The sequence below is a fragment of the Pseudorasbora parva genome, chromosome 8 (genome assembly GCF_024679245.1).
Source record: "Pseudorasbora parva isolate DD20220531a chromosome 8, ASM2467924v1, whole genome shotgun sequence".
NCBI classification, from domain to species: Eukaryota; Metazoa; Chordata; class Actinopteri; order Cypriniformes; family Gobionidae; genus Pseudorasbora; species Pseudorasbora parva.
The window spans coordinates 2,463,564-2,535,652 of NC_090179.1; the positions used below are offsets into that span (position 1 = coordinate 2,463,564).

The 72,089-nt window shown below is 40.2% G+C and overlaps 3 protein-coding genes across 4 annotated transcripts; 1 reads left to right on the top strand and 2 right to left on the bottom strand.

Moving 5' to 3' along the window:
• Nucleotides 1-8,075: 8,075 nt before the first annotated feature.
• On the top strand, nucleotides 8,076-9,743 carry LOC137084962 (uncharacterized). 2 transcript variants are annotated; one of them, XR_010906857.1, is made up of 3 exons: nucleotides 8,076-8,796; nucleotides 8,975-9,085; nucleotides 9,556-9,694. XR_010906857.1 is itself a non-coding variant. In XM_067451528.1 (3 exons), exons 1-3 carry the CDS (start codon nucleotides 8,335-8,337, stop codon nucleotides 9,741-9,743), a joined length of 699 nt encoding a protein of 232 aa, XP_067307629.1. In that variant the 5' UTR covers nucleotides 8,076-8,334. The 2 variants fall into 2 exon arrangements, 1 of the variants encoding a protein (XP_067307629.1); XM_067451528.1 differs by having other exon boundaries at nucleotides 8,076-8,734; nucleotides 9,556-9,743.
• A 269-nt stretch (nucleotides 9,744-10,012) lies between these two features.
• Nucleotides 10,013-11,930, bottom strand: LOC137084961 (uncharacterized). The gene is made up of 2 exons (XM_067451527.1): nucleotides 11,697-11,930; nucleotides 10,013-11,107 (listed from the first exon to the last, which is right to left on the bottom strand). The coding sequence occupies exons 1-2, from the start codon at nucleotides 11,928-11,930 to the stop codon at nucleotides 10,013-10,015; spliced, it is 1,329 nt and encodes a 442-aa protein (XP_067307628.1).
• Nucleotides 11,931-14,823: 2,893 nt separating this feature from the next.
• p2ry12 (purinergic receptor P2Y12) lies at nucleotides 14,824-33,396 on the bottom strand. The gene is made up of 2 exons (XM_067451529.1): nucleotides 33,280-33,396; nucleotides 14,824-17,585 (listed from the first exon to the last, which is right to left on the bottom strand). The coding sequence occupies exons 1-2, from the start codon at nucleotides 33,309-33,311 to the stop codon at nucleotides 16,499-16,501; spliced, it is 1,119 nt and encodes a 372-aa protein (XP_067307630.1). The 5' UTR covers nucleotides 33,312-33,396; the 3' UTR covers nucleotides 14,824-16,498.
• Nucleotides 33,397-72,089: the final 38,693 nt, after the last annotated feature.

A 72,089-nucleotide genomic window follows, 5' to 3' on the forward strand; every position in this document is an offset into this window, starting at 1 on the left:
CGGTTCAGCCAGCTCCTCAACCTCACCCTCATCCTCATGCCCATTCTCAGGGAGCGAGGAGGAAGAAGAAGGCAGTTTGATGGGATCTTTCCCAGGGACGGGAGCCCACAGCCCCCCTGTTCGGTAGCTCCCGACCCTCAAAAGTTCAGTGTTCGACAAGGAACGAGTTTAGAAGTTCCCACTTCCGGTTGTTCTGTGTGGAAAACAGAGCCCGGCCGGGCCAGGGGAAACAAAGCGGTGAAAAGAACGAGAAACGGTGTAGTGGTGCACACCCACCCACTAGTCACAAGCACTTTCTATGTTCAAAACCCAATAAAGTTCTCACTGTACCCCCAAAACATGTTGAAAAACATAATGCCACAAAAAATGTTGCAAAACACATTAACAGAACACAATATAACATCTCCTCGGGGGGTTATCGCCCCCTTAGAGGTGATGAGACACTTAAACTCTGTCCAAACGCTAAGTGCCGCGCATGCGTAGTACAGACCACAATCTCGTTTACGACTCAGCCACACGATGGCATCAGAACACTGCAAATAAACAAGTGGCGAGAATGCACACAGTCCCGCTGGGTATTGAGAACAGTACAGTTCGGGTACAGAATGCAGTTTGTCACTTCTCCCCCGCAGTTCAAAGGAATAATTCATTATCAGGTGAGGGGAGAATTAAAGCATGGTCTTCAGGAAGAAATTTCCTCTCTGTTGAACAAAAAGGCGATAAAAATAGTCCCACCTGAGCAAAGCCACAGTGGGTTTTATTCGAGAAATTTTCTCGTTCCGAAGAAAGGAATTCAGGCTCTTCGTCCCATATTAGATCTGCGTGCACTGAACAAATACTTAAGAAAGTACAAGTTCAGGATGCTCACCCATTCTACACTATTAAAAATAGTGCGCCAGGGCGATTGGTTTACGTTGATCGACCTGAAGGACGCATACTTTCACATAAAGATATACCCGCCACACAGGAAATTCCTGAGGTTTGCCTTCCGTGGCGTGGCATACGAGTATCTGGTTCTCCCGTTTGGCTTGTCTCTCAGCCCAAGAATATTTGTGAAATGTACAGAAGCGGCTCTGACTCCTCTCAGGGAGAAGGGTGTTCGTCTCGCTACTTACATAGACGACTGGCTGGTGACAGCTCAGTCAGAGCAGGAAGCGAGAGAACACAGCCATGCTTCTGGAACACATACAGAGACTGGGCTTAAAATTGAACACAGAAAAGAGTGTTTTAATCCCCACGCAGTCTATAACTTATCTGGGATTGTCACTGGACTCGGTGACATTCAGAGCACGACTGTCGAAGGACAGGGTGGTAAAATTTACTCGATGCCTGGCCGAATTTCAGACGCGAAAAAATGTCTCTTTCCGCACATGCCTCAGGCTACTGGGACTGATGGCCTCAGCCCTGATAGTCATTCCCTTGGGCAGATTGTTCATGAGAGAATTTCAACGCTGGGTAGCGTCTCTGAGGCTGGATCCACTACGGCACTCCTGGAGGAGAGTGCGAGTGACATCAGAGGCGGTCTTGGCACTGCGTCAATGGAGACTCCCGACCTTTCTGGTTCAAGGGGTACCCATGGGCGTGGTTCGAGCCAGGAAAGTCATAACAACAGACGCGTCGTTGTCAGGTTGGGGGGGCATTCACGAGGGCAGGATAGTGAATGGGTGATGGGGTCATCATCTGGCCGATCTTCACATAAACTCTCTGGAAATGCTAGCCGTTTTTCTGACGCTGAAGCATTTTCTTCCTCTTCTGAGGGGACATCATGTCCTCGTGAGAACAGACAACACTACAGTTGTGGCTTACATAAATCGGCAGGGGGGTCTCAGATCGCTTCCCTTGCACATGTTAGCACATAAACTGATTTTATGGGGCAATGCCAATCTTCTATCCCTGAGAGCGACGCACGTACAGGGTGTTATGAATCAGGGCGCGGATCTGCTGTCCAGGGGCAATCCTCTATATGGGGAGTGGAAATTGAACAAGGAAGTGGTCGAACAGATTTGGAGCATTGGGATACAGGGGTAATTCTGAAACCTTATCCTGCATTTATGCCCAAAATAATGAAAGCTATCATCCCTCTTGAGTTGAGAGCTTTCTCCCCACCGCCTTTTGCTTCATTGGAACAGCCAAAGTTAAATGCGCTGTGCCCAGTGCGCGCTTTACGCATTTACGTAGAAAGAACCAAAGGGTTCAGGGAAAATGATCAGCTGTCCGTGTCTTGGGCAAAACCACATACGGGGAAGCCGATTACTAAACAGCGTTTATCGCACTGGATAGTGGAGGCGATTTCGTTGGCATATTCCAGTAAGGGTCTCATCTGGTTTACGTGCACACTCAACGAGGGGAATGTCAACGTCGTGGGCTCTATTTAAGGGAGTCACGATACAGGATATTTGTGAAGCGGCGAGTTGGTCTTCACCGCATACATTTGCAAGATTCTATAAACTGGATGTTACCGCTCAGACTTTAGCACATGCGGTATTGAGCGTAGGAACGTGATCCGTGAGTCATCACTCATGACTCGTTCAGCCCTGGGAACAGTGATTGGTTGGCAGGAGACTTCGAATGCAGGCTATCTGGCAATACGGGAGTTAGGATATCCCATAGTGAGACACCGAAATGTATGCTTGAAAGAGAACAATAGGTTACTTGCGTAACCCCGGTTCTTTGATAGCATTAAGTGAGGTGTCTCACCAGATCACCCTCCTTGCTGTGTGAAGCGAGGAAGAGGTGTGCTTGTTTTGAATGTCGTTGTCACGGTTCATCAATCCGTCGTCTCACTCACTGTGTGTTGTGTGGTTGTGTTGGGGGTGTGGTTTCTGATTATTGCCTGAGCACTATCACCTGCTGCACTCATCACCGTTCCCTTCATATACGTGGCACTAACTGCAAACACTGTCAGATCGTTGCAGGCTCTGTGGTCCCTGGTGTGTGTTGTCTCTCCCGGGAGATCGTCTCTGTTCCGGATTCCAGGATTCCCGCGGCTCTTCTGCCCACTGCTTCCCCTGCGTCACGAGCCCTGACCAACTCACCGCCTTCACCATTCTCTGGACCTGCCTGACCGTCCTGTATCCTGCCCGTTCTGAGTTTCAGTGGTCTTCGGACTTTATGTGCTTCGTGCAGTTCTGTCAATAAATGAGTTATCGCACTTGGATCTTTCAGTCTCTTTTTAGACCCTGACAGAACGATCTGACCGCAAATGGATCCAGCGAGAGTGGCAGGACTGCAGGAGTATCTCGCTAACAGTAATCAGAGGATGGATCGCCAGGATGAACAGGTGACAGCTACCACCCAGGCGGTACAGGCTCTCGTGGCGCAGGTGTCCGAGCTCTCCAACCAGCTACAACAACTTAGACAACCCGCTGCGCCAGCCCCACCGCCGGTTCCCCAAGACCCAGTCAACATCGGCGGCCAGAACGAGCCCCGCATCCCTACGCCAGAACGCTATGCAGGCGAGCCTAATCTGTGTAGATCCTTTTTAACCAGATGCTCACTGTTCTTCTCATTACAGCCCATGACATTCGCCACGGAGAATTCCAGAGTGGCATTAGTTCTCAATCTGCTGGCGGGCCGTGCTGCGCTGTGGGGAACGGCGGTTTGGGAGAACCGACACACATGCTGCTCCTCGTTCCAAGCACTCTCGGAGGAGATGAGACGGGTCTTTGATCGCGCCATAGTGGGCCGTGAGGCAGCCCAGAAACTGACGGAGCTTCGCCAGGGCAATCGACCCGTCTCCGATTACATCATCGAGTTCCGGACTCTAACGGCAGAGTGCAAATGGAACGAGGAGGCGCAGTGGGATCATTTCCTGCATGGGCTGGCTGACCGTGTCCAACGGGAGATCTTCACACTGGAGCTACCTACTGATCTTAACGGACTCATGGAGTTGGCTGTGCGAGTGGATTCACGCCTAGAGTACCGTGACCAACGTTTTCAGACAGGGAGATTACCAGAGTATCGGGAGTATCCGGCTAACGACACGGTCAGCCCACCCATCGATCACGAGCCCATGCAGGTGGGGAGAGCTCGGCTTTCCCGGGAGGAGAGAGAACGCCGGAAGAGGGGAGATTTGTGTCTTTATTGTGGTGCGGCGGGGCATTTCCTCAACCAGTGTCCGTTAAAAGAGCGAGCCCGACAGTAGAACGGGGGTTACTGTCGGGTGGAGCTGTGTTGGGGAAATCCTCGTCCGCGACTCTCCTTCCGGGTAGGTTGCAGTGGGCTAATGGATCTCATCACTGCCAGGCGCTGGTGGACTCCGGGGCAGAGGGTAACTTTCTGGACCGCCACCTCGCTTCACAGCTCCAGATTCCTCTCACCCCCCTTCCCAACCCCATTGCTGTGCACGCCCTCAACGGACAGACACTTCCCACCATCACATACACCACTGACACCCTCACTCTGGTCATATCGGGCAATCACACTGAGACTATCAAGTTCTTCATCACGGACTCCCCCCTCATCCCCATTGTCCTCGGTCATCCCTGGTTGCTGAAACACAATCCCAGGGTTGACTGGGGACACAACTCAGTTATTGGTTGGAGTAATCAGTGCCATGCCTCTTGTCTTGTTTCTGCTCGTTCGTCTGTGTCTCGTTCTATGTTTCAGGAGGAGACGGCGGATTTATCTAACGTGCCCGCGGAGTACCTCGACCTGAAGGAGGTGTTCAGTAAGTCCCGGGCTGCTTCTCTCCCTCCCCACCGTCCCTATGACTGTGCTATAGACTTACTGCCAGGCAAGTCTCCGCCCAAAGGCAAGTTATACTCTCTTTCTTTACCTGAGAGGGAGGCCATGGAGAAATATATTTCTGATTCTCTAGCTTCCGAGTTCATCCGCCCCTCTTCTTCTCCAGCGGGGGCGGGGTTCTTTTTCGTGAGTAAGAAGGATGGGTCTCTGCGACCTTGTATTGATTACCGGGGGTTGAACAACATCACGGTAAAGAACACCTATCCTTTACCGTTGATGTCTTCAGCCTTCGAGAGGTTACAGGGAGCATCCGTATTCACGAAATTGGACTTACGTAATGCTTATCATTTGGTGCGCATAAGAGAGGGGGATGAGTGGAAGACGGCGTTTAATACCCCTAGGGGCCATTTTGAATATTTGGTAATGCCCTTCGGGCTTTCCAACTCCCCCGCGGTCTTCCAGGCACTAGTCAATGACGTGTTGGGAGACATGGTCGATCAGTTTCTGTATGTCTACCTGGATGACATATTGATTTTTTCTTCGTCTCTCCAGGAACATGTCCGACACGTCAGACTAGTGCTTCAGAGGTTGCTAGAGAATGGGCTTTTTGTCAAGGCGGAGAAATGGGCGTTCCATGCACAGTCTGTTCCTTTCCTGGGTTATATCGTCTCATCCGAGGGAATGCGCATGGATCCTGACAAAGTTAAGGCTGTGATAGATTGGCCAAGTCCAGATTCTCGTAAGGCCCTGCAGAGGTTTCTGGGATTCGCCAATTTCTATCGGCGTTTTATTCGCAACTTCAGCCAACTAGCCGCGCCTCTGACGGCGTTGACCTCCTCCAGAACTGTCTTCAGGTGGTCTGGTGCAGCCGAGGCTGCATTTTCCAAACTCAAGAGCCGCTTTGTTTCGGCTCCCATTCTGGTGACCCCTGATCCATCTAGACAGTTCGTGGTGGAGGTTGACGCGTCAGAGACGGGGGTAGGTGCAGTTCTTTCCCAGCGCTCTTCCTCGGATGACAAGATGCACCCGTGCGCGTTTTTTTCTCATCGTTTATCCCCAGCCGAACGCAATTACGACATTGGCAACAGAGAGTTGTTGGCAGTCAAACTTGCATTGGAGGAATGGCGTCATTGGTTAGAGGGGTCAGGGGTACCTTTTATCGTATGGACCGATCATAAGAATCTTGAGTACATCAGATCTGCTAAAAGACTCAACTCTAGGCAGGCTCGGTGGGCCCTTTTTTTCGGACGCTTCAAGTTTTCTCTATCGTACCGCCCGGGTTCCAAAAACATCAAACCCGATGCTTTGTCGCGCGTTTTTGACCGCTCCGAACGCCCGTCTACTCCCGAGTGCATTTTACCTGAGAGACTGGTTGTCTCCACACTCATATGGGAGGTCGAGTTGAGGGTCAAGTCGGCCCTAGAAGGGGTAACGCCTCCGCCCGGCGGGCCACCGAGTCGGTTATTTGTGCCAGAGGGAGTTCGGTCCGACGTTATACGATGGGGTCATTGTTCCAATGTAGCTTGCCATCCAGGGGTAAATAGAACTAAATTTTTGGTCAAGCAACGATTCTGGTGGCCTCGCATGGCTCGCGACATCCGGGAGTTTGTTTTGGCCTGTTCAGTCTGCGCCATTGGTAAGACTTCTAATCGCCCTCCCGATGGGTTACTCCAACCGCTGTCAGTCCCTTCGAGACCCTGGTCCCACATCGCACTAGATTTTATCACCGCCCTCCCGCCCTCTCAGGGCAAGACGGTTGTTTTAACCGTCGTGGACCGGTTCTCGAAAATGGTTCATTTTATTCCTTTAGCCAAGTTACCTTCGGCCAAGGAGACAGCGGTAGCTGTCGTTGACCACGTCTTTCGTTTACATGGCCTTCCGATGGACGTGGTTTCCGACAGGGGGCCCCAATTTATTTCGAAATTTTGGCGCGAATTCTGTAAATTACTGGGGGCGACGGTTAGTCTGTCTTCAGGGTTTCACCCCCAGAGTAATGGTCAGACTGAGCGGGCCAACCAAGATCTTGAGAGAGGGTTGCGATGTTTAGCTTCCAAGAATCCTTCGTCCTGGAGCCAGCAAATCTCTTGGATTGAGTACGCCCATAATTCGTTGCCAGTGTCGGGTACGGGCCTCTCGCCATTTGAGTGTAGCCTAGGTTACCAGCCACCACTCTTTCCCAGTCTGGAATCCGAAGTCGCGGTCCCCTCCGCCCACGCATTCGTCCAGAGGTGTCGCCGCACATGGAATAGAGCCCGCGAGACTCTGCTCCAGGTGCGTGCGCGCACCAAGGCCCAAGCCGATCGCCACCGGTCTAAGCCTCCCGTCTACGTCGTGGGTCAAAAGGTGTGGCTTTCATCCAGAAACATTCCTCTCCGCTCCGTGAGTAATAAACTGGCCCCCAAATTTATTGGCCCGTTTCCTGTCACCAAAATTCTTAGTCCGGTGACAGTACGCCTCAAACTACCTCCTGCGTACGGGAGGATACACCCCGTGTTTCATGTTTCCAAATTAAAGCCCGTGTTTTACTCCCACATTAATCCGCCAGCCCCGGTTCCTCCCCCGCCGCGTCTCGTAGATGGGGAACCAACCTATACGGTAAATCGTATCCTGGACTCGAGACGGAGGGGACGCGGATTCCAGTACTTGGTGGACTGGGAAGGTTACGGTCCGGAGGAGAGGAGTTGGGTTCCTGCTAGGGACATACTGGATCACTCCCTTATCGATGATTACAATCGACAGGTAGGTCCTCCTGGGAGCTCCAGGAGGCGCTCCTAGGGGGAGGGGTACTGTCACGGTTCATCAATCCGTCGTCTCACTCACTGTGTGTTGTGTGGTTGTGTTGGGGGTGTGGTTTCTGATTATTGCCTGAGCACTATCACCTGCTGCACTCATCACCGTTCCCTTCATATACGTGGCACTAACTGCAAACACTGTCAGATCGTTGCAGGCTCTGTGGTCCCTGGTGTGTGTTGTCTCTCCCGGGAGATCGTCTCTGTTCCGGATTCCAGGATTCCCGCGGCTCTTCTGCCCACTGCTTCCCCTGCGTCACGAGCCCTGACCAACTCACCGCCTTCACCATTCTCTGGACCTGCCTGACCGTCCTGTATCCTGCCCGTTCTGAGTTTCAGTGGTCTTCGGACTTTATGTGCTTCGTGCAGTTCTGTCAATAAATGAGTTATCGCACTTGGATCTTTCAGTCTCTTTTTAGACCCTGACAGTCGTAGTGACGTTGTGTCGCCCCTTTTATACTGAGGGAGGGGAGGTCTCTCCCAGACACAACGTCACGTCTGCCAGCCAATTGGGGCTGGCGTAATGTAATAGGGCTTCTGAGGAATACGCGGAAGGGGCGTATCCCATAGTGAGACACCTCACTTAATGCTATCATACCCCTTTTCCACCAAGGCAGTGCTGGTGCTAAATCGGAGCCAGAGCCTAGTTTCAAATCGGTTCTTTCTGTTTCCACAGCCAAAGCACCACCTCCGAGCCAGGAAAAGTGGTTCTTAAGTAGCACCAAAACATTGCTGGGCTAGAAGTAAGAACTGCTTACGTCAGCGGCTGGGGGCGGCGTTACCGCGACCAACAAGACGAACACAAACTTTTGCCCGCCATTTTTGAATTAGCAGCTAACGTTAAACACGGTTATACACGATGGACGCGCTTAAGCAGAAACAACAGTGGTCCGAGGAGGAAACGAGCTGCTTTCTTGCACTCTGGTCCTCTGCAGAAGTCCAGAGTAAATTAGACGGGGCTTCACGGACAAAGCCTGTGTTACAGCAGATTCAGCGTGAGATGGCTACAGTGGGGTTCGACCGGAACGTCGAACAGATAAGCAACAAACTTAAAAAATTAAAGAAGGACTACAGGGACCAAAAAAAGGATCTCGGTCGAAGCGGCAATGGTCGCCCACGTCGAAACCCACATTTCGACGTTCTCGACTCTGTCCTCGGCGATAGACCGGCATGCCAGGTGACTGGGGCACTGAACTCGGCAACGATAATGCTCGAGTCAACGGTGGATAATTCGCTGCTGCAAAGTTGCACTGATCCTGGTAAGTTCTGTTTTTATATTCTTTTACTTGTTCCCAGTCAGTTGTGTGTTGTTTTTTGCGAGGTAACGTTACTAATAATTTCTTACATCAGTGTTGGCAATGTTGGTAGCTAGGATTGTAGCATAGGATTGCTAGCTAGGATTGTAGCATCTGTGACTATCACAGAACAGTGTATAAAGTGTAACAGTTACTGGACGAAAATCTGTTGTTAAACCACTGTCGTCATGTTTTTGTTTATAGAATTGTCTGCCATTAACGACGGTGACGACAACGTTGTGTTACCGCCACCGCTGGGGTGCAGCTCTCCCACGCCGTCGTGTAGCAGCTCTGGAGATTCATCTGCTGAACGAAGTAAGACTTTCTGTGCAAATAGCCACATCATACAATATGCAAACATCGATATATATGTATGTATGTATGTATGTATGTATATATATATATATATATATATATATATATATATATATATATATATATATATATATATATATATTATATGTATATTACTATGTACTGAAATAATGTTTACATTTTTTCTTCATTCAACTTAAAATCAAAGCAAAGTGCTTTTTGTAACATTACATTTGATCAAAATACCTAAAACTAAGCAAAAGTCTAGAAGAAATCTGAAGTTTAAATTTAGAATATAGTCATAAGCAAAAGATAAAGTGATAGTGATGTATGGCTGTAGTTATCATAGTATTATATTCCGTCACACATATTTAATCATGTAGCAATGCATATGTGCATTTCCCTGCAGAAAAGTTTTTTTGCAATGCTATGACAACACACTGATGATCTGCCATTATTGTTTTACACAGGAAAAAGGAAGAGAGACAGTACGTCAGACCTGGTGCAATATTTGGAAAGGGCAGATGAAAGGTTCTTGCAGCACAGCAAAGAAATGGACGATGCCTTGCGGCAGGACATGAGAGCGGACACACATTCTTTGCTTGGACTCATGGGGCGCATGGTGGCCATAATGGAGGCACAAGCGCAAAAAAAATAATTGCAAATAAATCACCAGTCTTTTGGGTTGTTTCTTTTTATGTACAATTTTTATTTAAATTATTTCTTGTACTGCACTTTACATTTTGCAAAGTTTTTATAAAGATTTCTATTGGTTGTTTTTGTTTAAATAAACATGTTTATTAATACAAATGTCTGGTTCAGTTTTTTAAATCAATAGAGAATATAATACAATTTATGACAGTCCAGATGTCCTTGATCACAAACGGCAGTGTTACAAAAATATATGGCATTGGTGTATTAAAAGAGTCACTCGTTCCCTCCGTTAAAATGCATCATCAATGCAGCTCTGATGTCACCTCCTTCTGGGTTGGCATGCTCAGGCAATGTCTGAACGGGAGGCTGGATGTTTACGGTCCTGTCTGGGTGCTCTTCAGTGAAATTGTCACCATGTTCCTCACAAATGTTATGGAGCACACAGCAGGTCAGTGCCATCCTCTTGCTCAGCTCCAGCTTGCAGTCATTTCTTTTTAGGAGGCACCTCCACCGTCCTTTTAATCTCCCAAAAGACATCTCCACAACTGACCGTGCACTGCTCAGTCTGTAATTGTAGGTGTGTTGTTCAGGGGTCAGTCTGCCAGTGTCGGAAAACGGCTTCATGAGCCAATTTTGCATGGGGTATGCTGGATCTCCTATCAGGTAATGTCCAACATCGCAGCCAGAGATAGTCACTTTGTTTTTGCCCAGTAATTCCCCGTCACTTAGGACCTCCCACAAATGTGACTGTCGTAGCACTCTGGCGTCATGCACACTCCCTGGATAGCCAACACAAACATCCCAGAAAAGACCTTTGCCATCCACAACTGCTTGCAGAACAATAGAATGCCAGCCTTTGCGATTGAAATAGTCTCGTGGATAGTCCTCTGGTGCAATTATTGGAATGTGGCTGCCATCAATTGCACCGACACACTGTGGAACTCTCCAACGATTATTAAAGAAAGTGGCCATTTCCAACAACTTGTCAGCATCAGGAAATCTCAAGTGGATGGGAAGCAGCACTGTGATGACTGTGTTGCAGAATTCCTGAACACAATTAAACACAGTGCTGAGGCCTACCCCAAAAAGATGGCTGATTGTCCTGTATTCACCACCCGTGGCCAATTTCCAGAGTGCAATTGCAACACGCTTTTGTATTGGGACACACATACGGTAGTTTGTGTTCCTTCTCCCCATGACATGCTTGACCCGACTGCAGATGTACTGAAATGTTTCTGGGGACACACGGAAATTCTGCATGAATTGTACCGGAGTGAGATCCGGAACAATTGTGTCCCACCAGTGGTCGGATCGTGGGTATGCCCACATTACAGGTGACCTCCGCCTTGCCTTCACCTGTAAGATTGCCTGTAAAGATAAAAAAAAATAAAAAAAGTCATTCATTGGCAATAGGGGGTATATTTTCTGTATATGTATATTTTCTATCAAGTATACAGTGCAGTAGAAATACTATAAAGATGTAGCCATGACATGTTTATTAATTAATCTATATACAAGTACCACTTAATAAGCAGCGCTACTTTATGTATGACCAAAAAATATTCAATTTTGTATTTTTCAGTCTTTTCAGGTTCATACAGTATTTTTAAAAATAAGTTACTTATTTTCATACCCTTCTTGTTCAGTGAAAATCATTTATAAATCTAAATATGGACAATTTTAATAGTAGATGCTGTTGATTGAACTAAGTTACCACAACAGTATATAAAGTAATGGAAATTAGCAACAGCCAGCACTTGTGTTTTTTGCTTATAGACATACTTTTACTTAGGTAAATTCTACTTCTAGTAGAGTTGTCACATCAATGCTTAATACATTTTTATTTAACTGCAATGTGATCGTTTATCAGCAAAGTTGATGCTAGGAGGGTAACGTTAGCAACATGCAGAGGCTAAAGTTGACAACTTATTGTTAAAAATAAATATTATGTACATACCGTTACTCTCGCTTGTAATCTCCGTCTGTACAAACTACGGCGAGCAGCACGAACACGCTGGATCCGCCGTGTGTGGATGCCGATGTAGGTCCGCAAAGCCATGAACATCAATAGCAACGCAAAGTCCGCCATTGTCGATGGTGTTTGTGTTTGGCGCTGCCGCGCTAGCGTTGCTGGGTAAGATGTGACGTATACAGTGACATAAGACCTGGCTCTGTGCTGGCTCTCTACCATGTGGAAAGGCAAACTGGTTCTTAGAAGGCTTGTCAATCGAACCAACTTAGAACTGCCAAAGCACTGGCTCTGAACTAGCACCGGGTTAATTCTGGTGGAAAAGGGGTATCAGAGAACCGGGGTTACGCAAGTAACCTATTGTTTTGCAGCATGTCTAATTATCGTGGCATATCCATATCGGAATATAACCCTCCTAAAACATCGATAAGCACATCTAGTTTTAACAACAGTAATTTGATGAATTGTTTTTGGCTTCATTCGCTAAGTAGCGCAAGTCTCTAACTAACGTTAGCTGTTTGTGAAACGTCCGCCATAGTATACACATGCAAGAGCTGAACTTACAACCTGTCGAGTTCAAAATCACTACTATAAAGATCACTGGAACGTATCTCTCAATGGGTCAAACTGTTGGAAACATCGATACGATACGTTAGTGAAAGAACTATGCGGCCGTCATTTACTCACAACTCTCCTCAGCTGGTCTGATTATGCGTGGATTTTCCTATTATCACATTTATTTTTCTATTTATGTTTTTATTAATTTACATATGTGTATATTTATTTATTCATTTATTTACTTATTCATTCATTCATTTATTTATTTTTAATTTATGCAGGGTTGGTCCTCCATAGTGTCTCCTCACTCCTCGCTCTTAATTAGCAAAGTAGTGATTCCTTTGGACCCAGATATTTTAAAGTCAACATCTGTGCCACTGCATGGTGCAAACAGACACTTATTTCCTGACATTTCGACCTGATCAAACCATGTCTTTTGAAAGTACTTAACCCTAGAGTCGAATGGTTAAATAATCCTCCACAACAACTTGGAAAAAGCAGCAATAACACTGTATACTGACTGTTTTTAATCCTTTCCTTATTAAACCGCAATTAAAAAAAAAAAGAAGTATTACAAATATTTAAATCATGGTTTTAAATGCAAATTTTAGAACACCTGATTCATCCACAAAATGGATCTGACTAGAAATTCACAAAGTATTAAACAATACTGTCATTATTACTCTATCCACATCTTAATGTGAAAACATTAGCAATGTCAACATTAAAATGTCAAAATTAAATCCATTGACAGACTTTTTAAAGAATATTAAGGCGAAAAAAAAAAAAAATGTATTTCCATTTTGAAGCCTGAAAGTGTCAGTATCCTCTTAAACCCCTAAAACAACTCACATATTGTAGAAATTGGCCATACAGTGCAAAAGATGCGGTCAAAATGGACGATTAAGCTAATAATGCTATTTATTGTAATTATGCAAATTGCTCAAAATATGCAAATTAGCATCCGGCAGTTTCTGTATGGTCGAGGCCCATACTTACGGAAGCCCTGAACGGCCATGGATAATATTTTTTTTCTGTCTTGTTATGCCGTGATCACAAGTTAATTAGCTTGTGATCTCAAGATAACAAAAGTTGTTTTCTCGTGATCACGAGTTAATTTTCTCGTGATCTCGAGAAAACAAAAGTTGTTTTGTCATGATCACGAGTTCATATTTTCTAAGTTACACAACTGCGCCATGAGGTGGCAGTAGAACCAATTAACTGATGGGGTGTGGTATAGCCTATCCACCTTGTGTTGTACTGGTCCAGATTGAACGTGTTGAAGACCTTTCGTGATCACTATAATTTGTCCAGTACTGTGTGCATTAGGCAATTAATATAACTGAATGGTCTAATGTGATTAGTTTGCTATAATAGCGTTTGGTGCTTAACTTACTGTTAAACTCCTTTTGATTTCACTATTCTATTTGCACCTTTTTGTGCATTAAAATGCCATTTTAATCAGCAGCCTAAATAACTGTTAGTTTGCCACATTGTGTCACTCAATGTATCGCCTAAATGTCATGTATAGCACATGTAAAGATGCATTGCAGCCTAATTTAATTCAGTGATACTGTGCAATTAAAACGATTGTATTTTGTACGAGACTGTATTAACTGGATTAAACGTTTGTTTGTTTTTAGACATATGGAGTAGGCTACTGCAGCGCTTTTGGAATAAAGGCTAGAAGGAAGGATACTAATAACAAACAAATTATGTAATGTTATTTCAAACGAATGAGGAAAATCAAATGGGCTGAATTGAAACTAAACGATTTTTAGAATAGAACAGAATAATCTGCCATCCTTCTGAAGGCACCCCCCCCCCCTTCTCTTTTGATCATTTAAACATGTTAATTATACAAATAAAATGTTTATTAAGTGAAGCAAAGATTTTGCTGAAAGATCCAGCGCACAGTTTATTATCCATTGATCAGATGCCCGTGAAAGTTGTGTTCGTTGCTACAGCAACCGTAGACTCTGGGTGCAGTGCAGTATTTCAGAATGAAACTCGTGATCACGAGAAAACAACTTTTGTTATCTCGAGATCACGAGAAAAGTTGTTTTCTCGTGATAACGACATAATTTTGTTATCTTGAGATCACAAGATAATTAACTCGTGATCACGACATAACAAGACAGAAAAAAAAATATTATCCATGGCCGTTCAGGGCTTCCGTACATACTTCACATTTCTGCAATAAAACTTTGGTGTACTAAACATTTCCGGGTTCACAAGGGTGGTCTGTGGGCTGGCAACTAGACTATAAACACAAACTGAGGGATAAATAAATATTTTGATATAAGCCATTTTTTGTGTGTACATCAATGTTTCTACATTGTACTAATATTTAAACAAAATACCTGCAGATACAGAAGACGTTTTACAGTTTTTGTTTGATAAACAGGTTATTTGTGTGTGTAAAGGCATGTATATATAATTGAAATTTAATTCTTCCATAAACTTATTTTGTGAAAAACTGGCTAAAGGAAGAACGTGTCTTTCCAGTTTGAGTGAAGGAAAGAAAGAAAGAAAGAAGGAAAGAAAGAAAGAAAGAAAGAAAGAAAGAAAGAAAGAAAGAAAGAAAGAAAGAAAGAAAGAAAGAAAGAAAGAAAGAAGTGTGTTTGTTCTGGTGTAGAAATATGGTATTCATTTTATTAGTTCAGAAACAAAAAACAACATTTTATGTTAAATTGTGCAACAATCTTGGAACAAAAAGTTTGGGAAGCACAAGACAAAAACATACAAAAACAATGACCTGTTGCATCAGTAAAAAAGACATTTGCAAATTGTTTACAGTATATCTCAGCCTTTTGCCATAGTCAGAGATTTATTTTTTACAATAGTTAATTCTGTAATTTGAAAGACTTCTGTGACTTCACAATGAACTGGAGCTGGAAATGATAAATGTTGCAGCATTACTAAACTAAATTAACTATATCAACTAAATTACTGATCTGCCCACATTGTCGCTATGTGACAAATAAAATGAGCTGATAACATCACCGTTTTCTCCAGAACGGCTGTACAGCCGATTCAAATTCTGTTGCATTCTTTTCCTGTTTAACACTGTGAAGCTGCTTTGAAACAATCCGCATTGTAAAAAATGCTATATTAATACATTTGACTTGTCTTGACTGTAATAGTGTGATATCCACAGTACTTACATTCATTTTCATGGAAAATTTCTGGCATTAAAGGGATCACATGGTGTTGAGACTTGTATGGCTTAATATAACATAAACAATGTCTCTTACTGAATTATGTAGTAGAAAACCCATTAAAGATCTACATTATTTAAAAAATCGATTTTATATTTGGACCATGGGCGGCGCCATTTTGTTTGCGTTCTAGGTTGATGACGTAGAGTGGTTGCACTCCTCAATCAGCTGGCGCTACCCGTAGCTATTTTTACCACAACGCAACTCGAAAATTGTTTCAGAGTTAAACAAAACCAATGAATTGCTTTGTAATTGTACTTGAAACACACTCAAACATACATGTGCACACAGACTCACCTACACAAGTCACAAACAGATCGGCGGGCGGCCACACACTCTTGAGAGACTGCGCTGTCTCAATCGAGATGTTGGGCTGCTCAGTCTCCACGACAGGGGCTGAATCTGAAATCGATCCCCTATACCCTGAAATATGGCATTATTTGAAGGGACGGCCATTTGTAGTGTTGTCCGACACCATAGTGGACATGTTCGAGTGCAGTCATTCAGTCTCACGTTGCACCGCAATAACGAGTGTACAGCCGATTTATAAACAGCTGTCCATTGGACATATATTTATGTTATATTAAGCCTTACAAGTCTCAACACCATGGGATCCCTTTAAAGGTTTGTCAGTGACAACAAATTTTCAACTCACAAAAAATACTATTGCATCCAAGTTACTTCTGCCACTAGCACTTGACGTTGATGGACCTGTACATATGATTATCTTAACACAACACAAGCTATAAAGGTGTCATTTCAGCTTTCATCCTTTCTTCCACAAGCCAGTCATGACAGGTGAATCCTCTTGATTTAAATTAGGGTCAGCCTGAGGTAATTAGGTTCTTGAAAGAGAGTGGAAGGAGTAAAGAGGAAAGTTGTCTATTTTGTTGTTAAAAGGTTTAATTCCCGTAGCATATTGCTCTTACAGCGTGCAAATCATTTTTAAATGGAAGAGTAGATATTTAGGAGACCATACGATTTTGACATGGATTTTACAGAGTTTGTCCATCATATCTGCACATTGTCCAGAGGAGTGCTGGTTGTGTCTGTCCCAAGCTCCCCGCAGCGGCCAGGAGAAAGACGCAGGGTGTTAAACAGGGATGTCCTGAATGACTTGCAGAGGAAGAAGTAGATGAGTGGATCCAGCACTGAATTAAGGGAGGAAAGCCACAGCGTGCTCTCCTTTAGCTGGAAGAAAAACAGCTTCTGCTGGCAACTGAACAACCGTCCACGTGTCTGGCTAATAGTGTATGGTACTCGGGCAAAGTGGAAGGGAACAAAGCAAACAAAGAAGACGCCTAACACCAGGAACACATTTGCTTGAATGCTGTTCTTGTTTAGCTGTCTGTGGGGGACATTCGCTCCTTGCCTTGCCTCTTGTTGAGCCCGTGTGCGGGCGTAAGACTTGTAGAGCTCTTTTGAGATGAGCGTGTAACATATTATCACGATTACAAGGTTTCCCCAAAAGATAACCTGGCACACGTGGTTGACCACCTCATGCCACTTCAGTCCCATCTCTGTCTTGAGGTCACTGCATTTAATGCGTTCCGAAGTACTGGGGCGGCTCGTCAGGATTACATTGGGCAGCACAAGGGCCAACAATGACGTCCATATGAAGGCCGAGAGGAGCTTTCTGTGGAGCAGGCGTCTAGCGCTGGTGCCCACAAAGGGCCACATGGTCTTTCTGCAGCGATCGATGCTGATCAGGCCGAAGAACAGGATGCTGATATACATTGTGAGGTAGAACAGCACAGATGACACGCGGCAGACAAAGACACGCACGCCAACAGTTGCTAGGTTCGCATCAGCGAGGATCTTAAAGGGGAAGGTGAGGGTCATGATTATATCGGCCACAACAATGTTCTTCAGATAGATGATGAAGTGAGATTTACTGGGGATTCGGAGAAACACCCATGCTGCCAGACCATTCAGCGACGAGCCCAGGATGAAGAGGATGGTGTAGAGGATAGGAAACACGGTTGTCTTCAGAGCGCCCTCACGTGAACAAGCCTCCGACTGATTCCTTTCAGTCTGGTTGGAGTAACTGTCCGTGACATCTGTCAGCACTGTTGTGAGCTCCATGGATGTGTAATTCCTATCACATAAAACACACGGGCTATAATTAGAATAGCATACTACCATAATGTATGTGACTTTAGGCAATTTTTTTAGCATATTCTTCTTGACTCATTATTAGCGGTGTGACGGTTAATATATAACCGTGGGACCGACGGTTATAGTTAAACACCGTCATTAGAACTCTATAACCGCCAAAACCGTGTTATTAAAATATTTTTACAAACATAAAAAAAAAAAGATGCAGTCCTGGCAAATTGTATCAGCTGACGAGGGAAACAGAGGCGGAGTTAGTGGTTCTTCTGAGGCTGCTACTGCTGGAGATGATTCGGGAGAGGTCTGTGCACCACCCCCTACCAAGAAGAGAACTCTTGGAGATCATCCTTAATAAACCTTAATAAACGGAGGTCTGAAATCTCTGCCCCTTTACCGATCAGAGCGCCCGCTGACACGGAGTTAACCCGCTATCTCCAAGAACAACCAATTGACTCTACGGCTAATCCACTAGCATGGTGAAGAGACAGTGAAACGCGCTATCCGCTCTTAGCAAAATTGGCACGTAAATACACCAACATGCTTCACCATGTACACGACCTGACCGGATTACTTTTGAGTGTGCGTCCTTATATGATGTACACAGCGCGCGCCACGCTCACATGCACCAAGCTATAATGTTGACAAGAGAGGGATACACTTTTTATTTCGTTAAAAGTTATGAAGATAATGTTGGCATAATGACACTGTCCCTAAACCTACACATGTAAGCAAACGATCACGACTACTTCAACTGCATCTGACATTAGAATTTATTTTTTTCTGAGATGATTATTACACTTTACAACAAATAAATAGCTTTTATAAAACCATATAAGTCCTGGTGGCCGTTGAGAGTTGCTGTGGCATCCGTAAACAAATTCCAGCTGCTGGAGAGGACGGCGTCGACATCTCATGAGGTAGACAAACTGAAAGCTGTGATGACTGCATATAGTGGCACTTCATATCTATTAAGTTGATAACCTGCTGTTTCAAACATTAAGTTAACAATTGATTTTTCCAGACTGTCAGTCCTGTCAGACTGTTAATGCATTTTTTATTTAAACTAAGTTGTCCTATAACAGACGAACCTATTACACACACACTGCCCCTAAACCTACCCATTACAAGAAACATTCTGCATTTTTACATTTTCAAAAAAACATAATTTAGTATCTTTATAAATCCATTTACCTTGTGGACACACACATATTCAGAAACATTTTGAATGCGTAACTCAAACTCTTCCCTAAACCTACCCATTTGTGTATTATAAAAAACAGGATATAACAGGCAGATACAACTGCAGGCATAATTTATTCAGAAAGTACAAATATACCAAGTGTTCCGAGGCCAAACAATTGGTTTGTGTGAAGAAAATCACCAAAAGCGAACCAGAACGTCAAATCCATCCACCAAAGATTGTAAAATGCTATTGGCTCTCGTGTGTCTCGTGACCGATCGCATCATTCTAACAAGTTGTGTGTATCATTTGAATGAGAAATATGAACGAGTGCGTGTGTTCTTTTCACAAAGGGGCGCGATCATCATTTTCACATAAAGATATCGTATGAAGACTTGGAATGCAACATGAGTTAGTACTTTTATAATGTTATATAAAAGTAAAAATACTGTTTTTTGGTCAGTTTTTGCAATAAATACATGTGACTGTACATTTATTTGCCTGTTATGTGTTTTATATATTGTTGAGAGTGGAGTTGCTCCAAAATATAAAATTAGGCTAAAAATATTCCTTCTGTGAGAACAGGTTTGCGGAATCACATGGCGTAGACATACACAGGGAAATGATGGTTCGTTTCGGCGTAGACATACACACGTAATCACACAGCGTAGACATACACGCGGATAGCTCAAAATGCGTACAGATAATGCCACTTGGTTTTAGAAAGTGGTGTGTATGTTTTTCAATCTTTTTGTCAACTTGTTTTATTTCAATTAGAACAGGTTTTTCAATTTTGTTTTGAAACATATTAATCGTAGGCCTGATTGATCTGAGGATTAAGTTAATCTCTATGAGAAATAAAGCCTGTAATACTTAAAATAGTTTGTTTGTTTGTGTGTGTGGGCATGTTTTTGTGACATATGAGGACACAAATGTGTATAATTACATGGGTATGACACAGGTATTACAGGAGAGGGTGAAATATGAGGACATTACCCATGTCCCCACTTTTCAAAAGGCTTATAAATCATACACGATGAGATTTTTTTTTAAAGAAAAATGCAGCATGTTTCCTGTGATGGGTAGGTTTAGGGGCAGTGTGTGTGTGTGTGTGTGTGTGTAAAACTAATTTATTACTGCGTAATAAAACTAATTTACAGCGTAACTTTCGCTAATTCTAGTGTAACTATAAAGTATGTAGTTTCATGTAGTTACAGGGTAAGTGTGAATCTGTGGCTGTAAATTAATGTGGTGTTTGTTCTCCTCTTGTTTCATGTAGTTACAGGATAAGTATGAATCTGCGGCTGTAAATTAAAGTGGTGTTTGTTCCCCTCTTGTTTTTTGTAGTTACAGGGTAAGTATGAATCTATGGGCTGTAAATTAAATTAGTGTTTGTTCCCCTCTTGTTTCATGTAGTTACAGGGTAAGTGTGAATCTGTGGCTGTAAATTAAAGTGGTGTTTGTTCCCCTCTTGTTTCATGTAGTTACAGGGTAAGTGTGAATCTGCGGCTGTAAATTAAAGTGGTGTTTGTTCCCCTCTTGTTTCATGTAGTTACAGGGTAAGTGTGAATCTGCTGCTGTAAACTAAAGTGGTGTTTGTACCCCTCTTGTTTCATGTAGTTACAGGGTAAGTGTGAATCTGCGGCTGTAAATTAAAGTGGTGTTTGTTCCCCTCTTGTTTTTTGTAGTTACAGGGTAAGTATGAATCTGCAGCTGTAAATTAAAGTGGTGTTTGTTCCCCTCTTGTTTTTTGTAGTTACAGGGTAAGTATGAATCTGCAGCTGTAAATTAAATTAGTGTTTGTTCTCCTCGTTTCATGTAGCTACAGGGTAAGTATGAATCTACAGCTGTAAAATTAATGTGGTGTTTGTTCCCCTCTTGTTTCATGTAGTTAGAGGGTAAGTATGGATCTTCGGCTGTAAATTAAAGTGGTTCCCTTTCAGTCGGTCACGTTTGACGTACGTCAGAACTGAACCGACGAATGGGATCTGACCTTAGATACCAATCCTACTTTGAGTGTTTAAAAACGAGCCAATGAAATTTGGCATGCGATCCACGCATTCCACGCTCCGCCCCGCAGCGCGGGTATAAAACAGGAAGTGGAATGGTAGGTCAGCGCTTTCTACTTCAGAGCCGAACAATATGGCGTTATTTCCCTGTCAAATGTCGAGAGCGCATTATTGTAGCGCGAAAGTACATTAATATAGTGCGCGAGTGCGAATCTCTCTGCTCGCGCGCGGAATATAATGAGCGAGCGCAAATCTGGCCGTTTATACACACACACACTCTGAAAGCTCACACAGGATTGCACCATATTACTGTGTGGAGCCGCGGTCATCTCCCTGAGTGCTTCAGCACACTAAAAGAGCAGTTTCCATTCACAAAAGAGCAACGCGGTTTGACCCTGCGTCTTTTTCAAGATGTCATTCAAACCGTGTGTTTCTGGGTGCGGTCAATTTCTGTCTCCGCTTGACGGGAAATTTCGTTGTCTCATGTGTTTGGGCGCTCAGCACGCTGAGGCTGCATTAGTGGATGAGTCATGTTCCCATTGCGGGAATATGACCATCGCAGTGCTACGGTCCAGACTCCAGTACCTCAGAAGAGGTGGAGCACCATCGCGCATCCTCCGATCTAGCGGTCCTCCAGCTGCGAAGCAGAGGGCTGCTACTTTGGTTGATGACCTTAGTGGGGACCTGAGGGTGACGGTCAGGGTAAACCCGACGGGTCAGACGGCTCCTCGGGCCCCTCCCCCCCCTCCACTGCGCCAGTGGAGCTTCCTTTAGGGCGCGCTGACCTCCCGCGCGGAGTGCCAGTCGTCACTTTCAGGGCTCCGGCGGACGATGAGATGTCGGTCGCTGCATCGGGGGATGAGCTAATGGGCTCCTAGGATGAAGATTCGGCTGCGTTTCCCCCTTCGGGTGTGACAGCGTTGCCCGAGTCCGAACCGAAGCTTACGGCTATGCTTGCCCGGGCCGCCGCAAGTGTCGGGCTTGAGTGGAACCTTCCACCACCCGCGCTGGTTCTCAGCGCCCCGCCCCGGTTCCATTCTTCCCGGAAGTGCATCAGGAGCTCACAAAGTCGTGGGCGCCGCCTTACAGCGCTCGCCTGCGATCGACTGACTCCTCCGTCCTCACTACCCTCGATGGTGGTGCGGCAAAGGGCTACGAGGGAATCCTTCCAGTCCTAAGACCACTGCGGACTGGAGGCACGCCCCGCGTCTCCCCTCCCGGGCGTGTAAGTTTTCGTCCGGCTTGATCTCGTCTCCCCCACACGCTGCCTCTCCTTGGAATACTCAGTCAACACTCCGGGCCTCCCGATTCGGGGCTGAGTGCTCCACCTCCCTGCCTTCGGGCAGTGGACAGCAGAGTGTGCTTCGAGGATGCCTCCAGACCTTCTCACCCACTCTCTGTCCAAACCAGGAGTGTTTGGGCAACACTTCGGGCGCCTCTACGAGGCTATTGTAGCGACATATACTTTGAGGGTGGAGGGAGACAGCCTTCGCTCCAACCCATCTTGCACAAAGGAAAGCACGACACTAATCGAACACCTTCGGGGGTCTTCCCGGCGGGAAGTCAACTCAACAAACAGGTTCCACTTCAGAGCATAGCTAGCCCCGTGTCTTTAGACAGAGCCCGCTCTGTTGTCTCTGGGCGTGTTCTTTCCCCCCTACAATTAGGTTGGAACCACCCCAGAGACTGCCATATGTTGCACTACCCTGTAGGCTAGTCCTTATGTGTACTCTACCACCATGCACTCAAGGGGCCGTGGTCCGCAGCGTTCCATCTCCCGAGACAGGCACGCTTTCCCAGCGTTATCCAATAGTCATACTTAGTGGGTCTTGCGGAAACAGCAGTGACTGTCCTCCCTGCTTGGAGCCCTGACTTCCGTACCATACTAGACGGTACAGTGTGCTCAAGCAGGACGCTGGAAGGGCCAGCATCCTGCCGTTTTCAATAGGGATCCCATTCGTCGGTTCAGTTCTGACGTACGTCGAACGTGACCGACTGAAAGGGAACGTCTCGGTTACGTATGTAACCCTCGTTCCCTGAAGGAGGGAACGGAGACGTACGTCCCGTCGCCAGGTTCTGTGCTTCCGCTGGGAGTCCGGTCACTAGTCGGCTCCTCAGCAGGAAAAGCGCTGATCTACCATTCTACTTCCTGTTTTATACCCGCGCTGCGGGGCGGAGCGTGGAATGCGTGGATCGCATGCCAAATTTCATTGGCTCGTTTTTAAACACTCGATGTAGGATTGGTCTCTAAAGTCAGATCCCATTCGTCGGTTCAGTTCTGACGTACGTCTCCGTTCCCTCCTTCAGGGAACAAGGGTTACATACGTAACCGAGACGTTTTTGTTACCCTGTTGTTTCACGTAGATACAAGGTAAGTGTGAATCTGTGGCTGTAAATTAAAGTGGTGTTTGTTCCCCTCTTGTTTCATGTAGTTACAAGGTAAGTATGAATCTACGGCTGCAAATTAAAGTGGTGTTTGTTACCCTCTTGTTAAATGTAGTTACAGGGTAAGTATGAATCTTCGGCTGTAAATTAAAATGTTTTTGTCACCCTGTTGTTTCACGTAGTTACAAGGTAAGTGTGAATCTGTGGCTGTAAATTGAAGTGGTGTTTGTTCCCCTCTTGTTTCATGTAGTTACAGGGTAAGTGTGAATCAGCAGACTATAAATTAAAGTGGTGTTTGTTCCCCTCTTGTTTAGTTTAGTTACAGGGTAAGTGTGAATCTGCTGCTGTAAACTAAAGTGGTGTTTGTTATCCTCTTGTTTCTTGTAGTTACAGGGAAAGCGTGAATCTGTGGCTGTAAATTAAAGTGGTGTTTGTTCCCCTCTTGTATTCCCATCCGACATCTGTGTGACCAGAGTTTTTCGGCACGCTCACGTCACGCTTCAAGTTACGTCAAGCGTGAATTCAATCCTCTCATACGCGCACAGATGACTATTGGTCGGAAGCAATAGTCTACACTAAAAAATGTAAAATGTTGGTATTTTTCTTACAAACACTTATTGTTTCACTTCAGAAGACATTGATTCATCCATTGGGGTCTAATTAATTTTTGTAGTTATTGCTGTATGTGCTGTTTGATGCATCAGCTTTAAGGAACCCAAATGAGTTTTCATTAGCAGAGATTATTTATTTTTCTGAGGAAAATAGAGGAAAGAACATCTGAGGAAAGAAAGTCGTTTACATCTTGGTTGGCATGAGGGTAAAAGACGAGAAAAATTGTGACGATAGTTCTGTGTGTACTGTATTTTCGTTTAATGCATAATACAGAATAGCTAGATACATGGACAATGTTACCTCTACTTTATTTTCTCACTGAGCAAAACTTTTCTCTATTGGGCGGACATTTAGGTCACCTGAGCAACAACATTCTTTATACCCAACCAGGGGTGCGTTTTCCAAAAGCATCGTTAGCCAACTATGGTCGCAAGTTCAGTCGTTACCAACGTAGTTCAGCGATTCAGTGTTTCCCGAAACCATAGTTCTAACGAACATTCGCAAGCTGCATCGCAAACTTGTGTCGTTGGAACGACAGCTCTATGTAACGTCATTTCAAAAGCGTAATTCGAGTCGAAGAAAACAGAAAATAAAACCAAATTATTGTAGGTGGCAGTATGTGCTCATGTCTCCAGACAGCCATTAGATCGAAGAAGAAGAAGCAGAATGACGGCTCATACCAACGTAGTTTGAACTATGGACCTCCAACACAGATACCATGGTTTCGGGAAACAGTCGTGACTAGGTCGTTCGTTTTCACAAAGATGCATCGTACTATGGTGGTTAATCTGCAAGCTATGTCATTGTACGGGAAACGCACCCCTGTACAGCATTCGTAAACACACGCATAAAAAGTAGTTTCATCATGCAGTTACTGTATAACTTTAAACTTTAATGTGCAATTTCTAATTTATTTAACCCTTGATGTGACTTAGTGATATATTAAATAAATATATATATTAAAAAGTCGACTAGTCGCTAGGCTATAGAGGGCGCAACAGGATAAGCAATTTCCTGACACACAGGCTCTGTTTTTAACAGTTAAAAATGACAAATAAATGGATAATCCAAGAGCTCTCCACAAGACATGTTTGATTATAACATCTGGATGCTCAAAATTGATCGGGAGAATGCACGCTTATTGTACACATAAGTTAATCATCGCATTAAACTAATGCATGCTGCATTGCAACGCACACACATAGGCGATCGCACATCACGCGGAGATCGCGCGCCTCGCACAAAACCATTCAATAGCGCAGAAATGTATTGTCAACGCTGTTCTGTGATCTATCAATAAAATAGCTTAGAAACTGAAAAGTTCTAGCATATATTTCTTGATAACTAAAACTCACAGCTTCACTTGTAGTAGAGAGATCCTGGCAGGTAGAATTAATTCACACGCAATCACTCACTAATGCATTCATATCTTTATCGTGCTACTTTATCTATATCTTATTCAGAACAAGCAGAAATCTGTGAGAAATATAATGACCATAAGACAACAGCTTTTGTATCAGCTGCTGTGTCATGTGCCATAGCTGTCTCCTGTGCACAAGAAGACCCGTGTTCAAGGTTCAGCTCAGCTCAAGGTTGTTTTTTTTGTTTTTTTTTTGTCTCAGGTCAAGGTTCAGGCTTATTTGTTTATCAATGACGTCATGAGCGACTAGTCGACGTCGACTCGACTTTTATCACATAAATGTCGACTTTAAAAAAATTGAAAGTCGTTCATTCCCTAATATATATATATATATATATATATATATATATATATTAGGGGTGTAACGATACGCGTATTCGTATCGAACCGTTCGGTACGAGGCTTTCGGTTCGGTACGCATCATGTACCGAACGGTTCTTGGACTGATTAATTAGATTTGGAAAATATAAAAGTGTGTGAAATACAATAATATGCGTTCAACAAGGTAGCCCAATAACCAAAACGACATAACAGCCAATGCCCCTGACACCGCCGAAGTGAAAGAAAAAAAAAACCACCAAATATGTTTTAGGCTGCCCAGTCGGTGCTCTTACTCAGTAGGCTACGCGCTGAATGCTCGTGGCAAAATGGCTATTGCGTTTAACAAACCAGAAATAGAAGATCCTCCAATAACCAACAGGCATGGTGTTTGGGTGAACTTTGGATTCTTTGTAAGCTATGATGGTGTTGGCAAGAGTGATGGATTAAAAAACAACGGTATCTCGCATTTGCTGATGGTACAGCAGCGGGAATAATTCATGTCATGTCAATCAACTCATTTACGCCGACAACAAGACGATAAAAAGGAGAAACAGCCACAAACTATCCCACAAACTATCCTCGAAGCATTTAGACAGACATTTCCAACTTATTCAAATGGCAAAAGACATCACCGCGGCGAGTGGTCCATTTAGAGCCGCGGATATGAGACCTAACGCCCGTTTCACACACACTCCGTCTGCAGTGCGTGTGCGGTGCGTTTTTTTCCCGTACCCATGTTGGATTACAGTTTTCACACTGCACGCGGGTGCTGTCCGTCAGTCTGTTCCAGGAGCGTTGCGTCTGCAGCAGTGCACGGATCGTTTTCGTACCGAGTCTATTTTTTGCTGCGCTGCGTTGCTGCATTAAAGCGACAGAACATTGTTCGCATTAAAATAAACATGTACTGACGCGAAAATCTAGTAATTTCACCACAGATGCATATCATTTAAAATATACTCTTGTTTCAAAGTCAACACATGGCTTTTTTCTCTCAAGTAAAGCAACAAAACGACACCTTACCTGGCATTTAGGTAAAAAAAAAAAAAAAAGTGCCATAATGGAGAGCACTCATACTTTCTTGGAGGTGAAAAGCAAAGTTCTTTTTGACCTGCAGGATTTCTTTTAAAAGGGTGTAAAAACAAAAGAAAAGACGAGAGTCGGCTGTTTTTGAATAGACTATTGTAAGTTTCTAATTTAAAATGTTTGTGATTTAAGGCTATAAACTATGTTTAAATGTTTTGCCACTTGTGTGAGCTAAATCTAAAGTATATAAATATGAATAAATGAATTTAATAAAATGTTGTTTAAATGTAGTAGGCTACGTAACCTGACTTCTATTAAAGAGTAAACAAAGATAATTGGAATTCTGACGAGGCATGTTCAGTAAAAACTTTTGGATTTTAAATAAAAAATAATGAATAAATGCTGTGTTTGTGGTGTGCAACAGCGGATCAGTTGCGGACTGCAAACGCATCATATGTGGAAGCACTACAGGGTGTGGGGCTCCTGCAGCGCACCGCTAATGTAAAGAGCTAATGTCTTATTCCTGTAACTACACAGAAGATGGGTAAAGTATAGCTCCATCATTGTTCAATGTAAAAAAAAAAAAAAAAAAAAATCATACTTTGTTAGTTTTAATAAAATAATAATAAAAAAAGGTAATTTATCTGCCAATTTTTTCTTTTTGCTGTACATACCGAACCGTACCGAACCGAACCGTGACACCAGTGTATCGTATCGAACCGAACCGTGAATTTTGTGAACCGTTACACCCCTAATATATATATATATATATATATATATATATGGTCCTGGGGCCTGTGGCCATGGTAGTTTAACAAACTCAGGGTTACAGGATTAGTCTTGAGTTGAGAAAACCAAACCAATCTATTCAGGCTTTGTAGGTTCCATGATGCTGATCATCAGCTTTCTCTGTCAAATCAGGCTTTGATCCTGAGATCAGGAGTTTAGCTGTGACATCAGCAGTGAACAGCCAATCACACGCTGTAGATCAGCGAAACAGATTAATTTCTCTCTTCTGCAGATTTTTACATGATTGATAAATATTAAGAATTTAAAAAATGTACACAGCAAGAAGAAAAGAGCTGTCTATGAAAGAGGAAAACTTAACGAAACAATATTATATGTCAATGGAGGTAACTTCAGTAAGCTTCTTTTTTAAATAGTTGTATTTATTGATTTTAAACTTATTTGTATGACTTTATGTAGGCTATAATTATTTTTAACAAAGTGCCTATTAATTTTTGTTTAACTAAAATGATAAATGTGTAATTGATTAAGGGTATAATAATTACATAAATTATATCTAAATCATTAAAAAATATTATTTTTTATAAATAAGCATTGTTAAAAGCCAGACCCTTTAGTCTTTAAAAACCGTTTGCTATGTGGTGACCTTTAATTTGAAGTAGAAACAGGGGGAGTGACTTAGCTGCATCAGAGGTGTGTCACTTTACTCACAGCTGATTGGCCCAATTTCAGTTTGAGCTCTCTAATCCAGAGAATAACCTGGAGCAGGTTAGCCATGGAGCTTAAGTTACATCAAGTTACTCTGGCGATGAACACAGCTAAAAGTCAAACCACTTTAATGTATCTAAAACCCAGGATTGGCACAAACTAAGCTTAAATTTATCTTGCTAACCTGCTAAACCGGCTTCATGGTATAGGCCCCTGGCCAAAGTGGAGTTTGGAGTCTGACTGTTTGAGGTTGTGCACAGGTGTCCTTTACACTGAACGAGTTCAAACTGGTGCCATTAATACAGGTAACGAGTGGAGAACAGAGGAGCATCTTAAAGAAGAAATTACAGGTCTGTGAGAGCCAGAAATCTTGTTTTTTTTTTAGGTGATCAAATACTTATTTTTCACCATAATTTGCTAATAAATTATTTAAAAATCAGACAATGTGATTTTCTGGATTTTTTTTCTTAATCTGTTGAAGTGTACCTATGATGAAAATTTACAGGCTTTGTTCATCTTTTTAAGTGGGAGAACTTGCACAATTGGTGGCTGACTAAATACTTTTTTTGCCTCACTGTGTGTGTGTATATATATATTTATACCATGGTCTGTTTAAATACTCGATTCTGATTGGCTGGAAGGTGTGCAGTAAAACCGTTTAATGCACAGGTAGTTCCAGTCAGTTGATTACAGTTCGATATTAATCCGCCACTATAAACACTGGTAACCATAGTAACAAAGTTACACTTGCAAACAGAGAGACAGTGGCAGACTGTAGTATCAACCACAGAAAGGCACAGATATGTCTATACGTATAACGTTCCATATCTATGGCAACATTAAGTGACATAAGACATGAGGTGACACACAGAAGCCAATGGCACGTCACTATTCGCAGATAATGTACATATCTATGATGCGCGTAGTGGCACATGCGGTCTTCATTGTCATGTCACTGACATTATCGCGACTGACATGTCTATGTCTATGTCTATGTCGGTTGTGACGCCTACACTGACAGACTCGAGCACCTATACTGACGTGTCACAAAATCCTAAACAAATAGCCTTATTTTGTTGTATTTTAGATGTCAATAAAACGCATTAAAGTCAGAAATATATTTTTTAATCATGTTATTTGTGTCACGTCTGTATTTGATTGGCATGTACCACTGAATGTTTTGTAATAGCCTACGTCACCCATTCTAGGAAAAACACGAAATAAATCGGGTCACTACGACTACAAATAAGGCTTTAACAGTCGCGTCCGTTACTGTAAAACTTTATTTTTGCGTGACATACTGACATTAGCCCTACGACATACTGACATTGCAACCTCAACAAGCAAAGCGAAACATAATTTCACCTCCAAGCCTAATAAACCTGAAAAACTCTGTCTAATTTCACGAAAACAATCATCAAAAACGCAATTTCCAACTGTTTTATTTTTTTAATGTTTTATTAGCCTATTACTTAATTTAATGCTTTAAATGTAGGCTCATGTGTCTTTAGTAGACTATGTGGTTAAAGACGGGGGTTTATTTCACACTAGACTACATAATGATGATTAGTTCAAATAAAGATTGCCTTGTCACTGCAGTGTTGCCTGTCATTCATAAATAATTTGAATAAATCCATTAAATAATCATTAAGTTATGTTCGCTATGCTTATAAGCAACGAGGGGATCTTCAGACTGACAAGAAGAGATCATGAACGCATCACTCTCTGATCTTTCTCTTTCAGTTCTCTGTCTCTCTCTAATAATTAGGGCTGGGAATCGATTCCAAAAAGAATCGATTCCTCGATTCCAACGTTTGGAATCGATTCCATCGCGGGGAATCGACTCCTCTTTATTCACTTGTCTCTCACTTACTAATAATGATTGGAAGTCTATTTAATTTTTACAAAAGTTTCTTTTGAACAGTTAGTTTCAAATAACGAGTTAAAAATAAAGCAATTCAGCTGGGGGTTTTTTGCGTCGTTGCGTGATGACGTCACTAGAACGTAATTCTAACTAGGCCTAATTATTTTTATGGTATGAAACGTTCAAATCAAGCCATATGTGAATGCATATCGCTGATTATTACTAAAGGCTACCTTTCATTCACTTAGTTTAATAGAGTTTATTGCCAATGTTTCCTTCTGTGATCCTGCACCGTGGACAAGTTTGCCCACAAAAACTCCATAATTTTAAATCATGAAATGGTTCTGTTGTCCACAACGGTAGGTTTTGAGCGCTGCTTACAGCTGCAGATGTGAGGGTCTTATTTTAATTTTCTTTTTTCTTTTATTTCCTTTAATCCATTAATAACTGTAAGAAAATGCGCCAACTAGAGTGCAGCTTATGACCGAGTCTAATGTTGCTAGAGTAAGGAACGCAACTTGCTCGCTCATCTGATTGACAAATAAACTGCGCACTCTTATATTATTGTTTTTGTTAATATTGTGGTTATTTTGCCTCGTACATTCTGTGCAAAAGCACTTATTTGAACGTAGTCATTTAACTTAACTGTGCACGTGCATTTTAGACATGTCATGTAGTTTAATACATGCAATAAATGCACATCCATGAATAATGTGCTATCCTTTTTAGAAAACAACCGTCATTTTAACCCGTCTCTTAAAAACATCAGTTACAGCTTTAACTTGTTTTTAACTTAGCAAATAACCATGGTATAAGTGGGATAATCCACGGCTAGCCATGCATTAAATTATTTTAATGCACGACCTAGAGGCAACCACCCTCCGCTTCGCGGTTCTTCGCCTCTACGCCTTGCATTAAAATCCTTTAATGCATGGCTAGCCGTGAATTATCCCTTCTATATATATATATATATATATATATATATATATATATATATATATATTTTTTTTTTTTTTTTTTTTTTTTTACTTTTTAATGGCAAGAATTCCTAAACAATCCCCTTGTGAGATAAATTCTTTATTTGGCTTACAATATAATATAATTATAACAGCCTTTAAAATAATATAAAAACTAATTGAAGTATTTAAACTGATATAGGCTATTCTATATATTTTCTCTATATAGTTTAAATCCTTAAAATAAAAAAATAAAAAACTTTAGTAATTAAATAGATCTAATAGCTAAATATGTTCAGAGGAACATATGAACTCTTATAGTTATCTAAACATCTCTGAAGCCCAAACCACACACACACACATCTATTTAAACTGACGTGTTACTGAGGTGTTTTGAGTTTGAATGCTACACTTGTGGTACGTTATGTGGGCGTGTAACTGTAAATGTCGCTTTATTTCACATCTTTGCATTTCACGTTGCCTCTCATATTGAGCTATTTGGACTGCAAACATGACTTGCTGCCGCTCATATGCGGCATAATTCTCTCTATGAAACCTGCAAACCGCTTCCGCCGGTTCTAACATTACAGCGATACTAACTCTATAGCGTTGAACAGAGCACTGCAATTATTTTTCATTTAAAGTACAATCAAATGGATTTCTCCCCTCATTTCGCGTCTGCATCTGTCGTCTGCACGTGGCATCACAAGTGTGCAGTTGTGCACATGCGCAGCTTAGAGTGAACATTGGACATGGGATTCCTTCTTAAGATTCATCTGTGGCAAGAGCCAAAAAGAAGAGGAACAAGAGGAGGATGAAGCCAAGCAAGATAAATTAATACGTGTTGTAAATCCTTTTTAAAAGTTGTTTTTCAAATAAAGGTTTCAGAGTGATACATGAAACAAAAGGGGAACAAGAACAACTTTACTTTACAGCCGGAGATTCACACTTACCCTGTAACTACATGAAACAAGAGGGGTACAAACACCACTTTAATTTACAGCCGGAGATTCACACTTACCCTGTAACTACATGAAACAAGAGGAGAACAAACACCACTTTAATTTACAGCCACAGATTCACACTTACCCTGTAACTACATGAAACAAGAGGGGTACAAACACCACTTTAATTTACAGCCGGAGATTCACACTTACCCTGTAACTACATGAAACAAGAGGAGAACAAACACCACTTTAATTTACAGCCACAGATTCACACTTACCCTGTAACTACATGAAACAAGAGGAGAACAAACACCACTTTAATTTACAGCCGGAGATTCACACTTACCCTGTAACTACATGAAACAAGAGGAGAACAAACACCACTTTAATTTACAGCAGCAGATTCACACTTACCCTGTAACTACATGAAACAAGAGGGGTACAAACACCACTTTAATTTACAGCCGGAGATTCACACTTACCCTGTAACTACATGAAACAAGAGGGGAACAAACACCACTTTAATTTACAGCCGCAGATTCACACTTACCCTGTAACTACATGAAACAAGAGGGGAACAAACACCACTTTAATTTACAGCCGCAGATTCACACTTACCCTGTAACTACATGAAACAAGAGGAGAACAAACACCACTTTAATTTACAGCCACAGATTCACACTTACCCTGTAACTACATGAAACAAGAGGAGAACAAACACCACTTTAATTTACAGCCACAGATTCACACTTACCCTGTAACTACATGAATAATTACCCCTTAATTAAAAAATACTTACAGTATAAATGGCTTGTTAATTTTCCTGATTGTTAGCTACCCCTTTGTTCCCCAAATATTACATATTGGGAACATATGTTTTGTAGGCTTGATATTTTTTACTGGGAACACCAGTAACATGAACTACCATTTTTTGAAAAATTATATTTTGATATAAGTCAATTTTTGTTACATAAATGTTTCTACATTGTACTTATATATTTTTTAAATACCTGCACATAATTACAACTGTAAAACATTTCTGTAACTATAATTACACTGTTGACCTTCCCTTACACCTTAAACCACCCATACCACCAAACCGGTCCTAACCACATTTACCTGTTTCTACCTCGATAGCAGCACAGTCTTGCAATACAACATGAACACAATAAATACAATGCACCAATAATTTTTTAATAGTTGTTTTATAGTAATTTTGTAGTTATTATTATTTTTATTTTTTTTGCCAGGACAAACAATTTTTTTTAAATGTAACTTTCAATATTAACATTTAAAGTAACCAATAATGATTTTCTTTTATTAACACATTTAGAGCAGTGGAGAGTACGATATATATTAATAAATGTATTTATTCTAAGTAAACATAGCAATACTCAATTACACACTGTAAAACATTGTGATGGTCCATGGTTTGTTATTATTATTATTATTATTTGCCTGATTTGTAAATCGCTTAGGTGTATTATGCAAAATGTAACACTTACCTCAACATGACTCCAATGTGATGTGTTTTCATTGAGATCAGTCTAGAGTCACTTCATTTTTTTAGCAAACAAGCTTTATTATGGACTTTTCTGAAAGGAAATGAATCTTACTCTCTCCCTTCTGCTTTTTGCTTCCTGCCATGCCATGCAGACACAAGAGGAAGTTTAAAACCGTCTAAAATCAAGTCAACTCTGTGTTAGTTAAACACTGTTTGTGCTGACCACAACAAACAAAAAATGATCATGAGATGGTGAAACAGTTTAAGGCCTAGTCCACACGTACACGGGTATTTTTATTACCGGAGTTTTTCCTCCTCCGTTTTAAAAAACAATCGCGTCCACACAAGCACGGTTTTAAAAAAAAATTTGTCCACATGAGAACACAAAACTATGCTATGATTGGCTGCCTGATTTCCATGTGGGTCCCATTCACTGCACCGATGCACATTGCACTGACTGAGGGATGCCATGGGCTCAAGTGAAACACTTCCTACAAGTTCCTTTGCTTTGGACTCAGTGACAGGTAACCGTATACACAGGTGCAGGGCCGAAGTGGACTGTAATAGCTTTACACACTTGCTTTACTATTTTGTATTATTGCATTCTGGCGCCTTTGTTCTGCAATACAATGAAATAACTGAACATGTATCTATATACGTGTGATAAGCGCTGTTAGTGGAGTCCACCGCATAGAATCGACTCACGTAAATCAAAAGGAGATGTGGAAAATCTGATATCAAACAAAGGAAAGAACGGCGCGCACTTCAATTTAAAAAGCCGAAATCTCCGGTTTCACCATCCACACGACAACGCTGTAACCGGAGTTTCTAAAAATCTTCACCCTGGCCGGAGTTTTCAAAAAAGTCCGGTTTTAGTAACCGGATACAGCGTTTGCGTGTGGACGAACAGCCAAACCGCGTAGAAAAAGCTGCGGTTTTGAAAATACCCGTGTTCGTGTGGACAGGGCCTAAGATTGAATTCAATATATTGAATTTAATGTATTTAAATAGTGTCAGTGTTCATTTTCAAAACTGTATTGCTTTTCTCAATTCATTTTATTTCAAAGTAAGGGATAGTTCCCTCTCAAGCCATCCTATGTGTATATGACTTTCTTCTTTCAGATGAATACAAATGGAGTTATATTAAAAAATGTCTTGTAAAGAAAGTGTAATGTTTCTCGCAGTTCAAAACACTTACGCTACGTCCGACGCCATCATCATGCCAGTTTCGAAGGCGGTCAGCCGGAAGCTAGATATTTTAATTTATAATGTGTTAAATATGGATAGTTTTCTCACAAAACCCCATGGTTTTGTAAGTTATGGTGTAAGTTTATAATGGATGGATATAAATGTTGGGCTGCCATTCACTGCCATTATAAAGCTGGAAAGAGCCAGGACATTTTTTTATATATAACTCGTCTGAAAGAAGAATGTCATTTACACCTAGGATGGCTTGAGGTGAGTAAATCATGGGCTAATTAAAATTTTTGGGTGAACTAACCCTATAATGCCTTAAAACACCCAGTGAGGAACTTATCCTCCTCTGGCATTACAATGAATGTACTGAAGGATATTTTCATTTAGCTCAAGGATATGTTCATTATTTTCATGTAGTCGCATATTATTATATGAAGTATTAGTCATGTGGCATATTATGATTCACAGTATAAAGTACAGTCCCTGACAAAAGTCTTGTCGCTTGTGTACAAATTGACCTAAAGTGTCGCTGAAATATATTTCTAATCAAGATTTTTTTTTACAAGAAATGGCTCATTTTAATCCCACCAGCTTTTGTGATAATGTTTCAGTGAAAAACTAAACTTTCAAAAAGTATTCTAATATTCACAGCTTGGTAAAGCCCATTGAGTCAATTTTTGCAAAGACATAAGTGTTGTCACCTTGCCATATGAGCTTCACCTTTGACTAATAATGAATTAATTAGGTCTCAAGTGTGTATAAAAAGAACCCCAGTACACTAGACCTTCACATCAACTGCAACTAGACCTCTGCAAACATGCCTAAGATTCACCCTGAGACTAAAGTTTTGATTATCATGAGGCTGAAGACCAGATCCACTGCTGATGTGGCAGACACCTTCAATGTGTCTCAGCCTCAAGTACAGAGGATAAAAAAAAGATTTGAAGAGACTGGAGACGTTTTTGACAAGCCCAGGTCAGGCAGACCCCGCAAGACAACTGCTCGAGAGGACCGTTTGTTGGCTCGAAAATCCAAGGCCAGCCCATTTTCCACTGCAGCAGAGCTCCACGAGACCTGGTCACCTGAAGTCCCTGTGTCAACCAGAACAGTTTGTCGGATTCTGTCTCGAAATGGCCTCCATGGTCGAATCAGTGCCCAGAAGCCAGCACTAAACAAAAAACAATTGAAAAACCGTGTGGCATTTGCCAAGGCCCACAGCCTGCTAAAAGGATGGACGCTGGAAAAGTGGCAGAAGGTGGATTTTTCAGATGAATCTTCTGTTGAATTACACCACAGTCGCCGCAAATATTGCAGGAGACCTACTGGAGCCAGAATGGATCCGAGATTCACCCAGAAAACAGTGAAATTTGGTGGCGGAAAAATCATGGTCTGGGGTTACATCTAGTATGAGAGTGTGCGAGAGATCTGCAGGGTGGAAGGCAACATCAATAGTCTAAAATACCAAGAAATCTTAGCTACCTCTTATATTCCCAACCATAAAAGAGGCCAAATTCTGCAGCAGGACGGTGCTCCATCGCATACTTCCATCTCCACATCAAAGTTCCTCAAGGCGAAGAAGATCAAGATGCTTCAGGATTGGCCAGCCCAGTCACCAGACATGAACATCATTGAGCATATGTGGGGTAGGATGAAAGAGGACGCATGGAAGACGAAACCAAAGAATATTGATGAACTCTGGGAGGCATGCAAGACTGCTTTCTTAGCTATTCCTGATGACTTCATCAATAAATTGTATGAATCCTTGCCAAATCGCATGGATGCAGTCCTTCAAGCTCATGGAAGTCATACAAGATATTAAATTTGGATCTCACAGCACCACAACTTAATTTGCTGACATATTTTTGTATTTGCTGTAAATTTGTTCAATTTCGGTATAGGCGACAAAACTTTTGTCTTGCCAAAATTTGACCTTTCCGTCTTGATTAAATGATAAATATTTTTTCTGTGAAAATTATTTATTTCAGTGCATTAAACATCATTTGGGAGGGTTTTAGCTTTTCATATGAGCTATTTCTAACACCAATTAATTAATTAAAAGTCAGGTTAATATCTGGTATTTCTAGAAAATAGATAAGCGACAAGACTTTTGTCAGGGACTGTATTAAGTATACAGTATTAATTGTGTTTTTCATCATGAAGTATTAATGATTGAGTGTGATGTTCATTATGAATTGAATTGTTCTTGAATTTGCTTATGATGATTTAACTTACAAATGTACAGAAGTTTAGGAAATGTGCTGAGATCTTTGCAGGACGCTATAAAGAGTGTGAAACGAAACTAAGGATAAGGATAGGTGGTACATCGTGGTACGAGGTCAAGCAAGGGTTAGACAGAGGGGGTAGGGGATCTCCAAGATGGAAAATACCAGAGCTGTACTTTCTTTGTGTGTGTGTGTGTGTGTGTGTGTGTGTGTGTGTGTGTGTGTGTGTGTGTGTGTGTGTGTGTGTGTGTGTGTGTGTGTGTGTGTGTGTGTTAACCTACCTTCATAGAAATGCTGCCAGGAGACTGATGACGCAGGACACCCCAATTGGAGGAGACAGTACAGAAGGAGAAGGGGATGAAGAACAAGAATGTAAAATATGCATGATAAAGTTGTGAAATTCATTCAAGAGCAGCCATAGTGAAGTCATCAGGATTTTCCTGATGCTGGTCTTTGCTGGTCTGGATCCTGAGCTCAGAAACCTTTTTTACTCGCTGTTACTTTAATAAATGTATACTTTTGATTGATAACTCGACTCCTGGCCGATCATTGAACTTGGGGAGGACTTTGGGGTAAAAAAAGTCCAACAGTACATATGCTAAATATTATCCAGTTACACAGTATGTGTTATACAAGTCATGTTGAATAGATGAAATTATCGGTTCTCACCACATATTGGGTGCTTTCTTAAGGCTTAAAGGGTTAGTTCATCCAAAAATGAAAATTATCCCATGATTTACTCAACCTCAAGCCATCCTAGGTTTATTATGACATTCTTTTTTAAGCTGAATTAAAAAAGATAATGGGAGTGAATAGTAACTGAGATTTTAAAGCCCAAAAAAGCGTATCAGAAGGTATGTTAATATAGGGTGTTAATATAGGCATTATGAAGTGAAGACATTTTTATAATAAAAATATCCATATTTATTACTTAACATAAACTATAATCCCTGGCTTCCAGTAACGGCTCTACACAAGTTGAGTTCCAGCGTAAAATTGACCTCTGACCCGACACATGACATAGGAGTAGCAGTGTTTTTTTGGGCTTCTGCGTTTGTGAATACGTCATGCGCCGGGTCAAAGGTCACTCTTCCACCGGAACTCGGGAGACAGCCTTCGTTTTGTAGCCTTCATTTTCCTTTGCATCCTCCAATCATTCATAATCCTTTACTCTAATTAACAAAAAAGTGTCTTCAGGTAATCAGCTTATGTGACTCCAAGACATAAAAAGGGTGTCAGTTTGTAAAAAAACTTGTGTAGGTTACACAACTGCAACAGTATACATGTTCTGGTGGTCTATGTCCTCGTTTACACTGCAGATCTTGATGCCAATTCTGATTATTGCCCAAATCTGATTTTTATCTGACTAAACACTTCAACATGTTTAGCCCTCGTGCATGCCAGTGTAGTAAATTGACAGTGAATCATTTGGTAAATTTTAAAACAGCCCAGATAGCAAAATTGCTCTGGCCCAGATCCGGCCCACACTTTACACTTTCATCTGGCCCACTACCCGCGTGGAATGATGGCACTTGGGCGGTCCCCTCCCGTTTGTCAGATTTAGGCCACAATCAAGCCATAGCAACGCCGCATGTCAGCCATGAACAAAACGCATGAAGCAGAAGTGGCCCACATCTGGCCCAGATAGCAAAATTGCTCTGGCCCAGATCCGGCCCACACTTTACACTTTCATCTGGCCCACTACCCGCGTGGAATGATGGCACTTGGGCGGTCCACTCCCGTTCGTCAGATTTAGGCCACAATCAAGCCATAACAACGCCGCATGTCAGCCATGAACAAAACGCATGAAGCAGAACTGGCCCACATCTGGCCCAGATAGCAAAATTGCTCTGGCCCAGATCCGGCCCACACTTTACACTTTCATCTGGCCCACTACCCGCGTGGAATGATGGCACTTGGGCGGTCCACTCCCGTTCGTCAGATTTAGGCCACAATCAAGCCATAGCAACGCCGCATGTCAGCCATGAACAAAACGCATGAAGCAGAACTGGCCCACATCTGGCCCAAATAGCAAAATTGCCCTGGCCCAGAACTGGCCCACACTTGACACTTTCATCTGGCCCACTACCCGCGTGGAATGATGGCACTTGGGCGGTCCGCTCCCGTTCGTCAGATTTAGGCCACAATCAAGCCATAACAACGCCGCATGTCAGCCATGAACAAAACGCATGAAGCAGAACTGGCCCACATCTGGCCCAGATAGCAAAATTGCTCTGGCCCAGATCCGGCCCACACTTTACACTTTCATCTGGCCCACTACCCGCGTGGAATGATGGCACTTGGGCGGTCCGCTCCCGTTTGCCAGATTTAGGCCGCAATCAAGCCAAAGCAACGCCGCATGTCAGCCATGAACAAAACGCATGAAGCAGAACTGGCCCACACAGGCTTTTTAAATTTGAACTCGACAACCGTGTTAATTCTAATGCCTGATCTGTGACCAGTGATTTCTGATATGTGATGATTCGCACAGTCAGATGTTCTTTGTCTCTGTGCCAGTAAATCAAATCAGTGACTAAACATTCAATGTCACATTGTTTCTCTTAGATGAAAATAATTTTGTTGTTTTCTTGTTGTTTTTTTACTTTTTAAACTCACCCGAGCAGTCAATCAAACAGCGTGAGTTCTGGACTCTTGCCAAAACTAGTCTTATTCTTAGTCATAGATCTCTTATTTATTTGCACTTTTAGTTATGGTGAACGCATTTGTTAGAGATTCAATGAAGAGATCTCTTGTGGCTTGCAACAGGTGCGGGTTATCGCACATTGGCCCACCTGTAGACTTTTGGTGTGCCTGATAGTCAACCAATTATCAAGCCGTCATCACATACAGAAGGCAATGCCTCAGAAAATCCGATCTGCCTATTTTATATGACAGTCGCATTGGCACATTTCTGATTTATATCTCATTTATTTCCACATATGAATTAGGCCTGAAAGTGATCAAAATATCCAAATGCATGCATTTTTTTCCTGTTGACACGGTCATAGAACACATCTGATCTATGTGACATATGATTAAAAAACCTGAATTGGGTCACATTTCACTGTATGATGCACCAGTGTTAGTGAACAGGAGACTACAGCAAATGTGTTTTTTTGTGATGCTATTAGCCCCAATATCATAATAAAGTCATAACATTTCTATATTTACAGACATGTGCATTTAGAATTAAAAAAGAAACATAGCACCAGCAAATATCTTAATGTGTAAACATTTACAGTAACATAAAAAGCATGCAAATAAAAAAATTAAAAAACACCAGCAAATTAATGAAACATTTTAAGCAGTTTGACAACACATGTGCTGCAGATACTCACACAATGCAGTAGAGTTAGTAGTAGAGTTACTAGCCCAGGAGGCCACAGGAAAGGACTTGTGAATGAAAGTGAAGCAACTGACACTGGTAGGTCACATGATAATAAGAACATGGAGAATGTAGCACGTTCAGATTACATTCATACTACACACAGTCGTACTATATAGAACATCCTTTTTTAGCAGTCATGAAGTAATTACTTTGTCAAAATAAGTACCTGCTTATGAGAGTATGTGATTTCGGATGTAGCCATAGGGTTTTGCAAAGACTGATGCTGTGAATTATGGTCCATTGTCTTTGACCAGGACCTTTGAAACCCAGTAACCAGTAAATATTGCTGTGAGTTTAGGTAATGTACTAATATCAATGTACTAGTAGTAAACCTGTAAGTGTACTAGGAGAGTGTAGGGCCCAACCTAACGCAGGGTTATTTTTAACCCACATGGTTTAAAACTTTCCACGCATGCAAGCAAAACTTTGTGTATTTACTAGTTGCAATATCAACATTATTTAGAGAAATTTTTGGGCCAAAATGTATACAGGTCCTTCTAAAAAAATTAGCATATTGTGATAAAGTTCATTATTTTCCATAATGTAATGATAAAAATTACACTTTCATATATTTAGATTCATTGCACACCATTTAAAATATTTCAGGTCTTTTATTGTTTTAATACTGATGATTTTGGCATACAGCTCATGAAAACCCAAAAGTCCTGTCTCAAAAAATTAGTATATCATGAAAAGGTTCTCTAAACGAGCTATTAACCTAATCATCTGAATCAACTAATTAACTCTAAACACCTGCAAAAGATTCCTGAGGCTTTTAAAAACTCCCAGCCTGGTTCATTACTCAAAACCGCTGTGGCAGAGGAGGCGTGGTTTTGCGGGATCGGCAGAGGGAGAGAGGAGGCGGGGCCGAGCAGGGCGTAAGTGGGTTAAGTGCAAATGAATAACACCTGTCTCTGATTGCAGTAGTTGGCGTGGAGAGACGGCTTAAAAGCCACAGCAGAGAGAGACGAGGGAGAGAGAGTTTTGGACTGGGACTGAGACGGTGTACTGACTGTGGCGAGTGATCGTGAAAGCAGAGAGTGATTGAGAAACACTTTGGAGCAGCGGCTTGTGTTTGATGCGCCCACGTGCGCCTGTTATGTTTATTATTGAGAAAGTAAATAAAAACCAGAGTCTCAGTCCAGCCGACCCCGCCTTCTTCCTTATATCCTTGACCCGAACCACAACCGCAATCATGGGTAAGACTGCCGACCTGACTGCTGTCCAGAAGGCCATCACTGACACCCTCAAGCGAGAGGGTAAGACACAGAAAGAAATTTCTGAATGAATAGGCTGTTCCCAGAGTGCTGTATCAAGGCACCTCAGTGGGAAGTCTGTGGGAAGGAAAAAGTGTGGCAAAAAACACTGCACAACGAGAAGAGAAGATTGTGGAGAAGGACCGATTCCAGACCTTGGGGGACCTGCGGAAGTAGTGGACTGAGTCTGGAGGAGAAACATCCAGAGCCACCGTGCACAGGCGTGTACAGGTGCTGCATTCCCCAGGACAAGACACTTTTGGGCTACAGAGAAGCAGCACTGGACTGTTGCTCAGTTGTCCAAAGTACTTTTTTCGGATGAAAGCAAATTTGCCAGATCAAGGTGCCAGATTTTGGAGCACTTCATGCTTCCATCTGCTGAAAAGCTTTATGGAGATGAAGATTTGGTTTTTCAGCACGACCTGGCACCTGCTCACAGTGCCAAAACCACTGGTAAATGGTTTACTGACCATGGTATTACTATGCTCAATTGGCCTGCCAACTCTCCTGACCTAAACCCCATAGAGAATCTGTGGGATATTGTGAAGACAAAGTTCAGAGACACAAGACCCAACACTCTGGATGAGCTTAAGGCCGCTATCGAAGCATCCTGGGCCTCCAGAACACCTCAGCAGTGCCACAGGCTGATCGCCTCCATGCCACGCCGCACTGAAGCAGTCATTTCTGCTATAGGGTTCCCCACCAAGTATTGAGTGCGTAACTGAACATAATTATTTGAAGGTTGACTTTTTTTGTATTAAAAACACATTTCTTTTATTGGTCAGATGAAATATGCTAATTTTTGAGATTTTTTGAGATTTTTGGGTTTTCATGAGCTGTATGCCAAAATCCTCAGTATTAAAACAATAAAAAACCTGAAATATTTCAGTTGGTGTTAAAACACCGGATAGTATACGGGTTCTTTTGACAGAAAAGCTCTTTTTGGGGGATTTAAATGACTGAAATCTGGCAACCGCACGAATGCTCATTCTCTCAGACAAAACCAAAACCAGCAATGACTCGTCTCTTTTTTCGTCAACGATATTGCATGTTTATATAACGTTAATCACAATGTAGGCTACGCAGTGACTGTGATGTACTCTTAATACAAGCATGCAAAAACATCATACGTAAGTTCTCAAAAATATAAATATATATTTTTACAAAATGAATAGCCTTGTCAAATAACTATCGTTTTAACTTATATGGTGGAAAAGGTGAAGTTTGCTAGAAGGATCGAGTGAACGATCTGTAAGCAAAGTATGCGGTTGTATTTTGTAATACAAAATAATATTACCCTTTGTCATTACACACACTATTTAGTTTTGTATGGTACTTGGTGTTTCTTATTGTTCCTGTACTAGCATCTTGCATTATCTAGACAATGCTGTCTCTCTAAGAAACTTTCAATTTAAACAGAAATTGTTTAAACAGTCAATACGTGGATAAAATTGCTACTTACTGCTTGCAAGAATACAGTTGTAATTGCCCCTTTCTTCAGTTTAAAACGCTGAACAAAGCTTGCTTAAAATGGGCCGAACAAACAAACGATCTTGAATTAAATTGTTGTGGTATCCGATTATAATAAACATCCACCATGACTGTTGAAATTTTTTATCTGTGGGAAGGGGTAGAAAAGTCTCCTGCACAGCCTGGAGCATGAAGTGTGTCCATTCGCCTTTCAGTTCCGCCTGACAATGCACATGTTTGGACAGATGCAAATGTTGGGGGCGTGCATATAAATGATCCCCAACGCTCCAAAGACTTGATCCCCAAAGACTTGGATTCCCATCCTAAACATAGACAAAGTTTCAAAAACTAATGTTGGACGTTTGATGGAGTATTTCTGTGTCAAAAATACTCCTTCCGGTTTCTCACAAGTTTCAGAGAGTTTTTTTCGAGTATGGGTCTACTTGACGTTAAATAGATCGGAAGGTCCTTGTATGGGCCGTACGGGCTCTTCTCCCGGTAGGGTGCGCGCGCGAGTGACTAGAGCGAGAGAGGAAATGCACGCCCATAAACACTCGCTCAGCTGCAGATCCAGTCGTCCGTGAACACTTCTGTCGCGTCGCGCTCCACTTTATTCCTATGGGTGACATCCCAGCAAACACAGAACGTTCCCCTAACGTTAGTTTTTGGTTCCCATTTGGTTATTTTTTTGGGAACCAAATACTAACGTTAGGGGAACGTTCTTTTTAGGTTTTATTTTTAACAACCATAAAATAACGTTCCCAGAACGTTGCAGGGTGGTTACTTTTAAATAACCAAGAAATAACTATTAGAGAACGTTACCTAATGGTTATTTTTAGGTTATTATTTTGCAACCATAAAACAACGTTCCTAGAACGTTGGAGGGTGGTTATTTTTTTAATAACCAAGTAATAACTTAAAGAGAACGTTCTCTAATGGTTATTTTTAGGTTATTATTTTACAACCATAAAATAACGTTCCCAGAACATTGCAGGGTGGTTACTTTTAAATAACCAAGAAATAACTATTAGAGAACGTTACGTAATGGTTATTTTTAGGTTATTATTTTGCAACCATAAAATAACGTTCCCAGAACGTTGCAGGGTGGTTACTTTTTAAATAACCAAGAAATAACTTAAAGAGAACGTTCTCTAATGGTTATTTTTAGGTTATTATTTTACAACCATAAAATAACGTTCCCAGAACGTTGCAGGGTGGTTATTTTTTAAATAACCAAGAAATAACTATTAGAGAACATTACCTAATGGTTAATTTTAGGTTATTATTTTGCAACCATAAAACAACGTTCCTAGAATTGAAGGTTATTTTTTGAATAAACTAACAACTTATAGATCATTATCATTTGAGACATTTTAAGCATGGATGAGTGAGTACTCAGAAGAACATATAAAACATAGAATTAACTAGAGGTGGATAACCATGCCATTGAGGACTCCAGTGGATATATAAGCCCTTCCATTTGAGTACTAGAAGAAGAAGAAGAAGAAGAAGAAGAAGAAGAAACTTGAGTAATTCATAAAGTCAGGAAAGCACCTGGACAAAGCATTAAGTGGACAAAGTTCATTGAGATTACAAATTCTCCACAAACTCAAAGTGTGATGGCTACGAAGTTCACACCAAGAATGAACAATTCCTTCATTCCGGGTAAGAAAATGTGTTGCCATCTAAAAAGATGAATTGAATGACTCTCCAGTGCTACAGTATGGTCCAGATGTGTACTCCAGGTTCTCCAGTACACATCTCACTAGTAAAGAAGATGGGGAAATGGGTAAGACGTTTATAATCTCATATAGTGAATGTTTTTTTTTTTTTCATGAACAGTGTTTAAGGTAATATAGAAGATAAAGAAAACAAGATAATCTATTAAGAAAAATAACTCCAACAGGTCCATTTTCACAATTTTTAATGACGAACGAAACGAAATAATCTTCACAGAAGCTTTAAAAAAAAAGCAGAACATAAAAAATCTATACACATTTAATTGAAAAAGTTATATATATATATATATATATATATATATATATATATATATATATATATATATATATATATATATATATATATATATACAGTACAGGCCAAAAGTTTGGACACATTACTATTTGTAATAATAATAATTAATAATAATAATTTGTTACATTTGTATAGCGCTTTTCTAGGCACTCAAAGCGCTTACATCTCGTAATGTTTTCGAAAGTTTCTTCTGCTCATCAAGCCTGTATTTATTTGATCAAAAATACAGAAAAAAAAATGTAATATTGTGATATATTATTACAATTTAAAATAATTGTGTGGCAAGCAGCGAGGCGAGTGATAATGAATGCCAGCTGCGCGACACCGGTCTCGTCTCACCACGGCGGAGGGACGAGCGAAGACAGTGGAAGACGAGAGGACTTTATGTTGAGTTTTGTTATGCGTGTGCGGGCTGCCCGCGTTACTTTCGTTTTGTTTATTTATTTGATTAAAAGTTGTTGAACGTTCGCCGGTTCCCGATCCTTCCCATTCCCTTTACGAACTTCATTACAAATTGGTTTTCAATTTATTATACTTTTAATGATCATTTATTTCTGTGATGCAAAGCTAAATTTTCAGGATCATTCCTCCAGTCTTCAGTGTCACATGATGGACATAATATTTTTTCATAACCTGTGATACTTTTTTTTTTATATATATATATATATATATATATATATATATATAATACTTTGATGAATAAAAAAAAAAGAAGAAGAAAAAAAGAAACAAATGTTTTAAAAATAGAAATATTTTGTTACAACAATATACACTACTGGTCAGTAATTTGGGGTCAGTTTTTTTCAACAATCCTGAAAATTCAGCTTTGCATCACAGAAATAAATTATAATTTAAAGTAGCCTATAATAAATTGAAAACCAAAATTTTTAATTGTAATAATATATCACATTACTACAATGTTTTCTGTATTTTTGATCAAATAAATGCAGGCTTGATGAGCAGAAGAAACTTGTTTCAAAGACATTACAAATAGTTACAAAATTCAAAGACATTACAAAAAAACTTTTGGCCTGTACTATATATATAGCCTACAAACGAAGTTTGTTAAAATTATTTATGGAATCACAGATTTTTTGTAATAATGCAATTATTTGTAATATAAAGGAATGTATCATTATATAAATGTACATTCAATTCTTAAAAAAATATAATATATAAACTTTAATACTTCTTTCACAAATTATTACTCGCGTGCCAAGCCCGTGAAACCATGGCAGCGGGCATAAGACGATCGCGTGCGCAGCCCGACTCACTTCTGATTGGACACTGACTGGACATCGCCGTCATATTTACGAATAGGCTACATATCTATCCCCAGCACCGCCAGTTTTTCTGAGGTAAAGTGATTTTTTTTTCTTAACGGTTTTATTTCAATTAAATTATTGAAACCATATGCCCAACGAAACACAAATACATATAATTATAGACAGGATAATAATCAATTTGGAGAGGAAGTTCGTTATTCTCAGGATAATGACCGCTTACACAAGAACTCAATCAATTGTCATAAAATTGACGAACAGTGTTTTCCAGTAGATTTACCATATTTACTTTCTCACATAATCTGGGTTTCCGTCTCTTTTTTGTGCTATAACCACTCGTCCGCACTGTCAAAAGTCGTTAGGCTATAAGTGGCCGTTAAATCCGTTATGTCTGTGTGACGTCGATCGTGCGTGCTTCCAATCACTCATTATGCTCCTTCGTTTTTTACGATTATATCTCTCATGTAAACATAACTTTACAATAAATTATTTAAACGATTATCATCAATAAATATAATCTTCACTTTGTTTGTAATTGAAAGCCTTGTTTATACTTTCGCCAGGCTCCGCTGGGCGAGCCTCCCCTGACTAACGTTACGTGCGCTCCTTCCCAAATGGACGAGGCTCTGTCATAGATTTAGCTATGAGCGCGCGAACTGTCAGAAAAGACTCGCCATCCGTCATTTTATAATAAAATAATAATAATAATAATAATAATACCAATAATAATAAACGTCAATAATAAAAATGTATCTGTAACTTAAATGCTTGTGGTCTCATCAAATGCATTGTTTTGTGCATTTGTCGGTGCATTTTTAACTTGTACAGACATTTGCAATATAACTTACATTCTGTCATGTTTCTTATATATATGTTAAATTTCCTTAAAAGGTAATGTTTGCAGTCTTTTGATGTTTTCTTCTTTTTCTCTCTTTTGCTTGTGTATCAACAACTGCTAAATCCACCCAAAAGTCTCTTTAAGGAGCCCAGACACTGTCTTTGGCTTTGTAAGTATGAATTTTTACTATCAAACACCTCACCAGTATCTGGGTTTAGATTAACTAAAGATGCCAATAGTTATAGCCATCTGTTTTAATATATTTATCTTTCAAGACATAATATGAAGATATATTTACTTTATGATTTTAATGATTACGTTTAGATAAATGCATCAACATTTAGTGAATTAATGCTTTAATGCTGCATGGATTATTAAAATGGGTTTAAATGCAACCATTTATATTGCTTATTAGGTAGGGTCGGTATCATCACGACTGAAAATGACACCGATTTAATATGACAGTTCCAAAAAAAAATTAATTAACATTAGGTCCCTTTCATTTTAGACACAATTTTCATTTTAATATAAAAAATAATCAAGACAAGCAATTTTTTTTTACTCAGAAGTGAATGATAGACTAGCACGTGTCGTGAACAGGCTTAATTACGTTTTTTCTTTTTGCAACATTCACTTATTTTTTGTAAATAATAAAATAACTTATTAAATAACTTATTTTGTAATAACTTGTAATAATTTTGTAAGTGAGAAACTGGTTCATGCTTTCATCACCAGTAGGGTGGACTATTGTAATGGCCTTCTCACCGGCCTTCCCAAAAAGACCATTAGACAGCTGCAGCTCATACAGAACGCTGCTGCCAGGATTCTGAGCAGAACCAGAAAATATGACCATATCACACCAGTCCTCAGGTCTTTACACTGGCTTCCAGTTACATCTAGGATCGATTTTAAAGTTCTACTACTTGTTTATAAATCACTCAATGAGCTGGGACCTCAATACATCGCAGATATGCTGATTAAATACAAACCCAACAGATATTCTGCCAGCCGCAGCTGAACCAGCTTCCTGAACAGATCAGATGTGCTCCAACAGTAGCCACATTCAAATCCAGACTCAAAACACATCTGTTCAGCTGAGCATTTACTGAATGAGCTCTGAGCCACTGTCCGACTGATTGCACCATTTTTTTTAAATTCTTTTTATAATTGTTTTAGTTTACCTTTGTTCTTTTCTTTGGTTATCATCATTCTATTATTTGTAATTCTCTTTACATGGTATTCTTTTTCTTATGCATTTTTTTATCCCTATTTTAATTCCTTTCTATTTAAAGCACTTTGAATTGCCATTGTGTATGAAATGTGCTATATAAATAAACTGGCCGTGCCTTAATAGTGTGTATAATAATTTTAACTATTATGAGTACCTGACATTTCTTTTTAAATCAGCATTTTGATCAGGCTCTCCTATAGGTTCAGTTATTTCACTTTAAAGGCAATAACTGATCGCTATTACTTAACCTAAACATTGCAGCCTGATAAAGTGCTTTCCTTTTTCATTGATTTTCTCATCTCTTATTGAGATTTTTTTTTTTTTTTTTGCTTTTTAAGGCAGATAAACGAGAATATAATTTTTTACATTTCTTAGTTATAATATGACTATTCTTTATTATATTTACAGATGACTGTGGTGAAGATGCGGCTTTCGAGTGCAGAAATGCATCATTTAAATCAACGTTTGCTAAAAGTGTTTGAAAGTGGTAAAATAAATTTATTGTAATATATATTTCTTTGAATCTATTAAATATTTTTAATGTGCACAATATACAACTAATAGTTATTGTTAAAAGTAGTGTTAAATGAAAATGTGTTTGTTTGTTGTTAATGTTCTTGTTAATGTTTTGTTTAATAATAATGTTCTTGGACCTTTGCTCATGATTTTAATGTTCTATCAACAATTAAACAATGAATCAACAAAAACATGGATTGTAGGCTGATTATTTATATAGATTTACTGTTTTATTTTACAAATAAAAACTAAAATAATGAATTGAGGTTAAGGGGACCTTAACCTTTGAGGTTAAAGGTTAAGAAAACCTTCCTGGCTAACCAAAAACAAACCATAAAAAAGAACGTTAGAGAAACGTTAATATAACGTTCTGGGAACGTTAGAATAACGTTAGAATAACGTCAGAAAAATGTTAATATAACGTTCTGGGAACGTTAGAATAACGTTCTGGGAACGTAAGAAAAAAGTTAGAATAACATTAAAATAACGTTAGAATAACGTTAAAATAACGTTAGAATAACGTTAGCATAACGTTAGAATAACGTCAGAAAAATGTTAATATAACGTTCTGGGAACGTTAGAATAACGTTCTGGGAACGTTAAGAAAACTTTCCTAGAAAACCAAAAACAAACCATAAAAAATAACGTTCTGGGAACCAAAAACTAACGTTCTGAGAACGTTCTGGGAACCAAAAACTAACGTTCTGGGAACGTTCTGGGAACCAAAAATTGTTAGCTGGGATCAAGCGAATTCAACGCTTCAGCACAGCATTCCGGGAAGGCAGCGCTGCATTTGACCCGATTTGAACGCAGAAATGATGCGAAGCTTCACAACATCGCGAGTTTCCACGGTCACTGCTGTCACAGGACTTCACCAAATCATACCAAAGAAGTGTGTTTTTGACGTAGAGGTCCCAGCGATAAAGGTTCGGTCCTGCTTTGGAAGCAGCCGGTGAGTTAAACTGCTTCAGATGTCTGTGCTGTCGGCTATCGCCGCGTGAGTAAACATCAGTAAACGACGCGATCGCGTGCTTCGTCATTCAGATGCGCTAACGGACTCCATTGTTGTTCTGTATAACGTTACATTAGTCTGACGTGCAAAACCGTTTTGCTTGCTACTGCTAAGGTTTAGTCTCATACAATAGTCCATAAACCGAATCATGTCCTCATAAACTGCGAGTAAAGACACAGAAATGTTGACAGGCCACTAAATACAGTCCATACCGCAGAGACGGACGTCCTGCTGTTGCTGCTTCTCCTGTTCAGTTTATTTCAGCCTCCGAATGATTCTGGATCATATATCTATTAGCTGAAATCGATAGCGATGGGCTTCTCCACGCTTGAGGACGTCACTGATTTGTGCGCACTCGTCATTCTTTAGCTCCGCCCACACGATATACCTCCAGGCGCTCGGTTTTTTCCGGAAAGACTCGGTACAGCCCATATTTCTTTTATAAATATAATAAAACTATAGACTTTTTGGAGATATGAAGGATGCAATACTACTCTATAGGTACTCAAGGTTGACATGAGATTGACTGAAACTGAGTGTTCCCCCCCCTTTAAGAGATTTACATAAGAAGTAGGAGGCAGTGGTGTTTGCGACTCACTCACACAACTCTTATTATTTCACTATGGCAAGGTTAATTCAATAGTTCATCCTAGGGCATATTTAACCATAGCAACAGTACATTTCTTACTGAAGGTAATTTTTAATCTCTGTTTTTCTGTTCTCATTTCTGTTTTCTGTTGTTTATTTAAAATGAGAAACATCTGGTATTATTGTAATATTATATTTGTTATGTATCAGTTGAGATCAATCTTTAATGTTGATCTAACAGCAGAAGACACGGGTGGTTTAAATCCCAGTTGTGCAGGCGGGGCATGTTGTCACACTGCATTACAATGAGTCCCTATTAGAAACATGCTATTATATTCTATACTTTTATGAATTCTATTGAGAAACCTCAAGAAAAAGGTGAATAAAGACTGAGAGTCAATGTTCAGTTTTTGCGGTGTGTTTGTTATCAAACTCAAACATTTTTATATTTTTAATGATTAAAAAATGCCATTATTTTATTTATTATATATAATTATTATTTTTATTTTATATAATTTTATTTTATTGACAAAATATGTTAGTTTGTCTTTTATATTTCCTGGATTGTATCAGATAACATTTTAGGCTGTCATATGTTCATGTAAAAATGTTCCCCACCTATGGGGCAGTTGTCACTTTTCACTTCCATTCTTTCAGGATAAATCAAGAAAAAAAGTATACACTGTATTAATGAAACAAAACCACATAATTGTACTAGACATGTGTGAAATTAATGTAGGAAAAAATAAATACTCTGAACCACAAGTGGATTTACACAAACTGAGAGAGTCAAAAAGCGTTAGGTTGTGCCTCGCTCTCCCCTATTTCAATACTGCTTGGGACTTAATTGACCCACTTTTTAGTATATAAAAGTATCAATTAAGTGTACTATAAATGTAACAGTACTAGTTCACAACTACCCCACATAGCAAAATTGCTTTGGCCCAGTGATGGGCCACACAACCCACTTTCACTTGGCCCAAATACAGCAATGAATTACGGTACATGACTGGACCAGGCCTGGTTGCCAGAACTCTGGCCCCATATGGCCCATGGCAAAGCCATATCTCAGCCAAATGTATGATTATAGCTGGCCCTATTCTGGTCCTTTTTAGGACCAAACAATTGTTTCCACATGTCAGCCTCAACAAAACCTTGATCTAGCCAGTTTTTACACCTTTGGCCCAGATGAAAAATGCCTGAACAACATTATTCAGATAAAAATATTTATTTTTTTCACATTTAAACAACATAATTAACAAAAAACAATGCTTGAATGTCAGTTCCATGTTTCACAACTCTTCAATATCTGATTCAGTTCAAGAACAATCGACACTGCACATGAACACTCTTCAACATCTGATTCAGTTCAAGAACAATCGACACTGCACATGAACACTCTTCAATATCTGATTCAGTTCAAGAACAATCGACACTTTGCACATGAACACTCATCAACATCTGATTCAGTTCAAGAACAATCGACACTTTGCACATGAACACTCATCAACATCTGATTCAGTTCAAGAACAATCGACACTTTGCACATGAACACTCTTCAATATCTGATTCAGTTCAAGAACAATCGACACTTTGCACATGAACACTCTTCAATATCTGATTCAGTTCAAGAACAATCGACACTGCACATGAACACTCTTCAACATCTGATTCAGTTCAAGAACAATCGACACTTTGCACATGAACACTCTTCAATATCTGATTCAGTTCAAGAACAATCGACACTTTGCACATGAACACTCATCAACATCTGATTCAGTTCAAGAACAATCGACACTTTGCACATGAACACTCATCAACATCTGATTCAGTTCAAGAACAATCGACACTTTGCACATGAACACTCATCAACATCTGATTCAGTTCAAGAACAATCGACACTTTGCACATGAACACTCATCAACATCTGATTCAGTTCATGAACAATCGACACTTTGCACATGAACACTCATCAACATCTGATTCAGTTCAAGAACAATCGACACTTTGCACATGAACACTCATCAACATCTGATTCAGTTCAAGAACAATCGACACTTTGCACATGAACACTCTTCAACATCTGATTCAGTTCATGAACAATCGACACTTTGCACATGAACACTCTTCAATATCTGATTTAGTTCATGAACAATCGACACTTTGCACATGAACACTCTTCAATATCTGATTCAGTTCATGAACAATCGACACTTTGCACATGAACACTCATCAACATCTGATTCAGTTCATGAACAATCGACACTTTGCACATGAACACTCTTCAATATCTGATTTAGTTCATGAACAATCGACACTTTGCACATGAACACTCTTCAATATCTGATTCAGTTCATGAACAATCGACACTTTGCACATGAACACTCTTCAACATCTGATTCAGTTCATGAACAATCAACACATGAGAACTCTTCAATATCTGATTAAGTTCATGAACAAGCGGCACTGTGCACTTTATATAATTTCTGATTCAGTTCATGAACAAGTGGCACTGTGCATACCACAACTCTTCAACATCTGATTCAGTTCATGAACAAGTAGCACTGTGCATACAACTCTTGAACATTCAAACAAGTCACAAATCCGTTAACCTGTTGTACTCTCCTGACGCTCTTTTCTCTTCATCCTCTCTCTCCTGCCACCATCCCTATCCGGGGCCAGATATAGCCATCTTTTGATGGTGGAATCAATATCCTTTTCTGTGGCCGCAGACGTCAGATGGTTACGCCTCACATGGTTTGAAATTAGCTTCTGTATCAAAAGCTAATGTGGCTATTGGATTTTAAAGTACAGTTACATTAAAACTGAACCCCTAACCTATTGACAGACATTCTGTAACATCTACACATTGAGACTGTAAATTGATGCAGATCAGTTTAGTAATGAGCTGGCCATCCTCCTACCCGGCGCATAATGACCATCCTCCTACCCAGTTCCTATATGGTTTAATATGTACAGATATCCGCACTATTTGAAAGAAATCTTGGCAATGCTATGATCAGTTCAACACCATTTGTTATGTAGAAAATCCCCGGCCGAGTTACCTACTGCTTTTGACAAACACCAAGGTCGTGTGATGATGTAATAGCTGTCCAAATCCACATTTCTGATTTTTCAAGGATATATCACTTCAAAATTCACTATTTATAATCTTTTTTGACCACTGCAGAGCACCATACGGTTGCTTTGCTGTTATTTGGATGCATTTCTAGGCTTGTATTTCTTTAAAATGTAAGTATTTACAAGAGCAATATATTTCATCACCGCTCAAACAAATTAAAATAAAAGCACTTAAATATTTGAATTGGTTTGTTATTTATAACAGCATTTATTTTTAGCAGCAGTTCGTATGTATAATATGCCATAAAGTGCGTATCATATGCACACGAAAAACTGTGTACCATACGCACGCCAAAACTCATTTTGGCGTATACATTCCACGAGATTGCAAACTCGTACTATTTATACGCATTTTTGTGAGATCAGGCTCTTATGGCAGATCCAGAGTGGCTCAGGGGCAGATCCAATAGTTTTAAACCTCAACAGAGTGCCCGCCTTCCCAAAAGTAAACGCTTGTCAATGGAGAGTGGCCAGACTCTATAGGTCCTTCTCAAAAAATTAGCATATTGTGATAAAGTTCATTATTTTCCATAATGTAATGATAAAAATTAAACTTTCATATATTTAGATTCATTGCACACCAACTGAAATATTTCAGGTCTTTTATTGTTTTAATACTGATGATTTTGGCATACAGCTCATGAAAACCCAAAATTCCTGTCTCAAAAAATTAGCATATCATGAAAAGGTTCTCTAAACGAGCTATTAACCTAATCATCTGAATCAACTAATTAACTCTAAACACCTGCAAAAGATTCCTGAGGCTTTTACAAACTCCCAGCCTGATTCATTACTCAAAACCGCAATCATGGGTAAGACTGCCGACCTGACTGCTGTCCAGAAGGCCATCATTGACACCATCAAGCGAGAGGGGAAGACACAGAAAGACATTTCTGAACGAATAGGCTGTTCCCAGAGTGCCGTATCAAGGCACCTCAGTGGGAAGTCTGTGGGAAGGAAAAAGTGTGGAAAAAAAGGCAGCACAACGAGAAGAGGTGAGCAGACCCTGAGGCAGATTGTGGAGAAGGACCGATTCCAGACCTTGGGGGACCTGCGGAAGCACTGGACTGAGTCTGGAGTAGAAACATCCAGAGCCACCGTGCACAGGCGTGAGCAGGAAATGGGCTACAGGTGCCACATTCCCCAGGTCAAGACACTTTTGGGCTACAGAGAAGCAGCACTGGACTGTTGCTCAGTGGTCCAAAGTACTTTTTTCGGATGAAAACAAATTTTGCATGTCATTCGGAAATTAAGGTGCCAGAGTCTGGAGGAAGACTGGGGAGAAGGAAATGCCAAAATGCCTGAAGTCCAGTGTCAAGAACCCACAGTCAGTGATGGTCTGGGGTGCCATGTCAGCTGCTGGTGTTGGTCCACTGTGTTTTATCAAGGGCAGGGTCAATGCAGCTCGCTATCAGGAGATTTTGGAGCACTTCATGCTTCCATCTGCTGAAAAGCTTTATGGAGATGAAGATTTCGTTTTTTCAGCACAACCTGGCACCTGCTCACAGTGCCAAAACCACTGGTAAATGGTTTACTGACCATGGTATTACTGTGCTCAATTGGCCTGCCAACTCTCCTGACCTGAACCCCATAGAGAATATGTGGGATATTGTGAAGAGAAAGTTGAGAGACGCAAGACCCAACACTCTGGATGAGCTTGCGGCCGCTATCGAAGCATCCTGGGCCTCCATAACACCTCAGCAGTGCCACAGGCTGATCGCCTCCATGCCACGCCGCACTGAAGCAGTCATTTCTGCAAAAGGATTCCCCACCAAGTATTGAGCGCATAACTGAACATAATTATTTGAAGGTTGAATTTGTTTTGTATTAAAAACACTTTTCTTTTATTGGTCGGATGAAATATGCTAATATTTTGAGTTTTCATGAGCTGTATACCAAAATCCTCAGTATTAAAACAATAAAAGACCTGAAATATTTCAGTTGGTGTGCAATGAATCTAAAATATATGAAAGTTTAAGTTTTAACTTTACATTATGGAAAATAATGAACTTCACCACAATATGCTATTTTTTTGAGAAGGACCTGTATGTACAAATTAAATGTACAAGAGTCTGGTAAGACCAGGCTAGGACAGTACATGTATTTTTACTTTCCAAGTAATTTTGTTTTTCAAGTATATGTACTTTATCGGCGTTCATCTTTGGAAAACTTTTACTTCACAACATTCCAAAACATAATATTGTACTTTTTACAGCAATACATTACATATTGAATATTATTTAATACGTAATTATATAAAAAATGTAGTACTATATACTTTTACTCAAGTATTCAAAGTTTTACTTGAGTACAAGTAAGAAAATACTAAATATAGTATTTTAGTATAATTAAGTATTAAAGGTAAGAAAACAACAACTTTTATTTATGAAATGTAGTGCAGTAAAAAGTATGACATTATGTTTAATGCTTTGGAATGCAGTGACATAAAAGTTTTCTAAAGAAAAACTGTTCAAAGGAGTCTTTAGATTGGATTGCTAGACATACTTTTCAAAGAGCCGTCATGAAATGTGTGGTATGAGAAAACAAACATTGAAACATTTGCTTGTAACGTGGGGCTTCAACACCAACACATGAACAATAACTCAAATTCAGCTTTGTTTTTATCAAAAATATTTACAAGACAGCCAGTAAAAAAAAAAAAAAAAAGATGTCATGCTTCATCTCGTGGAGAAGTCTGATATTATATTCTTTACAAACAGCCACAACTTCATGCAGATGAAACAAACCGGCTTTGCAGTCACAAAACCAAGTAGGATGAACGCAGTTGTCTTTGATTTAGGGCTGGGCGGTATGGCCCCAAAAAATTATCACGATAATATTTTCCATATCAGTCGATATCGATAAATATCACGATAAATGTAAAATCTTTATTTCTTTAAAATTTAAAGGCATGTTTTTGCTCCTGAGTGAAAGATTAGTAAGAAAGAAAGTTAACTGAAAGAAAACAGACAGTTAACTGTGGTTTAAACTATCCTTTATAGAGGGAATGCACGTGACGTCATCGTCAGCTGGAGTGACTGTGATTACGCCACGCTGAGTGGCAGAAAGACTGAGAGGCAGCATTGGTTTACAGCGCGAATGCAGCAAAAACTCACAAAACCAGGCCCGGCGCCACACAGCAAAAACTCCAGTGTTAAATTAACTCTCCTCAGAGTTTATTTGGCTCCACACTCAAGAGTGTTAAGCTGCAGCAGTTGGCAGTGGTTTAAGTGAGAAAATTACACGCTATTATCAAGTCCGTCTCAAGCTCAGAACAGCGATGACTATCGCTATGGTCCGTGGACAAGCCTCCCCTTACCCCCCTTCTGCACAGCAAAAACTCCAGTGTTAAATTAACTCTCCTCAGAGTTTATTTGGCTCCACACTCAAGAGTGTTAAAAGTAACTCTGAAGAAGTGTTAAGTGTAATGAGATAAATAAGAGATTAATTAAGTGTTGATTGACTATAAGTGATGAAACCTGATGATAACAAGCAGAATCACTGAAGGACAGAGTCACCATTATGGAGATCAGTGTTTGCTTTAGTTTGCTTTAGTTGGGCTCTTGACCCTTGGCTTTTTAACATTAGTTATTTTTTTCTGGTTGCACATTTTGGCAAAGAAAGCACAGAGAGAATCTGTTCAGTTGTTGATGACGTTTAGATTAACATTATTAACATAATCATCATTCAGTGACTGGCTCAACTCAATCATTCTGAGACAAATTTCTAGCTATATGGGACAAGTGTTGATTTTACATTATTAATTACAGCAGCTCTGTGAAGTTAATAGGGTGAGATTCTGCACAAAAAAGATTTCAAACTACTTTGTTGCGTTAGACACTTACAGACATCAATAATCAGTGTATGAATCTCAACAATGGAGACAAACAGCATCTCAGATACACAGATCAACTCTGAACATCACAAAACAAGATACTAAAAAGTCACATAAAAACAGCAAAAAGAAAATTGTGAGAATAGAAAGAAATCACTAAATCAGTTCATCTTATAATTTATGCATGCTGCAATGCATGCTGGGAGCCATGGGTGAGTTTTGATTGGTGCACCCAGAATGCACTGCAAAAGCTTTTCGATGGCCACCATTGTTGAGATTCATTCGCTGATTATTGATGTCTCTGTGTGACTACATGACAAGAGACTCAAACCTTTTTTTTTTTAGAACAGAATGACCTTTAAAAATCCCTCTGATTATTGTAAAGACCAGAGCATATGCTGTAGAATTACAGAGCTGCTATAATTAATAAAGTAAACCTAACTCAAAGATTAGGCTCTAAAAAACATCAGTGATTCAGCTCATGGGGATTATGTCCACACATAACCATCAACAGCTGGTCATGTTTTCTCTGGGCTTTAATGCTATAAAGTCAAGAGCCCAACTAAAGCAAACACTGATCTCCATAATGGTGACTTAAAAATGGTGACTCTGTCCTTCAGTGGTTCTGCTTGTTATCATCAGGTGTCATCACTAATGGCCAATCATCACTTAATTAATCTCTTAATTATCTTATTACCTTTAACACTTCTTCAGAGTTACTTTTAACACTCTTGAGTGTGGAGCCAAATAAACTCTGAGGAGAGTTAATTTAACACTGGAGTTTTTGCTGTGCAGAAGGGGGGTAAGGGGAGGCTTGTCCACGGACCATAGCGATAGTCATCGCTGTTCTGAGCTTGAGACGGACTTGATAATAGCGTGTAATTTTCTCACTTAAACCACTGCCAACTGCTGCAGTTTCTGCTTTTAGAGTGAAACGCTGTGTAAGGCCGCCCAAATCGTTCCAATGGAGGCCAACGATCGGCGGGTGAAGGTCGCTGCGCGTTCGTCTTTTCAGCGGGGAAAAGGGGATTTTATTCCAATCCCTCGTTATCTGACTTCATTTAATGATAATTTAGAATTTGGGTTAGAATGCCAATTGTTTATTTGGTCATTCATTTTTAATAGTTTAAGTACACATTTAATTATTCCGTTTAACCCTTTGTTGAAGTTATACCCAACCTGAATAATTCCAGAGCAAGTCAGAATCAATCAAAGTGTAACAATTTATTTAACAGTCAGGTAAATGTATAAAGCCAATTACATAGTCAATTCAAAGGTAATCCATATATAACATCAAATACTCTGAAGTAAAGAATGAAATGTATATTCTGAAAACTACATAATGCTGGCTATCTTGAGACATCCAGCATTACGGGCTGACCGGTTTAAAGTGTCAAGCCCTGAGCTGTTTGCAACATTTCCTTAAATACCCAGAAACAAATGCACAAACTCTTTCAAATGTAAACACGAGTGCACAATGGGAATTTGCATTGATCAAGACTTGTATTGATGTAAAGGCCAAATGGCTGAAAGCCACACCCACCAAACTAAGACAAGATATCTTTAAACTCTTAAAACATTGATTATCTTTTGGTTAACTTCTGTGGAGTTGAGATCTTTGTACCAGTCGCACTGAGACATTTCAAACGATATCAAACACATATAATACTGTATCGTGTGGATTGACATTGTAATATAGAGATTTTGTGTGTATTTTCAGGTGATCTCAGCATGAGACAGGGAAGGAATTGGGGGAGACGGGGTATATAGGGAAAGATGTAGATTAGCTGATAGTGAGGTGAGACTTGCGTCTCCAGTGGTGTGTGAGGGACAGTTCAGATGTTAATTTCCTTTATTTTCTCAGAGAGTCCTTGTTCTTCATTCAGACATTTCGGCATATACTAGTTTTTTCAGTCTTACAGTTCCACCTCTTGATCCCAATGGGTCAAACTCTGGTGGTCCTATGGGATCACTGTTAGACGTTGGTTAGACGTTGGTTCAATCCTTGAGATGACGAAATTGTCTTAGCAGCTGCAGAGCCCTTTGGAAGGCTCTTTGTTCACCTGCAGGACACCGTCTCACCAGGTGTGTGTAGCTTGAGTTTCAGCTCGCGGGTGAATGTGTTCAGGTGTTCTACCTGTAGTTCAGCACAGCATATTCATAGAGTCAGTCTCGGACCTTGGTGAATGTTCAGTTAACGTGTCACTTCTTCATGGGGAAGCTTCTGCTTCTGTAGCACTTTCCCAATAATCTGACTCTCCTTGTGCAATCCTCACACCTCCAATGGTGTGGTTCACTGGGTAGATTTCAATAGGTGGAAGGCTTCTCCGTAGTTGACACCTGAAAAGAGTCTTAATGTCCACTTAACGACTGAACACTGATGAACTTAAAGCCATAGAGAAATGCATAAGAACATACAATGCAAGAAAACAAAAATAAAAAAACAATGTGGGTTCACGTCAGCAGTGTGATTGGTACACATTCTCTCAAATGTTTTTTAAGGTCATAATTGGTGGGGTGGATTAAATATATTTAATCACCTAATTCTTCACTATCACTGGGATAAAGTGACAGCGGAATTTTAGTAATCTTGGTCTGAATTACTTAAAGAAATGCAGCAAAAAGTCAGTGCAGTTTATATATTAAAATAGATGATATGCATATAATAATAACATCAATAATATTCAATATTCAATCACAATTATGAAGATATACATATATATATATAATAACCACTGTGTGTGTTCAGGAATCTTCCAATGCAATTAAGGCAGATCTAAATATGTTTAGTCATACAATAATGGAGATTGTGTATTCCTTGTCACAGTGTGTGAGTGTGTGCGTGAGTGTGTGTGTGTGTGTGTGTGTGTGTGTGTGTGTGTGTGTGTGTGTGTGTGTGTGTGTGTGTGTGTGTGTGTGTGTGTGTGTGTGTGTGTGTGTGTGTGTGTGTGTGTGTGCGTGGCTGCGTGCGTGCGTGTGTGTGTGTGTGTGTGTGTGTGTGTGTGTGAGAGAGAGACTGTGAGAGAGTGAGTGTGTGTGTCTGTGTGTGTGTGTGTGTCTGTGTGTGTGTGTGTGTGTGTGTGTGTCTTCGTTAGATTGTCATCATGTGACCAACTCTACTGTCCTGTGTGTGTGAAGCTATTTGGATCTGTTGGTGTGAAAAGATGGACAATAGATCTTTAGTGAAGTAACACTTTTGGACTCTATGCCATCTTTTATGTGTAGTGTACAACCTGGATAGATTTGATCTGTTTCAGGTGATATGAGGGTGTAGTGAAGGAGGTGTGTGTTCTGTGTGGAGATGGGTGGAATCTTATCAATAACAATCTGTGTTGCAAAATTTAGTTCCAGTGCTACGCTGGGGGGTCATGAAGTGTGAATGACCCCATCAAGTGTTTTAGCACCCATCTCCCTCATTTCAGGTTGTTCTGACATTATTAACAGCTTCACAGTCAAGTGTGGACTTATTTGAATGGCACTATTATGCCTGTTGCAATTTTCATCCTGGCTGACACATGAAACAGAGTTTCATCGGCCAGGTCTGAATTGTTGCTGTTGTTTTAGTACAGTGTGTGACACCTTAAAACTGTTCTTACAGTCGAGCCTTCACAGTCTGCTGTGAGCATAAGAAACCCCAGTTCTGCTGGAGAATTTTTCTGGATTAATCAGAGCTTTTATCGCTCATACTGTCATGAATTCTGATGGGTTGGTTCCCATGGCTTTATTTCCAGTTGCTCTCATTACAGTCAGATCTGTGGGCAGAAATTGATTCACCTGTTTTGGTGTTGTCTGCATTGAATTTTGTTTTACGGTGTCGCACACACATTTGATTATTTGAGGTCTCTGTGACCTGTAAAAAAATTGAGGTACTTCTGTGGTGAAGGGTGAATTGGTTTGCTATTATCAGTGCCACACATATAGCTGTGTTCTTGTAAAGGCAAAAGATAACAGCACAACCCCTCCCTTTTGGCACTGGGAATTGAACCAATGCAACACAAGATTAAAATCGAATACATTTCTTTATGCATTACCTCAATATTTTATCTGACTCAATAATGTAAACGTTTTAATTATTTCTAATACTTTATAAATATGAATAAATGTCTGATTATTCTGCTTAACTCTTTACTTTATTGAAATCATTCATTAGGTTCTTAGAGTCACAGGGTCTTCGCACTTTCCAGTATGCGGGCCCATAATCACAAACTTATCAGTCTTGGTCAAGTAGACAGAGGTTAAATCTTTTACATTGAGTTATAGTCAGTAAACCAAGATTCCGATAACATGAGTATTCACAAACTCGTCAGTCTTGGTCGTCAGTAGAGGCCATACGACTGATATCTTGGACGCCCGTGCTACACGTTGATCATTCCAAGATATTTTTGTTCAGTCCCCTTGGGTTTGAATTCTCGTAATTAATGCAAACTGCTTTCAATCAGAGGCCCATGACCATCACCACAGATTCAAGTGACCAACTTACTATCTCTAATGGTGACTTTCTATAATCATGCCGTGGTTTTCCACGTCTACGTAATTTAGAGCAATATTACAACAATCAGGAATTAGGGTTGCCCTATTTAGATTGGTCTAACAATTTGTTATTGTTCTAAACGGAAGACGTCTTTAGTCTTTCAACCCGCAGTCCAAGTCTACGTATCTGAACGCCAATGTGCTAGTCGGAGCTCTAAAACATCAGCCTGGTGTGCTTTAATGCTCCACCGAAAAACTGTGTTTTAGTCCGTGTTACTAACCTGAGCGTAGTCTTGTGGTGTCATGGATGTACATGATCCACTGAGTTATTAACACAACATACGTTATAGCATTTTCATGGTTAATGCAATTGAATAACACTGTAGCCACATGGCAATCCTATGCTCCACCTGGGAGACAAACAAATTCAACAAAGAACCACATTTATTCAGTTTTTCTCAAGATACATGGTCTAGAATGCATATAGCATCTACAACCTTTATCCTAAGTGTTTCATACACTTACAGTAAAGCAATCTTGTGTTTTAAAGAATAAACTTAAATAGCCTAGGTGTTTTATTAACACAAACAACTATCGTGTGTTCAATGCGCACGTGTTTAGTACAATTACAAATTTGAAAATGCATACGAACTAATACCAAGCGTTAGGCGGAACTCTAAAATCTCAGTCGGCGTGCCTCAAAGCTCCACCCAAAAACTGAACTCCAGTCCGTTACTAACCTGACAGATTTGCGGTAACAATACATCCTAATGCACTAAAATCAATAATTTCAGAGTAAATCAAAATTAAATCGAACGCAACAACATATTTATCAAAGTGTCTTAAAGATAATGATTTTGATTCGGCCCTGCAGTCACAACTGGCTGGCATGTACATTGATTGCACGACAACAGTCAGGCTTAAGGCCAATGAGCGACTCTGTTGGTGTTAACATCCAATGAACTAGCTGTACATGCTGAGTGCAGTCAAATTCCTGCTCGAATTCTGTTTTGAGTGAGGTTTCGGATTTTATTTTCATGCCAATACATTTGAATATGAAAGACTGGTTCAAGACTGATGCAAGCACATTCGTTGTATCTCTTTTTAGATTACAAATGCCTAATTGCTTGATTTAGTCTATTTACAGACTAATCTGCTCAGTGCACAGTGGCAATTTTAACTGAATTTACAAAATGTGATAGATTTAGGTGTTACTTATTTGGCTAAACGCTCCCATTGAACATAGAAAGTCTTTGTTCTCCGAGTGGGCGTGGTACGCCCCGTGGGCTCGCTGAGCCACTCAGAAACATCATGAGGTTTCTTAACAAAAATACAGTAACAACATCACTATCATTCTGTGTATCAATCTTAGATTTGAATCGTACCACCTCTTAATCATTTGTAGCCACGAGTAATTTATCTGTGTAGCAATAATATTTATAGCCAATTCTGATCAAACAAAAAGTTCTTAACTTTTAAATGTTACATCAGCCTGTTTTCCTACTTTGCTTTTCATAAACAAATATAAACTTTGCTATTTATCAAATCACAAATGTATTCCAGTTGTTTACATAGGCTACTTAGAGTTCTCATTCTATTGTTTGCTCGTTCTCATCATGCGTTGCTGCAGCTAATAAAACAATGGAGAAAGCATTTAGCTGATTTTAAAAACGCTCTAATTTACAAATGTTTATCGAGTCTCAGGAAATAGTTTGGAAGATGTTTTTCCAATTTAGGTTTCGTTGTTGTAGGTCTACGCTGACAACGAAATATTTTAAAATCCATAACACGAGTTTTAATTCCTCTACTGCGCTTTCGCTATCATGTCCCTGGTATGTGATTGTATCTAAATTCTTAAACCCCACCGGATTGCGGTTCCGGTCTAACATTGGGTATTCCGACCCATTCTATTAATGTGTTTATATGGGATGCGTCTGTTTTTCCCTAAACATTTCTAAAAAGGCAAAAAGAATTTTACTTACCAGAACAGCTGAAGAAAGAGAAGTTCAAACCTCTTGTTGATTTTAAAATCGAATACTTCGCTGAAAAGACGTTGCTCGTAAGAGAGTCGCAACATCACGTCGGGGTCACCATTTTGTAAGGCCGCCCAAATCGTCCCAATGAAGGCTAACGATCGGCGGGTGAAGGTCGCTGCGCGTTCATCTTTTCAGCGGGGAAAAGGGGATTTTATTCCAATCCCTCGTTATCTGACTCCATTTAATTATAATTTAGAATTTAGGTTAGAATGCCAATTGTTTATTTGGTCATTCATTTTTAATAGTTTAAGTACACATTTAATTATTCCGTTTAACCCTTTGTTGAAATTATACCCAACCTGAATAATTCCAGAGCAAGTCAGAATCCATCAAAGTGTAACAATTTATTTAACAGTCAGGTAAATGTATAAAGCCAATTACATAGTCAATTCAAAGGTAATCCATATATAACATCAAATACTCTGAAGTAAAGAATGAAATGTATATTCTGAAAACTACATAATGCTGGCTATCTTGAGACATCCAGCATTACGGGCTGACCGGTTTAAAGTGTCAAGCCCTGAGCTCTTTGCAACATTTCCTTAAATACCCAGAAACAAATGCACAAACTCTTTCAAATGTAAACACGAGTGCACAATGGGAATTTGCATTGATCAAGACTTGTATTGATGTAAAGGCCAAATGGCTGAAAGCCACACCCACCAAACTAAGACAAGATATCTTTAAACTCTTAAAACATTGATTATCTTTTGGTTAACTTCTGTGGAGTTGAGATCTTTGTACCAGTCGCACTGAGACATTTCAAACGATATCAAACACATATAATACTGTATCGTGTGGATTGACATTGTAATATAGAGATTTTGTGTGTATTTTCAGGTGATCTCAGCATGAGACAGGGAAGGAATTGGGGGAGACGGGGTATATAGGGAAAGATGTAGATTAGCTGATAGTGAGGTGAGACTTGCGTCTCCAGTGGTGTGTGAGGGACAGTTCAGATGTTAATTTCCTTTATTTTCTCAGAGAGTCCTTGTTCTTCATTCAGACATTTCGGCATATACTAGTTTTTTCAGTCTTACAGCTGCACATAACTGCTTGTCTGTGATCTGTAATCCTCTGTAAGAATTCGTAATAATTGCATATTATCAGCGAAAAGGAGCTAGCAAAAGATCTAGTGTGTATCTGTATTTGCACTCGTCAAATGATTACATTTCCAACGTGTTTTAGCCTTGGTGAGTAATGTAGAGTAATTTATTGAATGAGTGACAGCTTTTAGTGAATATAAAGTATATTACCACCACTACACGCTTCAAAACACTGACCCATCCACATATACAAGCGGGATTCACTTGAAAAATGTGATGAATGACAGTTATAAACATTCTTGTCGAAATGAGGCTCCTAAAAATGTCAGGAAAACACGATTCCTGGCTGCATATCATTATCCACTGAATCTTTGGTAAGTTGTAAGGATTGTTTGCTCTACTTGTGTTTTCCTCCATTAAAGCCGGGCATACACTGTGCGATTTTCGTCCGATTTCGAGCCGAATTCTGACTCGTGCGACTCTTTTTTGGGTCGGGATGATTTTCAGGTTTATCGTGCGTCGTTTGTCGTGAGGTGTTCGTGCAGTGTACAGGGGGAAACGAGAGGCGACAAACCTCTCCCGATCGGGAATCGGATGGTCAGATGAATTTCTGGCGTGTCAGTTATTCTGCTCGCCCCTCGTGAGGTTATCGCACAGCTGAAGCAAAGCCACGAACTGATGACCTATTTCCCCTCACTGCGCCTGCGCGAAAGCAGAAGTTCAACCATTTCATTTTTAAAAGCATTAAGGAAGAAAACGAAAAGAGGGAGATCTTTAATTATGTAGGCAGCTGTCAAACAGCAGAAATTAAGTAAACTGTTGTGACTCCAGTTTGTGTTGTATATATCCAGTGCATCTTATTCTTTATGCTAGTTGGTCATTAATTTACTTGTTTTACTTTTACTTTTTACTGTGTTCTTTTTCTTCATGAACGCGAGTCAGCGGATATCCCGCAATGCGCAGTTTAAACGCAGTCTCAAACCCAGACAATTATTCACTACAGAAAGTGAAAGTAAAATCTGACAAGCTTTCGGTGCATATTCTCAGACAACGAGAGATAAATGTAATTCAACATACTGATAACGTAGCCTATTGCCTTTTCTTTCTTATTTATTTTCTTAATATTTCTATTTTGGTCCATATTGTGAGAAAAAAATAGAAGAGAAGTAGGCCCATTTTGTGTTAAACAAGTTGTTTTTAGATAAATCTGCTCTTACTTTTCATTGAGAAGGACATTATTGCAGTGTTCTGACATTATAATCATATAATTAGACCTATAATTCCTTGTTTAATCGGGCTAAATGTTTGTTAAATAGTGAGGAGTAATCTATCTATTATTTTATTATGCAGTTTGTCGATTATGCATTATTGTTGGGGGGAGGGGGGAAATTAATGTAATATCAATTGAATAATAAAAGTAGGCCTACTCTTAATAATAATAATAATAATTTTATACATAAATTCTAAATCCTCTTGATATCAATAGCTGATGCATTTACCTCTCTTTAATACACCATGGTCTATCGTCGCCACGGGGGTTTTATTGCGCATTTTTCACCCGTACAGTGTGAGCAGTCAAGACGTGCTCGACGGTCGGACCCAAGCCTGCAGTCTCCCTCTCATTTACTGAAGCTTTCGCGCCTCGATCGCCCCCCGGTGGCCGGTCCCAGTATAGCCGCCCCTCTGTGTTTTCTAATGGACGCGAGGCAAACTAAATAATAAAATTACACTTCAAAATTTTTTCCCCAAAGTTAGTTTATGTCACTGAAGGCAGTTATCATCACAATGATTTCATTTCAGGTGTTCGTTTTAAAAATAAGTTTAGTTTGAGTTAGTTATTTGATGCTATAAAAACGGGGGGTGTGACGTCATGATTGACAGCTGAGACTGACGTCTTCTCTGAGTGAAGTTGTCACTGAGGCACTAACGGACTTTTTTCGAAATTTTTGGGAGCAGATTAGAGCTTTAGCTTTAATTTCTACATTTCCATAACTGTTTATTTCACACCAACATAATTAATTGTTCTGCATCTGCGAGAGTGTGGGCGGGCTTTTGATATCGCGACTGTACTTCCTGCTCTACTTCCTGCGCTCTACTGCGCAACTCCGGTCCCGAAATCGCTACTGCGCAGACTCGGTCCCAAGATGTCCGCGCCGTGCAAGGCTGCCTGAAAGCTTCAAATATGGCAAGCGGAAACGGATGATGTCGAGTCGTCCATATTTTTTTACGGTCTATGGTCGGATCGCACAGTGAGAGCACATCAATCGTGAGCTTTGGCTTTACATCGCATGCGATCTACTCGTACAGTGTGAGTAGGTAACCTTGCTGAAAACGCATAGAAATCGCACAGTGTATGCCCAGCTTTACTCCAGTCACGCAGCAGCTCTTCTGCCACTCACCCCCAGCTGAGGGGGCGTGTTATGGCGGGAAAGTGACGTCGATGCATTCCCTCTATTATCAAAACATGACAAACACTTCCCAAACAGGTGAACAATTTATTACAACTGAGGTATTTATTTATTAAAATCTTAACTGTGGCCAGCATTTATTTACTCTACACTATATATCAATAATATCATTATATATACTTAATTGTGTAAGTAGTAAAACACTAAAAACTTAAACGTGCGAAAAAATTTGTTTTAAGTTGAGAAACATTTTGAGTCCCCCTCTCTTGCCTCACAGTGGATTGGTCCACCGTGCATCTCACACACACACACACACACACACACACATATGCTCAGTATTTGTGGATCTCCAGTAAGGGCTCCCTGTCTATTTTATTCATTTTCGGCCAGGTACAGACTCTATTGTCTCTATAGACAGAAGGATGCCAACAACAAACATCGAATTAAATTAGAATGAAATCACTTGTGAACAATTTATTAAAACTAAGGTAGATTTATTTATTAAAATCTTAATTGTGGTCAACATTTTTGTACTCTACACTGTATATCAATATCATTACTTATTGTGTAAGTAGTAAACCACTAAAAACGCAAACGGGCAAAAAAAAAAAAAAAGGTCCACTGTGTAACTCTCTCTCTCACACACACACACACACACACGCGCGCGGTGCACATCTCACCGACGCACACACCTCACCAATAGTGGGCTGGGCGCGAAAGGAGGGAGAGAGCAAAGTTCAGTATTTGTGGATCTCCAGTAAGGGCTGTCTAGTCTATTTTATTCATTTTAAACATCGGATGACATTATTTCTCTTTTGATACCTGCAATGCTGAGTCATTAATAAATCATCAGAGACAAACAATTATGATAGCGAACGTGTACAAGTCCGATGTTTTAGTGATTATAGTTTGGTGCAGTTAGCAATAACTTGTTGTAAGTCACCCACCGCAACTAACAAGGTAATAAGCCTGTGTGTGAATTAAATTAATGTAGATTTACTGCTGTGCTGGGCTCAATGTTATATGGAAGAACTTAGAAGAAGCAGGATAATTTAATAATTAAATTCTGTGTGGTGAACGTGAACCTATGATATTGATAAGCAGTCCACGTACGTCGCTGTTTTATGTCGGATGGGATCGCCAAAATATCTCCAAACCACTGAAGTTGAGCGAACACTGCAAACTAACTTGTCAACGATATCTGTGTCCTCCGAGCTGGTCGTGAGCGCTGAGTTTTCTTCACTATCGCTCATTTTTATTGCTCCACTTCACTCTGATCCTCCAAGCCTGTCAGCCACAGACTGTAAACAACAGCGCGTGCAGCGCCCAGAAGCCCGGTCTGCAATGTGCATGCGCACCATTACGCATAACGCGTAAGCATTATATTGAGAATTTATCGAACTGTTATCGTTTTATCGAGGAAAATTATATTGTGATAATTATCGTTTTATCGCCCAGCCCTAATTTGATTCTTCTTTGTATACCCTATTTTCGCTGTCGACTTTCCTGTTTACACTCTTTGATTGTGCTAGCTTATATGTTAACATCTCTCTGCACACGACGCAATAATCGTGTACCTCCAGCATACAAATAATTAAAAAATGCAGTTTAGTACGTGAGGATGCCAAGGAATAATTGTAAGTGTAAAAGTAGACTATGTCATATAATTATTACAATTACGCAGGCTCCATTGTGTAACAAGCAAATTAAAATACACATGTATTATTATTCACAATATGGAAAGAGGAAATAATACAGTTTGGTAAGAGCATGACTCAAACATGTCATTAATGGGCTTATTCAAGTCCAAAGTTATTTTTATCCATTCTGGTCTGTGTTGCAAGTTGGTGAATGAAGATACTTGCCAGGTTTATTAATTTATCAAAATAAAAATTCATCAGGCTTTATTAATTTTTCATTTTATTTTATTTTTAACAGAGTAACAGGTCACTACCAGTTACAAAAGTCACTGTAACAGTATGTCAAGCAATTGTAGTTGTATTTTTCATCAGTTTATTTCTTAAATTATCCCTTGAGTATATTCTGGCTCACCATCTAGTTGCTCTTGATGCACATTTCAGCTGAGCCTGCAAGTTCACGAGCTATGCAGAGGATTTCCACCCAGCAGTCAAAGTGGCATTACTTTGTTAAAGTGTGGACTCAGAGGAAGACGTGAGGGTTTAAAGTGACATTTGGGACAGGGCCTATAATGGCTCGTTTCCACTGAGCGCTACAGTACAGTACAGGTTGATACGGTAAACCATGAATTCGGCGAGCGTTTCCACTGCCAACAGCACCCTTTTTGATAGGCGTGGTGTATGCGGGAAAGTAGTAATCAACGTCACTTGATAGGCGTGGTGTATGCGGGAAAGTAGTAATCAACGTCACTTTATAGGCGTGGTGTATGCGGGAAAGTAGTAATCAACGTCACTTTATAGTAGTGGTGTATGCGGGAAAGTAGTAATCAACGTCACTTTATAGTAGTGGTGTATGCGGGAAAGTAGTAATCAACGTCACTTTATAGTAGTGGTGTATGCGGGAAAGTAGTAATCAACGTCACTTTATAGTAGTGGTGTATGCGGGAAAGTAGTAATCAACGTCACTTTATAGTAGTGGTGTATGCGGGAAAGTAGTAATCAACGTCACTTTATAGCGGTGGTGTATGCGGGAAAGTAGTAATCAACGTCACTTTATAGTAGTGGTGTATGCGGGAAAGTAGTAATCAACGTCACTTTATAGTAGTGGTGTATGCGGGAAAGTAGTAATCAACGTCACTTTATAGCGGTGGTGTATGCGGGAAAGTAGTAATCAACGTCACTTTATAGTAGTGGTGTATGCGGGAAAGTAGTAATCAACGTCACTTTATAGTAGTGGTGTATGCGGGAAAGTAGTAATCAACGTCACTTGATAGGCGTGGTGTATGACGGAAAGCATTGGTTGACGTCATTCGTGCGCGCTAAGAAGAACGATGGAGGCCTTACGGCAGATCTTGTTCTTGCTTCTCGGCATGTGGCTGTTTATAACAAGGAGGAGACAAGCTTTATTTGATAAAAGGCTGCAGTCTGCAAGGAAAAACACAGCGGAAAAATACAGGGAAATTCGGGAAATGTTAAGGAGCTTGGACGAGACAGGGACGAAACCGAGGGACAGGGTTGCCAGGTCTGAATAATAAACCCCTCCAATTGTTATTCAAAACTATCGGAATCACGGCCAGAATGGGCCAAAATATCCCAAAAGGCGGGTCGCGGGTGGTAGAAATATTGCTTAAGAAAAGACAACTTAACCTGTGGACTATAGGCTACAAACACCCCAAAGCAACAGTAGCCTAAATGCAACCCCATTCCAGACTTGGCAACAATGAACCAAGCGTCGTTAATGGACTAGCAGGTTCTGACAACTGACAGCGGACGTTCGTGAGGAGATTTTAAAAAGAGAAATGGAGCATATACTACTACTTATATATATATATACTACTTATTTTGAGCTTTCTATTGGGTTTTGACATGCTTCAAAGCCTGCGACGATGGGATGGACCATAAGCATGTAAATCTGTAGCCGGTTAAATATTGTCAAATTGCAAATATTAGTTAACAGTTTATTTCTTATGTTAAATGTAACTGTTACAATATATTTTAAACATTTAGCCTATATACGTCCAAGTTTTTTTTTTTTTAAGTAGGCCTACTTATTTTTATTCAACTCATCATCTCAGATGCATTTTTTATGGCATGCCATGCAGCCGTCGACCGATTCGGCCCCGCAGAGCTGCGGACAGTGGAAATATGCACTCATCCCAGAAGATGGTCTCCCGCTCAGGCCTTACCAGAGTCTCTATTGTGCATTATTCCCCATCCCGGTCCAGCTCCAGATTCTCCCGCTCAGCGCAATGAAAGTGTTGAAAAGTGTTTTCTTCTGGTTTGGCTGGTAATAAAAATGTGTTGTTTCTAAAGTTAAACTTAAGTTATTTTATTGGTCTATAAATAGGCTATAGTTGTAAAAAGCCTACGTAGGCTAATAGACCCATTTATTTTCATTTACACATTTTAAATTACATGACAAGAAAATATATGTAGCCTATAAACATAAATGTGTTTAATGTAGCTACAAATTATAGCCTAACGTGCATTACAAAAAAAAAAATAGCTAGGCTATAGAAAAACCACTTCTCTTTAATTTAGCCTACGTTTGAAGTTAACGAAAATGAACAATAGACAGCAGTTCGTTTAATGTAGCCTACAAATAACTTGCATAAAAAATAATAAGCTAGCCATTTAAATTGTTCTGTGTCGGCCACGCATTCAGCCTTTGGAGGATCGATGTTTCGTTGACCGTCGTTAGTGAACATTTATTCATTCATTCATATAAAAAACTTTATTTTAGCATCTAAGTCAGCAGTTTTCGTTTGTTTGTATTTTTTCTTATAATTCTGAGTGACAGATGTCACATTTGATTTAGTCTATTTTTCTGTGATATTTGTTTTAGTTACGGTGTTGACAGGCTATAGCCTAGGCTGTAAGAAAAATAAATGATTGCATGGACAATTCCTATCCAGTGTCTCTCTTTCTGTAAGGGAAATTTAAAAGATAGATTCTGGAAACAAAATCTAAATTTAGCTGGATCAGTCGGGTCAGAAATAAAATAATTTATAGCGGGTGAGCACGGAGTGAATTTTGCGCGAGCGGAATGGTGTGGTGCGGAACAGCGGGAGCAGGACGAAAATACAGCCCCGCGCAGATTACATTTTGAAGGCTATTTAAAGAAAGTGTATGGGAAAAAAAGAAACAGCGAAAAGGGTGATAATGGACTGATTCATCTTCTTGAGATAATGGTTGAGAAATAA

What these genes read in the sequence shown, in the direction of transcription:
- LOC137084961 (XM_067451527.1), bottom strand. Translation starts at nt 11,930, where the DNA reads ATGGTAGAGAGCCAGCACAGAGCCAGGTCTTATGTCACTGTATACGTC. An exon ending in GATTACAAGCGAGAGTAACG is followed by an intron (nt 11,108 to 11,696) that starts GTATGTACATAA and finishes TTATCTTTACAG; the next exon opens with GCAATCTTACAGGTGAAGGC.
- p2ry12 (XM_067451529.1), bottom strand. Translation starts at nt 33,311, where the DNA reads ATGAAAACACATCACATTGGAGTCATGTTGAG. An exon ending in CACATTGGAGTCATGTTGAG is followed by an intron (nt 17,586 to 33,279) that starts GTAAGTGTTACA and finishes TTTATGTGATAG; the next exon opens with GAATTACACATCCATGGAGC.
- LOC137084962 (XM_067451528.1), top strand. Translation starts at nt 8,335, where the DNA reads ATGGACGCGCTTAAGCAGAAACAACAGTGGTCCGAGGAGGAAACGAGC. An exon ending in GCAAAGTTGCACTGATCCTG is followed by an intron (nt 8,735 to 8,974) that starts GTAAGTTCTGTT and finishes TTTTGTTTATAG; the next exon opens with AATTGTCTGCCATTAACGAC. An exon ending in AGATTCATCTGCTGAACGAA is followed by an intron (nt 9,086 to 9,555) that starts GTAAGACTTTCT and finishes TGTTTTACACAG; the next exon opens with GAAAAAGGAAGAGAGACAGT.